This window comes from Peromyscus maniculatus, chromosome X (assembly GCF_049852395.1).
Source record: "Peromyscus maniculatus bairdii isolate BWxNUB_F1_BW_parent chromosome X, HU_Pman_BW_mat_3.1, whole genome shotgun sequence".
Taxonomy (NCBI): Eukaryota; Metazoa; Chordata; class Mammalia; order Rodentia; family Cricetidae; genus Peromyscus; species Peromyscus maniculatus.
Genome location: NC_134875.1, coordinates 85,337,170 through 85,408,492, shown reverse-complemented (window position 1 = coordinate 85,408,492; position 71,323 = coordinate 85,337,170). Strand labels below are relative to the sequence as shown.

Sequence of the window (71,323 nt, the reverse complement as noted above, 5' to 3'; positions counted from 1 at the left end):
GAAAAAGGGTACCGCTAGTACAGCCATCCAGTTCTCATCCCTCAGGGTGGATGCTGCCTACCAATAGCCTCGTCTCCTTGGAGATTGGGCACCCACCCAGAGCACAAAGAACGTACTTCTAGACTTTTCCTAAGGAGGTTCTCCTCTCACTCCGTCCCCAAGTGCCCATGAAGTAGGACTTGTTGGGTAAAAAGGGTCTGAGGTAAAAAAAACACACTTTAAGTCCTGAGTTCATCAACACCTAGCCTAATAATCTTAAACAAGTTCTGTGACGTCCCGGGACCTGCTTCTTCCTGTGTAAAATACAATACCCACTTCACAGCATTGCTATGAAGAGTCAGCAGAGACATTTGTAAACAATTTACTACAAAACTATGCATCTATAATCATTGTCCCATTCTTATCCCCTGAAAATTTTCACATTTTCACCCTGGTCTAGGTCAGGAAGGCAAATTCTGGGCTGTCGGGGCAAAGTCGGCCTTGTGGCACAAAGGCTGACTTCCTCCTGCTGCCTGGAGCAGGTGGGGGTCTGGTTGGGCTCCTTCCTCCTAACTGTGAACACAGGACACTATGTCTTGGGTCCTTTTCCTTTACAGGGATGTATTTGTGCCACGGAGCACACGTGGAGGTCAGAAGACAACTTGTGTGAGTTCTTTCTTTCTACCTTGTGGGCTCCAGGGATGGAACTTGGCCTTGGGAGTAAGCACCTTTATCTGCTGAGCCATCCCGCCTGGTCTGCCTTTTTAAAGAGGCCCATTTTCAGGGCAGAAAGTGTTGATACTGGGTGGAAAAAAAAGTAGAGACCAGCATTCTCCCAGCCTCCTCCCCGACCCCCAGGTGTGGAATACAAGAAAGATGTAGTAAGAGCAAAGACCTTTGAAAGTACAGAGGGAGCGGGGAGAAGTTCCTGGGCTTTCTCAATGGGGTCAAAACTTGGGGAATTAAGAAATGAACAAACTGGAATGTCGTCTCTGGCTGGTCTGAAAGTTCCCTTAGTCCTTGAAGACTACTGTAAGAAAACCCCGCTATTGGAAAGGAAACCCAAGCTCTAAGTAAAAAAGTATCAAGGCGTTCTGGCTCAGAGATGCAGGCATGTCAGAGGATAAAGAACCAGGCTGAAGCCAGGACAGGCCTTGGCACATGGGTCTCCCCGGCCTTCATTGTACTCCTTCCCAGGCAGCTGGACCCCCAAAGGCATCAGTTGCAATCACTGCTTTCCCTGTTGAAAACTTGAGACGTCTCCACCACAGCTTGGTTGAATTTAGTCTCTTTCACCTGGCACGTGAAGCTTTGCAATCTGGGTCCTGCGCGTCTGTCTGTCTTTACTTTTGCGTTTCAGTCATAATTATTCCCAGTTCCTAAAATGGCTGAAAACAGCTATAGTTTCGTACCTCTATTTGCATACCCCATGCTTTATTCCCAGAATACTCTTTCCAGATTGACTAGCAGGCATAATCTGACCTGTCTTGCAAGTTGCTGCTGATAATGTTTTGGGGGATGGAATTCCTTGACCTCTGACTTTTTTTGGGCTTCTCCCTTCTGGTCATCTTACTGGCACCATACACACACTCCCTGGCCAGTTCCAGCATGTCTCATCGTGTTTAGTCTCATCCCTTCTCCAGATTTTCTTGAATTGAACCTTATTCTATGCCAGGCATCCTGCCAATGTTGAATCCTCACACCTACTCTGTGAGTGTAGTGCTATGATTATCCCCATCTTGCAGCTGAGAAAACCAAGGCTTGATGATCTAGGTCAGTTGGTTACCGTCACCCAGAATGCAAGATTAAGATGTGATGTGGTTTAGCCGAGGTGCTGAAGAACTCAGCCTTTACTCATTTGAGGGTTACAGTAACTCTCAGAGGAGCTTGCTGGAAAAGTGGAAGCCAAATCTCTTTAGGGCCCCTTGTCTTATTGTCCTAGAGAATGTAGATAATTACCTTGGGGATACCACAGTGGCCAGTATCTGTAGCCTTTTCCATCTGAAATAGAGAACACGGTGGAACAGGAAAAAAAAATGAGAACTTTTCTAAAGAAGAAAACAAAATACAAAGCTTCCGGTACTGATGGTGCCTAAATTAGGAGTCTGAACAAAAGCAGTGAGCCAAACTTAAGGTAAGGATGCTAAAACAATAGAAAAGACAAACAGTCGCGCGCACCTGGGCTGGGCGGACGCGTGCTTAGAGGAAAGCTTGCCATGAAAGGTTGGTGTGCAGGCGAAGCCAAGGGTGGATGGAGATTCAGAAGTTCAGGCTGCAACTGCCATCTGGTGGTCAGCCTTGGAGAAGCAAGTGAGTGGGTCTAAGGGTACATGTTTAAGGCACAAGCCAAGGAAAATGGGCCCTGGCTCAAGGCATTTATTCATTCACTTACTCATCTACCCATCTATCCATTTATTTCATTTCTTTATTCAAGAAAGGTGTTTTATAATAGACATATTCTGAAAACTAAGAATACAGCAGTGAATCATGAAGGAAAAAGCCTCATCTCAATGAGCTCACATAGTACAGGTGAGAGACATACATATGAGATGCTTTGTTAGATGGTGAATGACGGGGAAAAAGAAAGGGGAAAGGCAAAATCCTCTCCATTCTAAATAAAGACCTGCTGAGAAGCTGCAATTTGAAGGAAAAAAAAAAGACTAAGACTAGTAGGAGGTAAAGGAAGCAGCCATGATGATGCCTGGAGGAGACTGGTTCTGGATGAGAAAACAGTCTAGGAAAGACCTGAAGGTAGCAGCAAGTGTAATGTGACCGAAGAGCGAGCCATCAGGAAGCCAGTGTGGCTGGAGCAGAGGGAATAACATGAAAAGCAGGAGGATAGGAAAGGAACCCCAATGAAGTGGGCAGAGGTTAGATCACATGTGGTTCTGGAGGCCCATTCTTTTGTACTGAGTGAATGAGACAGGAAGCCGTGGGTGGTAATTGACTCAGGGCCACCTGATCTAGCAACTGGCACGTGGCACTCTGTCTCAAAAGCCTATGTTCTGTAGTACTGCTAGAAATAGACACACAGGTAGAAGAGAAAAGGGAACCCAGAAACAGACCTCCACACATTTGCCCAATTGATCTTTCTCTTCTGCAAAAGCAATTCCATGAAGGATAGTCTTTCCAAAAAGAAAAAAAGAAAAGAAAAAAGAAAAGAAGAAAAAAAAAGTAAATCAACTGGGCAACCAGAATCAAAACAGAAGCTACAGAGATGGTTCAGCGGTCAAGAGCACTTGCTACTCTTCCTGAGAACCCAAGTTTGGTTCCCAGCACCCACACAGGGTGACCACAAGCACCTGTAACTCCAGCTCCGGGGCATCAACACCACTATCTTCTGACCTTCAAGGACATTTGAACACAGGTGGTACACACACACACACACACACACACACACACACACACACACACACACACCATATGCACAAATGCACACATGCATTTTAATTTTAATGTAATATCGATATTAATTTAATAAAAATTAATATTTTAAAAATAAAATAAAAATAAATCTTGACTTAGCCCCATACTTTGTACAAAGATGAATTCAGCATGGATCATGCACTTAAAAGTAAAATGTGGGCCAATTAGATGGTTCAGCAGGTGAACACATGAGCCACACAAGTCTGACAACTTAAATCCCTTCACCAGGACCCATATGAAGGTAAAAGGAGAGAATCAACTCCATAAAATTGTCCTCTGAATTCCACACACATGTTGTAGCACAAGCATCTACATGTACACACACACACACACACACACACACACATCTTGCACATGCACAAAAATAAATAAATACATTTTTAGCGCAAATTTACAGAAAAAAGCTTTGAGACCTAGGGCAAGGTTTTAGGTGATATAAAAAGCATAATCAATAGAAGGAAATTGTGATGCCAGATTTCATCAAAATTAAAACGGTTTTCCAGACAAGGTAGCACACACCCTTAATCCCAGAACTCAGGAGGCTGAGGCAGACTGATCTCTGAAAGTTTGAGGACAACCTCGTCTACATAGCAATTTCCAGGACAGTTTTTGTCTCAAAAAAAAATTAAAAAGTTTGCTCAGTTAAAGACATGTTTTATTCATATAAAAACCATACAGAGCCGGGCGGTGGTGGCGCACGCCTTTAATCCCAGCACTCGGGAGGCAGAGCCAGGCGGATCTCTGTGAGTTCGAGGCCAGCCTGGGCTACCAAGTGAGTTCCAGGAAAGGCGCAAAGCTACACAGAGAAACCCTGTCTCGAAAAACCAAAAAAAAAAAAAAAAAAAAAAAAACCATACAGAAGTATAGCAGCTTTATTCTTAATACCCTAAATCTGGAAACATCCAAGATGTCCTTCATCAGGTGACTAGGTCAATAAACTATGGTATATCAATGGAATGGTGCTCAGCAATAAAAAGGATCAAGCTATTGGTACATTCAACAATTTGGATAAATCCCAGAGCACTGTGCTGAAGGGGGGTGGGGGGAGCCAGTCCCACAAGGTTACATACTATGTGACTTCATTTACAACATTCTCGAAATAATAAAATAATAGGGATGGAGACAAGAATTTTGGTTGCCAGGGTTTAAGAATGAGGAAGGAAATTGGTGACTGTGATTACTAAAGGTCAAAACAGGAAACCAATCCTGGTGATGCAGTCCTGCAATTCTAGCTACTCAGCAAGCTGAGGCAAGAGAATGTCAAGTTCAAAGCCAATCGGGCAATTTAGTGAGACCCTGTCTCAAGATAAAAAGTAAAAAAGAGCTCGGTGGTGGTAGCGCACACCTTTAATCCCAGCACTCGGGAGGTAGAGACAGGTGGGTCTCTGTGAGTTCGAGGCCAGCCTGGACTACAGAGTGAGTTCCAGGAAAGGCGCAAAGCTACACAGAAAAACCCTGTCTCAAAACAACAACAACAAAAAAAAGTAAAAAAGAAAGAGCCAGAGATGAAACTCAGCGGCAGTGTGCAGTGTGTATGCCTAGCAACTGTGAAGTCCTGGGTTCAATTCCCATTAGCAATAAATATATAAGTAAGCAAGCAAGCAACACGAGAAGTATTTGTGATGACTCAGTTCTGCATCTTCACTAGGGCCATAGATACTTGACTCTCCAGGTATGGTATTGTCACACCGTGCAGGGGTCTCTACAACCACCACGGCCAGCGGTATAATGATCTGTGGGAGGCAAGAAGATATTTTGGTTCAACATGACTTAGCCTGTGTTGGTTCAGACTTCATGAGTCTGACCTCAAGTAGATTATATTAAGCATATTTAAGCACAATTTGCTGAAAACTTTCCTGGTGATAATTAACTCAATTCTATGTACACAATAAAGCTTAAGACATGACTACATCAAAACTCTTTGTAAAGTACATATGATACTTTTCATAAAGATAGGTTCTATAGATCGACAAGCCCACAATAAGGGTCTCGGAGAGGATCTGGTGTGGTCTTAGTCACACAGATATCAAAAAGGTCACCAGGCTATTAACAATGTCGGCTCCCAGGCTTCTGGGTGGATAACAGGTTATGAATCTCTCCCTTTGAGAGGATAACACTGTGTATTTAATGTTCCTGTTTCCCCTAGTGGCTCTCACAACACAGAACCACACTAGCATGCACACTCACACACGAGTGAGTTAATATAAAGCTGATATATTTGCCACAAGCTCTATGGATTGCATCAAGGTCAGCTGACTGGTTTTGATATTGGCAAGAGGAGGGTAAGGACAGGACCTCTCTGGAACTTTCTGTGAACTATTTCCGAGCCGGCATTTAAGACAAAAATACTGCATCAACTCGGCTTGGGTCCCTGAACCCTTGTTTTAGGACAGGCCCATAGGGTAGAGGAAACTGGCTCAAACCAGTTGCCAAGGTACGCACATAACATACTTCCTCGTGAGCCAACCTGATGTCGGCCTGAGGGCCTAGCAACAGGTGCTGACAGAGTTCCTGATTGCTGTCAGAGTTCCTGATCGTGCCCAGCCAATGAGGGACAAACACACAATGCCACCAGGTTGGGACACAGACCTGGGTGCTGGGAGGAGGGTATATAAGGCCTTCACTGTTATTGAATAAACGAGTTTGCTGTTTGCCTTCAACTGACTCCCGGGGGTCTGTGCTGTTGGCACAGCGTCTTCTCACCCCCTTCCCTGAGGGAGCCGTTAGGATCCAGCGACAACTGGCTAGAACAAGGAAGGAAGGAAGGAAGGACAGACACAGAGATACAGTGAATCTGGGATGAGGTGGGGTTCTCTAACCATACTGATACCATTACCAATACTGCTGCCACTACCCCTACCATTGCACCCTGGAGTGGGACCCTGTTTATTAGGCATAGCACAGCAGGAGAGGTTGGCTGGTGTCACTAGGAGGTCTCTGTGAGTGAGCACTCTCAGGCTGTAAACGTCAGAAAGGAGAAAGCCACAGTCGCTCCTCTTTGCATACACTGATCAAATATTCATAATCTGACTTCTGAGACAAGCTTTGTCATTTCTCTCGGGCCTGCCCATACGAGTAACAGCTTTACCAGTCTCCATGCCCAGTCAGTCTCGGAGTCCTCAACAGCCGTGCCCAGGTCAAAACACACATTCAGGATTTTACTCGCTCAGGGCTTCCTCTGCTCCCCACCCAAAAACAAAACACCATGAGAAATTCTAAACAAGAAACTTAGGGTGTTAGATTTTTAAAAGAGTGTGAAGACCTGCACTATCTCAGTTTTAAAAATCAAGTGGGGAAAAAAAAAAACCCTCAACAGATTTGCTAGCATTTGTGCCTGCAAAAGTAGTTCCTCGTGGAGAGCTACTTATGATCTGACTTTAATAAGTGGATACTCAAGATGACAGTTCCTCCAACACTTATTCTACAAGTGGGAAAAAGAAGGCTCGGAGATGAGAGGCTACTTGTTCAAGGCTACATGGCAAAGAATAGTAGGAATAAAATCCGCCTGCTTCCCCGTTTCTGTAAGGAACTCGGGAGGGATAAGGGCAAGTGGGGACCTCTGCCTCAAACTCTGCAGAACCGCTAGTTATGAACTCCAGTATGCTAAGTACCTAGCCCAGTACCTGGTACATAGCCCGTACTCTTTAAGCCAACAGTTTCCTTACCCTCTTTGCTGAGAAAGCAAAGACTTCATCGCTAGGATGGACAGATAAAACTGCAGCTACTGCAGGGTGCCACCTCCAACTCCTACCCCCCCACACACACACACCAACACACACACACACACACACACACACACACACACACACACACACACACACACACACACAAAGTTCTAGAACTCTAGCATACAACAAACCTGGTGATATCCTGAGGGTACTTGCTGTCTAAGAGGGTCACCATGGAGATGACTGGAGAAGAGGGGCATTCAGTTTCTATGGTAACAGCCTGAGGAGCAAGGATGTGACTTGGAAGAAAGGCTGGGGTGCATGGAACCATTTCCATGGAGATGGGTAGGGGCCTCTCTGAGATTCAAAGGTAGGGGTAGGGTAATTTGAGAAGTAAAGCAACTTATCTCCATAGCAACAGATAAGGAAATGGTGGGGTCCTCCAGGGAACAGTTGTCAGAAAGATTTTTGTCTCTGATGCTAGAAAACTGCTAGAGGTTCTACTAGACAACATAAACTCATCTTCTGTGTCTCTAGTGTACCTGCATGATTGGGTGTAACAGACTCCAAGACCTTAGCACAACTGACACCATGTTTAAGGCACCATTCTGAATTTAGGACCCAGCACAGAGGCCCCAACAGCTGCCGAAAAATGGGAACAAAGTCCTAATCCATCAGAGACCTAGCCCATAGTTCCAAGATCCAGGAAAGTCCTAAATGTACTAACCTTGTTTTTTCTGGCTTCTGGAGTTTTGTTTCTCACTAACTAAAATGTGTCAATCAGATGTGTACATACATTATGTTCATTTGTACATAAAAGACAGAGGACGGTGAGGCTCAGGGCTGCATGATTTGGGTGAGTTCTCCCATGCAGCTGCTGGCCAGGAATACAGATTTCCTATTTAGCTTTACACGTGTCCACGCCTTCTCTGGTAGAATTAGCTCACAACATGAGGAAGACTGAACTAGTGGTCCCCTGTAAACTCTTTCAGAACTCTTGGTTGAAGCAGTACAGACATGATCTAAACTCTGTGAAAATTACTCTACAAACAGAAGAGACACAGTAGCGCTTGCTTGCCTTTCCTAGTCTGTGAGGGCAGGGATTTTTGCCTGTTCTCTTTATCCCAGGCCTAGAACAGGGCTTTGAACATAGCAGACATGATAAATGGATGGCAAGTCGTACATTTCTTGCTACTGCCATCAGTAAGTCTCCCGCTATTAAGATGCGCCACATCCCCTTTGTATACCGCCATCAGTCAAGACTTGGTTGGGGCATCATCTCTGATGAAAAGCCTTCCATTCCCACCCCCTCAAACCCTCCTCATGGGTGTTTCCATCCTAAGCTCTGGGTATCACTATAAAAGGTTTATTCACTCAACACGGAAGCCCGTCCTCTCACCTGGTTGTTACGGCCTCTGGTAGCAAAGCCCACACATGCTTCTATCCTAACAGCCAGCACAATGCCTGGCATATAAAAGGTTCTCAGTATTTAACCAAATTAAACGCCTTGCCCTGGTCACCTAGGAAAAGGTTTCCAAATTGAGAAGATGCCTCCATAAGACTGGCCTGTAGGCAAGCCATTTTCTCAATGAATCATTGATGTGAGAGGGCTCAGCCCACTGTGGGTGGTGCCAAGTCAGTGCACAGGGTCCCAGCACCTATAAGAAAGCAATCCCAGCAAGCCTTACAGTAGCCGGGAGTGTGGCCTGATTCAGGCCTATTATCTAACAAGCCCTTTCACTAACACGAGCCACCCTAACCATTCAGTCTTACTTCCTTTAACTTTCTATATACTTAGTAAATGTTAATTTTTTTCTTTTGTCCTTCACGTCTGCAATAGAGTATACTGGTTAAGAACACAGGCTCTGGAGTTAGATCGGGGAACTGATCCTGCCTGAAGTAACTCTATTGAGCCTATTACATTAACCTCTCTGAACCACAGTCTAGCCATCTGTCAGATGGGTGTATGACAGCACGTATTTCTCATGGTACTGGTGAGAATTTAGAAAATGCGTATGAAGTACTTTAGCACAGTCGCTGTCAAGGAGTGAGCACTTGAAGGTTGGGTATTACTATTATTATGCAAAGTCATTCATTCTTCATTGTGTCCCTACTTAACAGGTGGCAGGTGTTAAGCTGGGGTAAATCAAGATGAAGAATAAACTCTCTGGCCTCAAGGACCCCTAGGTCTACTAAGAGACAGATGTAGCGAAAGATAAGCACAATACTATCATTACAGGGAGAAGAATAAGATGCTGTAAGAGATAAGAAGAGGGCCGGGAAGTCAGGTCCTAGTTTCAGCATCCAGTATGGAAGGTGTGAGAAGGAGCTAAGAGGAAGACCTCACCTGCAGAAGGAAGATCAAGAAATGTTGTCTTAGTTTCTATTGCTGTGATAAAAAACCATGACCAAAACAACTTGGAGAGTAAAATGTTTATTTCCAATTACAACTCTCAGGTCACACTCTGTCACTGAGAGAAGTCGGGCAGGAACTCAAGGTGGGAACCTGGAGGCAGGATCTGAAGCAGAGACCAAACAGGAGCGTTCCTTACTGGTTGCTCCCTTGGCTTGCTCAGGCTGCTTGCTTATACCATCCAGGACTATCTGCCCAAGAGTAACACTGCCCCTGAGTGAACTGGGCCCTCCCACATCAATCATTGACCAAGAAAATGCCCTGCAGACTGGCCTACAGGCAATCTGATAGAAGCATTTTCTCAATTCAGAGTCCCTCTTCCCAAATAAACTAGCTTGGGTCAAGTTGGCATAAAACTAACCAACGCAAATGTTTTTGCTCTAATCCCAGCACTCACAAGGCTGAAGAAAGAGGATTGTGAGTTTAAGACCTGCCTGGTCTACAGGGAGAGGAAAAGTAAGTGCTCCAAGAGGAAGTGATCTTTGAATTAAGTCATGAATAGTGAATAGAAATTTGCCTGGGGGAGAAGAACATTGAAAGCAAAAGGTACAACCCACATAACTGCTGGGAGGCCTAAGAGAACATGATAGGGAATTAGGAGTTTGCTATAGATCCACACAATGAAAGGAGGGTCGGCAGGCAGATCGGAAAAGCAAGATCTTAAGTCACGTGTAGCTAGAGTTTTTCTCTCCGGGTCCCTCCAAGCCCCGGCAGTCCCATAGCCCACTTATAAAATAAACATACAGACACTTATATTATTTAAACTGCTTGACCATTAGCTCAGGCTTACCATTGTCTAGCTCTTACACTTAAACTCAGTCCATTTCTGTTAATCTATATGTCGCCACGTGTTCCATGGCTTTACCTGCTGCCTTTACATGATGCTCCCTGGACAGCAGGCTGGTGTCTCCTCCCTCTGCCTTCCTGTTCTCTCAATTTTCCTCTCTGCTGGTCCCGCCAATACTTCCTGCCTGGCTACTGGCCAATCAGTGTTTTATTTATCAATCAATCATCCATAGCAGTCATGTTAGGGAATCTGACCTTTAATAAAATGTCTGCTACAGCCAACCGTAGTTCCCTCATTCTTCTAACATACCATCATTCAAATGCTTAGCAAATTACTTTGAACTCTTCCATTGAAGTCTAGGCCTTCTTAGGGCTCCCACTCTACAAGATGTTCTTCAAATCCACAGTGCCTAACATTCAATTAGCACACAAGTCTAGAAATAAGGAAGACTTTTCCAAGATAACGCAGCCATTCAACAGCAGAACTGGGTCCCCAAACCAGGACATAAGGTAGTTTGAGTGATGCATCACATTTCTCAGAGTTACATATAGAAACAGAATTTTTAAATGTCATTTAATGCAGTTGCCATTGAATTGGGGAATTTTTTCCTTTCATGAAATTCTTTCCACTAGACAGGGAGAGTCAAGTCTCAGAAAATACTTTGTAAAGAGACTTTACTCAGTAGACAAGAATAATCGTTTTGAGAAAGTTACAACCTGGTTTTGGATCTTGGCATTACTCTGCACACACGCAGATTTCGTTTAGTGCCGCTGGCAGTAAAGGTACAAATATCAGTGGTGCTGAGGCAAAACACAGGTCTTTCTCCAAAGGGAGTACGAGATAGTTCATTCTGAACTAAATAAACATGAGTGGCCATGACACAGGAAAGCAAATTCAGGTTACCCTTATAATGACATGGTCCGCTATGAAAGAGGTCACATGAATGTTAATTGTCAAAGAACAAAAGAAAGCCACAAATAAATACACTTCTAAAACACATTGGTGGGGACATCAGGTAGCTGAGTTTCCCACAACAGAGTGGGAAAATCCCATCTATGTGTTTCAGAGATGTTACCCTATAGCTTCAAAGTTGGTAGTAGCTACTGGTCAGCTAATTTGAACCACACACTCCAAAATGTTACCTATTAGTCACAAAATATTAGTTGGAACACAGAGGCTGAGAGGACTAACAATCAGCCTGAATAACTTGGCTCTTGATCTGTAATATTTCTTCTGCCCCGGATCATGCTTCTGTAGTCAGTCAACCAATCTTTGTAATTGTCAGCTCAGGTGTGGGTTTTTCAGAGAACTACACTGCATTGTTGATTGTTACCCACTTATGGCAAAAGAGCAGTAGACTCTCGAAAGCCCAAGAAGTTCTCAATTGCCAGACACAGAAATTCACACAGGCAGGGGAAGAGCTGCTTTATAACACTCCTCTCATGAATCACACAAGCTATTATCCAAGTTTTTAAAAAAATTCTGTGTTAAGATGCAACACGACAAATGACCATCCATCATCTCTATCATGAAGTCACATGGGAAAGTCCTTGGGAGATCATGTCATTTCCATAGCCATTCACAGATTGCTTAAAATATGTTCTGTAGTCTCAGAGACTCCAGGTTTTCTTCCTTACAACCCAGCCTATATACTGTTGTTCAGTTCATCTTAGCTGCATGACCTTGAGCAAGTCATCTGACCTCTCCTAGCTTCCATTCCCCCCAATGCTAAGCAACGGGGCTGTATAAAGTTAACATCATAGCTCTCCCTCACAGATGCCTGGGGTACCACTACACGGGGTGGGAAAAGGCACTGAGTGGGCAAGCCCCTGCCTGTCCTCTTCAAACCCGTCTGTAGACCCCTCTAAAATTTGACTAGGAAAAGGCTTATTCTACTACAATGTTTAAGCACCATTATGTTTTCTTGAATTTTAAGGGTCTTGGTACTTTTCCTAAACGAACACTATGTAGTAAATCCCTCATCTCAACAGGAATTTAATATGATAAAGTGTTTTGTGCAGAGTAACACAACAAACAACTCATTTTTATTACTTTTTTTCTGACTTCTAAAACGTTGATATCATCATGAAATACAATGCTTAAAATGACAGAAATAATATATAATAGGCACTCTGAAAGCAGTTAGTGACATCTACAAAGGAAATGGCTTATAAAGGTCAGAACCAAATTAAAATTCTGTGTATTTTTCCCCTTAGGAAACAACAAAAGTGTGTCTTAATCCAAACAAATGCAGAGAAACAGTTTCTCTTTAGTGTCACAATTACTAAGCTTCCAAGTCTCCTCCACAAATATTATCTATTATGTCTGTATTTCTGGCAAAGGTTAACCCTGAAAGATCAGTTTACTAAGGTGACTGGAAGTATCAGAAAATCAAATGGGGAATTCTCAAGTGCTTCACTCTGCCTTGGGTTGTAAAACAGGGGCTGCCAGAGAGAGGTTGCTAGTATCGTTGGACTGGACAACCTTTTCAACCTCTACTTAGGCCCTGAGGCCCTCTCACGCTTGCAAAGTGCTGTTGTCTATTTGTTGATATCACATGAAAGGCTTTCCCTATCTTTATTCGTGTGTGTGTGTGTGTGTGTGTGTGTGTGTGTGTGTGTGTGTGTGTTTGTGTGTGTGTGTGTGGTGTGTGTGGTGTGTCAGGTGTGTGCAGGTGCACGTAAAATCGGGAAGAGAGCATTAGATAATCTGGACCTGGAGTTACAGGAGGTTGTTAGCTACCTAACATGGGTACTCGGAGCTGAACGCAAGTCCCCTGAAAGAGCAGGAACGGAACCATTTCTCCAGCTTCCTAAATTGTACCCAACTGAAGGTTGATGATTAGAAACATCTGAGCTCAGAAGACACTAGCTTTGTCACAAAGGACTTGGTCAAGTCACCTATTTCCCATGTAGATTGTTTTCCTGATTTTTGAGGCTCCCTTCTAGCTTTCAAATTCTCTGACTGTAATTCTTATCTATGAAGCCTTCTGAAAGGCTAGTGGGATGGCTGCATGGGTAAAGGTGCTTTCCCCCAAGCCTGCTGACCTGAGTTTAATCCCCAAGACCCTCATGGTGGAAAGAGGGAAATAACTCCCCCAAATTGTCCTGACCTACACACACACACACACACACACACACACACACACACACACACACACACACACCATGGCATGTGTGCCCCCCAAATAAATAAAGATGAAAAAAGAAGCCTTCTGAATGAACTACTTCTAAGCTTGGAGTGATTTGTCATGTTTTGGTTGCAATACAATGCTGCCCTGTATTGCCCTCTACTTTTTATATGAAAAAAAAAAAAACCACCTCATCCATGTTTAGTTTAAAAGACTTATTTTCAGAGGGCAGGCAGTGTGTCTTCTATTTAACTTAAATCTCCTAGGACAACTCAAAGAGTGCCTGAAGTTAATCAATATGTACTTTTGTCCAAAGCAATGATATGCTTTCCTTCAAAGCTCTGGAATTATATCTTACATCAATGCAGTATGACAGGAACATAGGAGCCACAAATGTAACTTTAAATTTCTAGCCAGCCAGATGGCAGATAAAGGCACTTGCCGCACATACCTGGCATCCTGAGTTTGATTCCTGGAACCCACATAAAGGTGAAAAGAGAGAACTGACTCCACAAAGCTGTCCTCTCACCTCAACATATGTGCCATGGCATGTGTGTCCAAACACACATACATTACAGGCACACATATAATAATAATAATAATAATAATAATAATAATAGATTTGCAATATATTCGCTTTAAATTTTCTTGTAGATTGAACCAGGAATGTAACTCAGTCGGTAGAGTGTTCATGTAGTACACACAAGGCTCTATGTTCAATCCCAAGCACCAGAGAAACCAGGTATGACTGAACTCTGCACTACTCTGCAGGTGAAAGCATCACTCAGGAGGTAGAAACCGAGGATCACAAGTTCAATATCATCCTTGCCTACATAGCAAGTTTGAGAACATGTTTCATAAAAAGAAAGTAAAGAAGGAAGAAAAATGAAGAAAGAAAGGAAGGGAAGAAAAAAGGAAGGAACTAGTTGGCACACATTTTGAAAAATCAAATTTATTTTTAAGAATGCATAACTGAATATATTAAAATATTATTGGGGGCAGAGCGCTAGGAATTAGCTCAGTTGGTAGAATGCTTGTCTAAGATGCAGATGTAGGTTGTGTAGGTTTGATCCCCAGTACCACACAAACCGAATGTGGTGGTACACTCTTATAATCTCAGCACATGGGATCAGCGGTTAAAGGTTATCCTCCTTCAAAGCCAGCCTGGATTACATGAGACCCTGTCTCAAAAAAATATCATTCAACATGTAGTCAAAGTGTTGGGATATTTTACGTTTTGATTATGTCATTGAAATCTGACGTGCAGTTTACTTTTTACAACACATCTCAATTTAAAATAGCCACATCTAAGAACTAGGTAGCCACCTATTAAACAGTGCCATTCTGCAATGCTGGGCTGCTTTCCAAAAAGATCGCTTTATTTTCTATTCGAATCATGACTCTGGGTAACTTATTAAGTACTCAAGCCAGCTAGAATGTATCAAACTCGTTCTGGTAAGGTGGATAGATTTGAAAATCACTAACTATTAATGCAGTGTGATCAGTGTTGTATGCATGCAGAGAAGAAACCCTGGCGGCTGTCTGAAAGGCGCGGAGTAGGAGGAATGAGAGTTCACAGAAGTAAAGTTTGACTTGGGAAGAAGAGGGCGGGGAGAGGGAAGCGGGGGGGGGGGGGGGGCGGGGAAGAGACAAGAAAGGAAGGCAGCCGGCTGCTGACAGATGGGAGCTGTAAGTTTCCAAAGGTTCAGGATTAGAGAGAGGCTTCAGAGGGCGGCCAGCCCAAAGGGCATTCCAGTGTGTAGGGACAAAAGGCGGTGGCGGGAAGGGGAACCCAGCGCGTGAGGATTGGTTGGGAGCAAGCAAAAGTGGTGGAAGATGGAAGACGGACGGGAGCTTGCGCCCACTATGGCAAGCAAACCCAGGAACCAAGAGAGTGGCCCCTAGCTGCCAGGACTCTACTTGGGGAACAGCTTGACTTGCGATGGAAGGCCGGCTTCTGACCCTCCCCGCACCGCACCCACGCTCTCTCACGCTGCCTAGCACTCAGCCCCGCCGCTCAGAGTTCTCAGAGTCCTGGGAACTTGCTAGTCCAACTTCTGGCCACACCCAGCCCGTCTTCTGTAAAACAGCACTTACAACTTTAAAACAGGCTGCCTGCTGAAAATGAGTCCATGGAAACGGTTGCTAGGGCCGGTAAACTACTACTCCCAGAAGTCATTTGGGACACTTTGGTAACAAGCAATTGGCCAATGATGTAACTGTTTCCTGGGTCGTGAGGGCTTTGGGGCGCTTCTTTACTGAGTTTACCTTTGACTTCGGTCAGAATTGTTCCGGGTTTCTTTCTCCCACAAGATGGCAGCGTCTAAAGACGAGTTACTGCTGCCGCGGCTTCCGGAGCTCTTCGAAACTAGCAAGAAACTTCTGGAGGAAGTGGAAATAGCAACTGAACCTACCGGCTCCCGGACAATCCAGGATAAAGTGTCCAAAGGATTGGACCTCCTTGAGAAGGCTGCTGGAATGTTATCGCAGCTTGATTTGTTCAGGTATGGGGGAGAGGGTCGTAACGGCAGAGAATGATTGGTTAGTAAGGGTGGAGCCATTGCGCCTGGGTGGAAAGGAACTTTAAGGCTAAAATCGCGCGGTTCCTGCTTGCTCACTCTATGTGCATTCTTTTCATTGTCCATCTCTCTTCGGAGATGATTAATATCCCAGGACAATGATCCCTAGTGTACGGCTGACTGCCTCGACCACTTTCTTTTAATCTGGCCAGTGTTGTCTTTGTAACACTCTCTCCAAACTCTGTTCTGCCCCAGAAGCAAGGGCCACAGTTTAATGCTCAACCAGGCTTCACGGCCTCCTCTTTGCTCTTTCCAGCCGAAATGAAGATCTGGAAGAGATTGCTTCCACCGACCTGAAGTACCTGATGGTGCCAGCGTTGCAAGGAGCTCTCACCATGAAGCAAGTCAACCCCAGCAAGCGTCTAGATCATTTGCAGCGGGCTCGAGAACACTTCATCAATTTCTTAACTCAGTGTCATTGCTATCATGTGGCAGAGTTTCAGCTACCCCAAACCAAGAATAACTCAGCTGAAAATAACACTGCTAGCTCCTCCATGGCCTATCCAAATCTCGTTGCTATGGCATCTCAAAGACAGGCTAAAATAGAGAGGTGGGTCAATGGCTGTAATTTGAGGGCTGCAGTGTTGTTGGGGGTGCATGTGTTTGTGTGTGTGTGTGTGTATACGTACTACAGAATAGTGTATGTCATTTTCTTGATTCTTCATTGAACATAGGCCATGATGAAAGCAAACTTTCCTGAGTCTTGAGAAGCCTTTGCTGTTGTTGAGGGGGTTGTACTAAAACTACAGAACCCCTCAACAGACACCTTATGATTGCCAGTAGTAACAGTGTTTATTATCCTGACCTTCAGGATTGGCAAAGTATATCCTAACTTTTTCCATATCACTGCGTAATGCTGGCTGTATGGGGTAAATATCTCAAAAGTACACATCATTTTGTACTATTTATTGAGCGATTCTGTTCAGAAGTACAGGCTGAGATGTATAACATCCTAAATTAATCATAGCCCTGGTACAGCATCATGTAACCTTGATGTTGTTTATTCTTAGTTCAGAAAAAAAAAATGAATGCTCAGTGTCTGAAAACAAAGTTAGGCACTGGGGATGCAGCCTGTCTGGGTGTTTGTATGAGTGTGGGTGATCATTGTTCTCCGGCGAGGAGAAGTGGAATAGAAAGAACATGACAGTAGAAGATGTATAAAGAGATGCATGGGGTAGTGTGAAGGCAGTCAAGGGAACAAGGGGGAAGAGTAGGCTTCCTAGGAAGGGGATTTCTGTTCTGAGGTGTTTAAGAGAAACGGGACTGTTAGCCTGAGGAAGAGGAGAGAGGCGATTAGCTCAGGGGAGCCATAGCATTAGTAAAGCCACAGAGGCATTCAACAGTCCGGGAGTGGGGTTGTGTGGGAGGAGAAAAGTGCCCCTCCCAAGCAACGAAATAAGGCTAGAGCAAAATGGTGGCAGAGAGGGGGAAGGGATAATGATGAAGACTGTTGTGGGGTTCACATCATAGAGAACTGGGATGTGAGGAAGGTAAGGAGCAAGCTTGAGAAAGTGTTTGAATCCAAGCTCCAGCAGTAGTTACTCTGTGATTTGGGGCAGGTGTAAAACTGAGATAATAAGTACTCTTTCATAGAGAATTTTATAGAGGACTAGCAGAAATACATATAGACCCAGCATAGCTCAGTAGCTGGCACAGTAGGACTCAAGGTCAGGTATAGTTCAATATTTGTGGTTAAAAGTAAGATCACAGAATCAGAGCTCTGGGTTTGGGTTTCAGCTTTCCTTATGGGTCGTTGGACTTTTGGGTAAGTTATTTAACCTATCTGAGCCTCAGGTTCAGTCCTATGTGAAATTAAATAACAGTGGTACCTACTTAATATGGTTAAGAAGTAATAATTGGCCTAGCACCCATTAGTAAAAAGACAGTACTAATCGGGTTATAAATAAAAATAAATAAATAAATAAAAGGACAGGGAGTTGGGAGGGAGTTAAAGTGAATCGGATGAGTTGGAGGGGAATATAATCAAAACACACTGTACGTGTGTATGAAATTCTGAAATAATTCATAAAAATATATTGACATTGTAAAGCATAAATCAGGGTAGGGGAGAGCAGAAACTCATTACTGTGGCATGTTGAATTTGAGGTTCCTACTAGACAGCTAAGTAGAGATGTCCAGTAGCAGGAAGCTCACAGGTAAGGCTTGGACTCTAGAGGGTTGAGAACTAGTTAGGTTATTGAACAAATACTTATTAAGCCCTTCACAAATGCCAGGAACTGTTCTAGATGTTAGAAAGCCAGTGTTGTCATGAAACTTTGATTCCAGTAGACACAGACAGTAAGCTGGTGATAAAATAAACTCAGCCTAGCATGCGACAGACACCAAGTTTGATTCACGGTGTGTGCGCACGCACACACACAAACATGCAGAAAGCAGAAGAGAGAGGAGGGAAATTTAATTTTTCAAGTTCAGGTGCTAAGGGTATGAAGAGTAATGAAATAATGTAGTTAGGGAACAGTGAGTCTTGGAGATTTATAAAAAAAAAAAAAAAAAAAAGGTGGGCTAAAGTGATACAAAATAGATTCCAGTCATCCTGTCTTTGACAACTGTGAACTGTGCCCATAGGCATAGATGAAAAGCTAAGCCAGTGACTCTTGTGTCCAGATAATCACCCCCAGGAAGACTGGAAGAGAAGGAGAGGCGAGGGGTGACAACAGCCGAGTGGAGGGCTGAGGGAAAGCTTTCTGAACACAATGGCCTGTGAGATGAGTCTTGCAAGATCACTAAAACTAGAAACTATAGAGTGCCTGAATGTGGAAATAATATTACTCATTGTTGACAATTTGCAAAATAAGCCTTAATCTTAGCATTCAGAGATGTCATTGTTAACTTTCTGCTGTATTTTCTTTCAGATATATAGTTATTTTAGTTAATAAATTATGAAGAATACTGTAAATACAGCTTTCTATCCTGTTTCTTGAAAACTAATATTGTGAGCATTTCCCGTGTCATTTGAAACCATATTTGATGGTTTTGTAATATTCCATTCTGTAGTTGTACCATGATCACTTAAACTATTACTGCCAAGTATTTAGATCCTGGTTTTGTTTTGTTTGCTTGCATTTTGGGGTATGGTTTTGTTTGTTTGTTTGTTTTGTTTTTGATATGTGTGTGTGTGATTCTAAGTAATGCTATGAACAAACATTTGTGTTTCTTTGGTTACTGTCTCCTTGGAATAGATTCCTCTTTGAATATTTTAAGACTCTTGCTGTATGGCAATTGTTGCCTTCCACAAGAATGAAGTCTTAAAATATTTCCCATTTCACAAGTCCTGGATGTTAACACTAGAAAATTCAATTAGTCAAATAGAAAAAAGTATCTAATTTTGATTTTGATTTCTTTGGCCTGTAATCTTGATCTTTGAACATTTAAAAAAAACTATGTGACAGGTGAGTTGTCAACACTACATTTATACTAATTCTCCTGGACTCATGTAACTATCCTATAATTCTTCTGACCATGGTTCTAACACCATTTATGGGTATTTCACGGTTGCTGGCTTTTTTTCTATTTCTTTCTTTTCCTTTTCTGTTGTGGTGCTAGGGATTGATTCCAGGACCTCATGCATATTAGGGAAGCACTCGACATCTCCAGCTCAAAGGCTTGGCTTTTCACTCCAAGTGTGCCCACATACCCAGGTCTTCACTACTTCAGTAAGTACACTGCCATTCACCTGGATGTGTAAGCAGGAAACCTACGAGGTAGCATCAAGACCTACCTTTTTCTGAATTTTGTCATCTAGTCCATCAGCAAGGCCCGTCAGTTCTAGCAGCAGAAGGTATCTTACCCTGTTGTCTTCCATCTCCACTAGCACACCTTGCTCTAAGCCATCAGTACCTCCCAACCTTAGGTAGCCAAGGCCCTGTGTAATCTGATGTCTTTCTCCAGTTTCATCCCATGTCATTCTTCACTTGTTTATTGGACCCTAACTCCACTGGCTGCCATCCGGGTCTTTGAAGAGACCAGCTCCTTCCTTCCTTTGTATGTGCTGTTCTTTTTATATTAACTTTTCTTCATACGGCCAATTCTTTATTGTTTAGGTCTCAGCTTAAGTGTTACTCTTTAGCGATCCCTTTCCACGACAGTCTCTTTAAGTAGTTAACATCTGTCATTCTCTCTTCCCTCCACGGTTGCTTGCTTCATGGCGTGTATGTTGCTCATGTGTCCATCTTCTCAGGTCCGTCTCTCTCCCACTAGGATGTGTGCTTCGTAAGGGTAGGGGCCATTTCTCGCATGTTCACTGTTTTATACCTAGCACAGGGCCTGGCATGAACCAAGTGCTCCAACCATGTTTACTGGTGACAAGTAGGAGAAACCACATGAGCATGTCCCAAACAGAAGTAGATTCAAGGATGTGCAGGGAATAAATAGATGGTGGTCCGGTTTGACAGAAGCGCTAAGAGTTAGGATGAGCAGAGGTCTACATGAAGAGCTGTGGACAGAATACTGAAAGGAAACAGTTGGGCCACAAGTTACCGGTCCAACTGGAATGAAGTGATGAAAGGGAAGTTATAGCTATCACAGACACTGCTTTTGTAAGAAGCATTTATATGACTAGAGAAATGATTCAGGGCAAACTTGCTAGCTAAATGATAGAGAGAGTGCTTTCCTTGAATGCTCGAGGGCCTGGGCTCAATCTCCCATTGTGCAAACAAACAAAACCCCCAAATTATTCAGACTCTTCCTTTCTGTAACTCCTTCTGCCCGTGACTCTAGCTACTGAGACTATCCTAAATAAAACACCTAAATGGCATGTCTTCTCTCATATCTGCTTCCCTGTGCATATTCTCTTAACCATCTTTCAGGACCAAGTGTGAGTGTGGTTGAGTAACAGCACCTCCATTCTCTTAACAGAAATGCAAGAAGCCGGGTAAGTAATAAGACTGTAAGACTTAGTGGATTTAGGTTCTTAAGTGACAGCTCGTGGCCACTTCCATAGACAACTGGAAATATGCGACTAAAACTTAGGAGTCTGTGTTGTGACTGATGTAAAAAAAAGTTAGGCACCCTCTACTGTGGTAAGTATAGATGTGTTTTCCAAGGAAAAACATGGAGGAAAAACCTAAGAATTAAGCCTTCAGGGCAAGCTAGCAAAGAAAAGGGAAGGAAATAACCATCAGAAGAGACCCAACAAAGTACAAATAGAAGAATTTACAGAAGCAAAATGTTATATCCAGTCTAAGGCCTCTCTCTACATAGCCCCCTACACACACACACACACACACACACACACACACACACACACACACACCCTACCTTAACACATTTTAATTCATGCTGTTTAGCAGAGTATAATTATTTCCATCTCTAGACTTGGAACTTCTTAAGGTCAGAGGCCTTGACTGGTAATGTATTAGTATTCTAGCTGCATTGTATCTCATGATTCCCAGCCCAGTAACTAGATCATAGTTAAAGCTTGGAGGTATCTGGAGAGACAGATATAGAATAGTATTCCGAAAAATGGAAGCAATACAGCATTGCAAAAACTGATTCTTTGGAATCAGACCATCTTGGGGTGACTAACTTCTACCGCTTAATAGATGGGCATGGTCTGTCCCTATCCCCTCCCCAGGCTCAGTTTTCTTATCTGCTAGTAATGTATGTATTGCTGTTTACAAAGACTTTTCTTGAGCATTTTTCCATTTGATCCTCTAACAGCCCCGTGAAATAGATCCACATAATAAAGCTATGGGGATGTGCTTTTCAAATTGCCTTGACCAAAATTACGTAACTAGGGTCAGGCTAGAATTGAAACTCGGGTCTTCAAATTTCCAGTTCTAGCGCTGTTCCTTCTGAAGCATAAAAGAGTCACTTGAAAGGGAAGGAAGTAGGTTAGAGAAAGGCGATTCTAAGATGGGAAAGAAAACAATAGAGTGAAACCTCACAGCCATGAACAGGGAAGGCGGGTAACTGACAGTGAGTCCTGAAAGAAGTGGAGAGGGACAAGAATGATAAAAAGCAGGATGGAGGAACAGATGAGGCATACAGAGGAAGCATGAAGCAGAGATTTGAAGACAGAGGGGCAATTAGTGTCATAACTGCCTGGCCATCAGACAAGCCTGATGCTGGTGTGGCATCTCCACAAAAGAGAATCCTGTCTCATAATAGGCATTTGTGGTTGGCCCATTTGGCACAGATTAGTCATTCCTTAGCACTGGAACTGCTTGGAAACAGCACAAGGAAACTCCCGAGTCATAGTGGTTATAGGGGTAAGGGATCCTAAGGCAATAGTTGGTCCACGCTGGAGAGCCTGGACCGCTGATGGAGTCTAGGAGAGTGGTTTTCGGTCTGTCCTTCAGAGCCCTATAGTTCCACCTGTGAATTATGTTAGGAGACTTCCTCTAATTTGTCCAAGGCACATTTTTATTTGTATATTACTTACTGGGGTCCTATTCAAATGCTCATGTGAAGAAAGTCCCTTATCTAAGAGTAAAGTTCTTGTATGTTTGCTGTTTTTAAGCCACTAGCCTAAAAGAAGAGGTGCTGAAAAGCCAGGAGTTTAAAGGATGGAAAAGAGCTAAGTCACAGAAGCAAGGGATGGAACACAGTGAACAGGTTGAATGGTGATGGAGGAGAAAAGCCAAACAACTTTACTTACAGGACCACTAGACTCACCCAGAATTCATCGTGGAGTAGATACACCCTAGGGCCCTTATATGTTGTTTTCCTGTGACATAAGCACCTCCATGGAGGAGGAGGAGTAGCTGTTTGTGGAACCAAGCAACCATTCTCAAGTAACAGTAGTAGTAGCATTCCTGAGCTAGGAATTGGCCTTTGTATTGTTTTACCCAGAAGGCTACATATGGTGATACTGTAACATGCAAGATGCTTTCTTGTTGGGTCAAAGAAGAGCCTAAACGTTTTTATAACGGTGTCTACAGTGCAGTGGTCCTTGACTTTGGGATCAAACCTCCTCTTGTCAAGATAAGCTGGAAAAGGAGAGCAAGGGGGTGGGGGGATGAGAGAAGAGGAAGAAGGCATGTATGCAGAGGAAGGAACGGGGAGAATGCGTCTGCAGAGAGTTCTGTATAAACTTTGAGAAGTTCGAGGACCACCCCCCTCACCTTAAACTCCCCATCGACTTGAGGCTAAGACCTTATCTCGGTGCTCCCAAAGAAGAGCTTCCTGTTCTGGAAGTGAGGCGGGGGGCTCAGGCAGAGGAATTTGATAGACTTCTCTTGGAAACCATGGCCTTTTCACTTGGCTCTTGTGTGTTGCAAGCCTTCCTAGGCAACGCATCTGCAAATGTTGCCTGTTTTGTATTTTCGTGCGTCCATCTCCGACCGCCTGCGCTGCTATCTCCCTAAAGTTGTGTTGGTGTCTCACTTCCTCACCCTGCTTTCTGTCTCTTCTAGTCACTCCTCCTTGCGCATTTGCTTTTCGCTTTCAGAATACTCCTCTGGATCTGGGGATCACTCCCTGCTTTCTTGTCTTGGCTTTGCTCCGGCCATCTCTTCAGAAGGGTCGCTTCTGCTCACTTTGTGTGTACTGCTTCCACACCATCGTCTTACCCATTCACCTCGCTTCTTTCTGCTTCGTAGTGTGTGTCCTCATCCACCTTGTCATCTATTCCTTTTGATCTGTCTTCCTCCACTTGAATGAAAGCTGCCTGAAAGCAAGGACTGTCTGTTACAAACTCTCTCTAGCACTAAAAATGCTTGTCACGCTCTAGAGATAATTGACAGATGAATGATAGATGAGCTACCAGAATGCATCCTGGAAAATGGGGATCATTTTCAGCCAAGATCATTGATTCTTAAATTTTGGTAGAGGTGAGTCAGGGTACCTCAGGAAGGTATTGCATGAAAGAAAAAAGATGACCAGCTTTTCAGCAGTTTCATAAGAAGTCCTGCATCAGTGGCAGGTAAACAGTGACCTCTAAGGTTTTGGCTTTCCTTGAAGATTCATCTTCGAAGTGGAGGACTTACAGGAAGCACTCTGTGGCACTGAATATCCAGCAGAGTGAGGATTGATATGGCCGGATGACTAGAGCATCTCATCCTGAAAGATAATGATAGGTCTTGCTGAGATCAAGATATGCCTAGGCTCTTTCTTGCTTTGTAGTCTGGGGATTGGCTCTGAATTTTAGAATCTAGTCCTAGACCATAGACTCTATTTCCAAGGTAGGAATTCGCGTACATGCTGCCTGGACATCTGCAAAGGCAGACGTTACTGTAGCCTTCTTTAGAAGAAGTCTGTATTTTTAAGTTCATGGGTAATGCTTTTCTGTGGAACAGATACAAGCAGAAGAAGGAGGTGGAGCATAGGTTGTCTGCACTGGAATCTGCTGTGGAAAGTGGTCAAGCAGATGATGAGCGTGTTCGTGAATATCACCTCCTTCACCTTCGGAGGTGGATTGCTATCAGCTTAGAAGAGATTGAGAGCATTGACCAGGAAATAAAGATCCTCAAAGAAAAAGACTCTCCAAGAGAGGTAAGCCTTGTCCTTGCCCACATAGCAATGGAAAGCTGCTGCCAGAGGTTCGAACATTCTGCACAAGTGAAAGCAAATGAGAACCCTTAGCCAGATGTAGTAATGCACACTTAGAATTCTATCTACCCAGGAGGCTGAGGCAGAAGCATGACAAGTGTGAAGTCTGTCTGAGCTACATAGTGAGTTGAAAGCCGAAGGAGTGACTTGAGATACAAAACAGAAGATCTCAAAACAAAAATTAGAAAACACTAGCAAAGTAACTCAGTGGTGGAGAACTTGTCCAGCATGGGCAGAGCCCTCATTTTAATCCTCAGCAATGCAAACCCTAAGTCTTTGTAAGTCTCCATAAAAGCATTGTTCCCAGTAGGATAAGTGGGAAAAGGCTGTGGTTCGCCAGGGTAGCTTCGCAGTTCATTATAGCAACGGGCCCTGATAGTTTGTAATCGAAGGCACTCGTTATAACTGGATAGTATCAAGGAAATACTTCACCTTAAATTTTAAACTGGCTTTGGCTGTGAAAAGAGGGAATAAGGAGGGAAGGGGCCCTTTATAATCTACTTAATTATTGTAGGAAAGGGAAAGGCCAGGATTAGAATGAGTCAGAAAAGCAGAACTAGGGAGTAGAGGGGGAGAGAAAGGGAACCAAGGGAGATGAAACAAAAGAGCAGGGGATGTGTTTAGGTTGGGGAAAGACTTAGAACTTAGCCTTACACAAAGAGACCAGTCAATACCCAGATAGGAGACCCTGCAGCAGGGGCATCGTCATGTACAGGATGCCCAGAAGACTACTTTAAAAAACCTTATAGAAGAGCTTTAGAGCATCTTTGACCATCCTAACCCAGTTCTGGAGCTTGCTCTGTGGTATAGGATACAACATGAATTGACTTGATCAGCTACCACAGTAATTGATCCTGAGGAAAACACCAACTTGGTCCTTCATGGTGAAGGACCGGGAAATGAACTTTTACTCTTCCATGGTCATAAGGCCTCTTGAGCATTTACCTAGGGGAATGGTTCTCTAGCATTTCGAGGTTAGACTCTCCTGAGTCCTTCCTTGTCCCTGCCTTGTTAGGTGTATGTGGTTTGGTTTGGTTTAGTTTTTTTAACCTCTCATGTGGTACTGAGTTGGGCCGGGGAAGAGATTCAGTGAAAACCAAATGAGCACCTTCTGTTTAATCATACTTTTTTCCCCGAGACACAGTTTCTCTGTGTAACAGCCTTGGCTGTCCTGCACTCGCTCTGTAGACCAGGCTGGCCTCGAACTCACAATGATCTGCCTGACTCTGCCTCCCAAGTGCTGGGATTAAAAGTGTGCGCCACCACTGCCCGGCTATTTAACCATACATTGTTCCAGCATGCCTGTATGCCTTTATATAAAAAACACTGGTCTGCCCTTCCTCCCTGTACAGACTGGCATCAATTTCTAAAATACCTTAGAGGTTCTTGAAAATTAACAGCATAATTACATTGGAAAGGACTTTTGGAAGAAAGCTCTTAGTAATTCTTTTCCACAGAATGTCAGGCTAAAGGAAAACCCTTCAGACTCAGCTCAAGGAGCTTATGTGGAACATGGCAATAGGCTTTAGAATTTCCTTCTTTGGATGGGCCTATATTTAAAACCAAATAGTTTTTCATGTGTGGTAAGAAGTTTCCTGAGAGGACTTGCTCTCTCTCATTTTAGCAAAGTACTTAATACCCTTCAAGACTGATAAATAGAAGGAGCCATCAAGATGGCTGATAACCTGAGTCTGTTCCCCAAAAGCCACAGGATAGAAAGCAAGAACCTGCAAATCATCCTCTGACCTTCACACCTAACTCTCCCCCACAAGAAATAAATACATGTAAACCAAAAGCATAAAGCTTGACCCCTGTTAGTAGAAAGGGAGTATATTTCGAACCCAGAGCTTTCTCGGCCCCAGAAGACTTGAAAGCCTGTGTGATAAAATGGGGGAAATGGCAAATGCATCTCTAAAATTCATTTTCTTCTTAGGCATCAACTTCTCACTCATCTCTTCCAGAGAAGCCTCCAGTGAAACCTTTCATACTCACTCGGAACAAGGCCCAAGCCAAGTAGGTAGTGCTCCACACTGACCGGCCTTCACAGCCTCAGTGTGATGGTTCGTGCAGTGCTTGAGGAAAAGACAAAAGGGACGTTTTTGCAAAGTCACGGCTTCAGCCGTGAGGGGTGCCCTTTCTGCAAAGCACCTAAAGCTTTCCTGATACTTTCTCCATGTCTGTCCTCAAAAAGACCCTTCACATCAAACTTTTTTTTTTTTTTTTTTTTTTTTTTGGTTTTTTCGAGACAGGGTTTCTCTGTGTAGCTTTGCGCCTTTCCTGGAGCTCACTTGGTAGCCCAGGCTGGCCTCGAACTCACAGAGATCCGCCTGGCTCTGCCTCCCGAGTGCTGGGATTAAAGGCGTGCGCCACCACGCCCGGCTCCACATCAAACTTTTAAAAAGCCAATAACACAGAAAGAAATCAGTGAGTCGAATGCAGAATTGCATGCTTTCTGTGTTTTTTTTTTTCCTATTATTGACACTCTTCCTGCCCTCGTGAGCAGTTCTCAGAAGGACATCTGTGCCTCCCCGTGATTGAATTCTGAGTTACTGATGGTATTCCACAGAGTTGCAGGAAAGGATTCTCCACATTTCAGAACTGGCCAAGTGTTAATTGCTAACTCCCAGTGTTATTGTGAGCGCTGGCCCTTGGGGTTGCTTATTGAGAGATGGCCCTGGGCTGTCCACCCTCTCACTCTCATGAAGGCTCTTGACTTGAATCCTTCCTTCTGGATGCCCCCTTTTTGCATTGGTGGAGGAGATTGTACAAGTCCTCCATGTAGGGCAATGTGAATGACACAGATAGCCGCCTCATTAAAGAGAAAAGAGGCTGTTCACTATTTCTATATTTGTTTAGTTCTCTAAACAGAATGTGATTTTTGCAGAGTATTTGGAGCTGGTTATCCAAGCCTGGCAACTATGACGGTGAGTGACTGGTATGAACAGCATCAGAAATACGGAGCATTACCAGATCGGGGACTAGCCAAGCCGACACCAGGTATGAAGCAATGGGAGGAAGATGGTTATGCTGCCAGTTCCTTACACCTTCCCAATTACAACCTGAGCAGAGTTAGTCTAAGCCAAGAGTCTGACAAGAATCGCCTAGTCGCTGTCGTTTTACCATTAAAACAGTAGCAGGTGACTCTGAACAGGGTCATTTTTTGATCTCTTCCAATTATGACATGAAAAGAGCAGCCAGATAGCAAAATCACAAACCCACTTGTGGTAATGACAGAGCAGATGGATCACGCTGGTCCCTGGACAGTCAAAAATTACAAACTGAACACAATATTTTTAAAAGAACAACTCCCTACATGTACTTGGAAAGTGACCAGGAAGAGGCATAAGCTGGAGGGCAGGCCACACTTTGAAGGAGGGAGGGGAACTTCAAATCCCTTGAAAGCAGGCCTTCTGTGTCTTGGTGTCCAGTTTGGTGGTTAGAGCGCGGTCAGCACTCAGGCGTCTTTGAAAGGGAACGACGGGCACAGGTTAGAGAAATGGGCGTTATGTAGCAGGAACGAAGTCACAAACAGTGCGCTTCTGCCACTTCACAGGTGAGACATTGTCTACCCTCTGAGCCTCAGTTTCCTTGTCTCCTTTGTCTTAATTATGTGAAGGAAACATTCTTATCTCCATTTTAAGATGGAGATGATGGTCTGTAAGAAGTGATTTATCCTACCTTAACTAATACAGTGGCCAGGCTAGGATTTAAATTCAAGCCTTCAACTTTCCAGTGTTAGTGTTCTTTCCAATAGAGTGTACACACACACATACACTAACACCGACCAGTGGCCATTTGAAAGGTGTCCTGTTTTGGTTTGGTTTGGTTTGGTTTGGTTTGGTTTGGTTTTGGTTTTTCGAGACAGGGTTTCTCTGTGTAGCTTTGCGCCTTTCTTGGAGCTCACTTGGTAGCCCAGGCTGGCCTTGAACTCACAGAGATCCACCTGGCTCTGCCTCCCGAGTGCTGGGATTAAAGGCGTGCGCCACCACCGCCCGGCTTGTTTTGTTTTTTAATTGATTTTCACCTCTGGGCATGCTTTAATTCCATGACATAGAATAACTAAAACTCAGATAGAAATTTCTAGACTTATTTAGGAATGAGAGCATTGGATTTAAGGTGACCATACCAACTGCAAAGTAAGGAAGATATTCTAGAAAGGAGAGAAGCACACAGGAGGAGCCCTAATGAACTGGAGAATTCAACGGTTTAGCAATGCAAGAGAGAGAAATGGGTATTTCGCTCCAAAGAGTGTCATGGTTTTCTAAAATTAAACGTTACTACCCTAGAGGCTAGAAATTCAAAATCTCTATGATACAGCTGCTCTTCAACTGAGCACAGGGTTACATCTTGATTAACCCATGGGATTTTGAAACTAGCCTGTCAAAGACAGCTTCGGGAACTGGAGAGGTAGCTCAGCAGGTAAAGCTGTTGCCAGCAGACATGAGAACTGGAGGTCAGATGCCTGGCGCCCTTGTCAGTGCTGGGTGGATGGGGTGATCTGCGTGCAATCGCAGCATTCGTGAGGTACAGATGGGATTCCCAGAATAAGCTCGTGAGATAGACTAGCTCAAACAGTGGGCTCTGGCTCAAATGAAGGACCTCACTCCAGACTATAAGGTAGGGCAGTGCAAATAACCTTCGGCCTGTACATGCACACGTGTGCACATCCCACACACGTGTAAAAACAGCCTTTAATACCTTTAGCCCACTGAGCATCACAACTTAGGAGTAGAGCACACTCTGGAGAAGGCTTTAAACTTTTTCCACTTACAACACCTTTTTACCCAGGAGGGTTTTTGTAACCATGGGTCTGTATGTATATAAAATAGGTGTACTTGTACCATTGAGATGGCTCAGCGGGTAAAGGTGCCTGCTGCCAAGCCTGACAACCTGACACACATCCCCTGGACCCACAGTGGAGAGAGAATCAATTCACAAGTTGTCCTTCAACCTCCATAAGCATAATATGGTATGTGTGCCCTCATACACATACACAGACGGATAATTAACAGAAGTTTTATTTTTAAAGAATTGTTTTAGTTATATGTGTCTTCATGGGGATGTGTGCTTTCCATGCAGGCTTGAGGACCCGAGTGCAATCCCTAGAACTCGTGTCTTTAAAAAGCCCAGTGTGGTGGTGTATACTCTGTAATTCCAGTGCTGGGGAGACAAAGATGGGATCCCCGAAGCTTACCAGTGAGCCAGGCTAGCCAAACTGGTGAATTTCATGTTCATTGAGAGACTTCGTTTGAAAAATAGAAGATATTCAGTGTCGACCTCTGGTCTCTGCACACAGACACATATATTCCCCACATGGGAAAAATTTGAAAGCATACAGAGATAAAGTCCACAGAGAGCCAAGACGGCAATTCTTGTTGATGTCCCATTAGAAAGAGCAGGAGCCAGAGACAGCATCTTAAAGTGCAGGGGAAGGCAGGAAATTGTAACCCTATTCAATGAAGTGAGGGCGTGACCGCCCAAGGTATGGTCGAGACAGTTTGTATTGTAGTATTAGGGACAGTACAGCCATCTGGAGAGTTCAGAGAAGGGAGAGAAGGAGGAGACCGGCCATGACCGGCAGACTGAACTGGGCCATGAGAGGGGCAAGAGACCTTCACACACATATGTGAGTACATGTACACACACACACACACACACACACATATGCACACACACAGAATAAGACAGGCCATAGACTAACACAAAATATTTTAAAAGATAGATCTGATAAGGGACTGTTATCTTAAATATTCTTTTAAGAGTCAATAATAAGAAAATGAACAGCCAGATGAAACAAAATTGACCAAAAAAGATCCTTATTAGATACTTCACTGAAGAAGATGTGCACATGCTCCACCTCATGTCATTTAGATGATATAAATTAAAAGAGATGCCAGTACTCATCTATTGGAATGGCCAAATCCAGAACACCTTAAATATAAGTGGAACAAACCTTCAAATGAGAAATCAGGGATTGATAGTCTTAGCCCAGCTGCCTGCTGTCAATAGGAAATTGTGTATTTCAAAATATCAAAAATAAACAAAACTGCAGTAATATTAGATGAAGCCGATGTCAAGAGAAAAGGAGACTTTCAAAGATCATTTCGTACTGATAAAAGGAAGGGGCGAGTGCCCAGGAAGACACAGGAGTTGTAACTGTAAGTGCCTGTTACCAAGCTTCAGATCGCAGCAAGGTAAAAGCAGGTAAATGGAGGAGTAGACAAGCCCGCCGTCCCACTCGGAAGTCCACATGTTGGAAGCCTGATGCCCGGTGCAGCAGGTAGGGCTTCGGAAAGTGAGTGGCCCCTGGAGTCTTTGACTTCATCAGTGAACTGATCCACTGGTAGGTTTATAATGGGATGGATGGGCTGTTAGTAAGTGATAGACGCTTAGGAGGTGGGGGCCTTGTCAAAGGGAGCAGGCCCTTGAGGGCCCCTTCTCTCATGCTCCCGCTCTGGTCCCTGGCTGCCACGACGCAAATAGCTTTGCCCCAACACATGCTCCTCACCGTGATGTTCAGCCTCGCCTTGATCCCCAAGTTACGGGGACAAATTACGAAGAATTGGAGCAATGAGACAAAGGAAAACTTTGCTCCAGTTGGTTTTTCAGCTATATTGTCAGTAGTGGGAGGCTGACCTACACGGTTGAGAGTGTTCACACTTCTTTCAGTAATTTATAGAATTATGTTTACCGGGCAGGCTGTAGAAAAGTCTGATCAACACTGTCAGTCATCATACACTGTTTGGCAACAACAGCAAAATAAACATTTTCAACTAAACATGACACATTCAACATTGAGTGTAGGCCATCGTACGTTCCCATTAATTTTCAGAAATTGAAATCACAGTGAATGTGTTCTTAGACAATAACATATCTGGGAAGTCCCCCCAAATATTTAGGAGTTAACACATTTTAAAGGAGCCCATGAGTCAAAGGAAAATTACACCGGAAGAGCATCGGAATTTGAGGAATAGGATCAAAGCTGTGCAGAGAGGGAAATCTGTATAATGTTGAAAATACCGTGCTGGGGGAAGAAAGACAGGAAAACCAGCAACCTAAGGTCCCACTTCAGTAAGTTGGGAGAAAAGAAAAAGTCAGCCCAAATGAAGGAAACAAGAAAGATGGGAGATCTAAGAGTTAGTTAATGGTGGTTCCACAAAACTTGAATACAAGTATACATCTATGACGTCATGGTTTCACTTCTTAATATAGACCGTGGTTCTCAACCTTCCTGATGCTGCGACCCTTTAGTACAGTTCCTCATGGTGTGGTGACCCACAACCATAAAATTATTCTCATCACTACTTCAAAACTGTAATTTTGCTACTGCTATGAATCATAATGTAAACATTGGATATGCAGGATATCTGATAATGCAATGCCAAGGAGGTCATGACCCACAGATTGAGAACCACTGGTATAGACCCAAGAAGAAGAGACAGTGCACCCATAAAATAACTATGAAGCTGTAGCATCCTTTTTAATAGCCCACTGTGGACGCAGTATGCTTGGATGCCCATACATACCAGAACGGATAAGCGAGTTTTGGTATATTCATATGATGAGCTGCTGTGTAGCTATAAGGTTAAACTAACTGTAGTTCTTCAGCTCTACAAAGCACCCCTAATTATGTGTGGAAAAGCCAAATACAAAACATATACTGTGTGATTTCATTCATATAATGTTCAAAACAGGTGAAACATGTATGTGCTGATTAAAAGCCTTTAGTATTGACCTTTAGTGGGGGATCAGAAATGCAGTTGGACCTGAGGGGGTTTCTGCAGTTAGTGTTTTATATTTCTGTATAGGTTCCAATTACATGAACTTGTTAAGTGTATTAACAACTCATTGATCGACACTCACATTTGTTTTTCCATTTTTTACATGTATTTATACTTTTAAAAAATGCAAAATAAAATTGGACAATATTTACAACACACATAGATGACAGTGAATCCCTGTGAACCACAAAGTAAAGAGAGGAAAAGACAGGTCATCTATGCTTCATATAAACAGGTTACTGGCATCTGCAGGAGACACCAGGAGTAACCACCTGGAAAAGCCGACAATGAGTTTCAAAACAGTGTGTTCAGGAACGACAGCAGTGAGTCCAATTTAAGAACAGCACTCGAAACTAAGGGAGGTTTTGCTATCCAGTAAAATCTAAGCCAATCTGGTGAGATGGCTGAGTGGGTAAAAACTAAGCAAGCGAAAAACACCCATGATTGAACAATCCGAAAGGGGTAGAGTGGCCCAGCCGTTAACGAACTCTTGGAATTAACCCACCTGGTCTCACAGGGCAGGGGCCCACACTATCCAAATAGTATCTCCCAACTCATGTTAAAGCATTATTTCAGATTTGTCCTGTTTTGTTTTGCTCTGTTTTATGTTGCTACAAGTAAAATCAAAATTAGGCCAGGAGCGATGGAGAAGACAGAAGGGGCATGTAAAAGTGAGGCGCCATGCTTCTCCAGTATGTGTGAAGGCAGCTGGACGGAGCCCCTGGGAAACTGGGATAAGCACCCCGAGTCACAGCCTTCCTCAAAGTTCAGACAAACTTCACACAAAAATTAGCAACAGATTGTGATGATGCTTGGAAATCTCTGAATGTACTTTTAAGTGGATGGATTGTGTGGTATGTAGAATGTATTTCAGAACTGTAAGGAAAATCATCAAGGTCATATCCCATACAAAACTAAGGGGCTAAAAGAGAAGTTTGCAAGCACTCCAGAAGGCTAGGTCAACAAAAGCCAGGAGCGACCCTAGCACTTGGAAAGTGGGGGCGGGACAGCAGAGTACAAAGTCACCCTTAGCTACACAGTTCTAGGCCAGCCTCGGCTCCAGGGAGACCCTCTCTCAAAACACAGCACACAAGAACAAATATGAAAGAGTGCTTTCCAATGAGTTGTAAGATACTATTTGAAAAGTAGCCTAGAGCACAGAGGGACCATCGTAGGGTAGACTTGGAAAGCTGAAGTAGTGGGAAAGAACAATGAATTCAAACCTGAAAATGCCTTCCCAGGTAAAAAGGAAAAGAATATGAAAATCGACAAAAAGAGGAAAATCAAAACAGGTGATGCAGAGTTGGGAGAGAAGAAACTGTGATAAGAATGTGTTGTATGAAAAAAGATTAAATATAATGGAATTACCTAAACAAGAAAACCAAGGCAAGGAGGGAAATTGAATATAGGGCTGAGCATTAGAGCACACACTTATAAACCTAGCATTCAGGCTGAGGCAGGGGGCCACTCTGGGCTGCATAGGAAGTATAAGGCCAGCCTGCAGGATCTAGACCCTGTCTGAAAAGACAAAACCGAACAAACAAATAAAAAACATACTATATTCCTGGAATTTTTCACCCAGAATGACTAAGACTAGTTCAAATAAAACTAAATTTTTTAAAAAATGTAAATGTCATAGACATCTCAATATTTTGCGTGTGGTTTACTTCTGAAGGAAAAAAGTCTTAGCTTGCCTGTGAAGTATGACATGCTTCATGATGTGAAAAAGTAGCAAATATTTAAGATCCCCAGAAAGGAAAAATAGGAGCCAAGAACATTGTATCTGATAAAAACTTTTCAGTATAAAGAGTCCAGATAGTTTTCAAAATCCAGGAAGTAAGAAATACCATTTCCATGGTCCCTCCCTGAAGAACTTGCTAGAGAATGAGGTTCAGACAGCCGCAGTGGTGACTGGAGATCAGTTATTCGTAGAACCGATACTAAATGAGAGTTAAGAGGGGGTGCATATGTAATACTTACAGGCTTGGATAATGTGCATCTCTAATGCAACCACTTCCTAAAGTGAGGAAATAAGAAAAGTGTATGGACACAGCTTTAACAGCTCTCAGTGATTACGGTGGTGGCAGTGTTGATGTAATTATGTGTGGAAAAGCCAAATACAAAACATATATACTGTGTGATTTCAGTCATATAATGTTCAAAACATTCATAAATGAGTAATTGTCTGATAGCCTTACTCTGTCCTATCTTTGAGAACACGGGTGTAACTCAAAAGAGTTTCAGTTTAAAAAAGGAAGTAACAGCAAGCAATGCTGTAATCCTGATATAAACACATGAAAATGTATATTTCATAATAAGTGCATAGACCTATGCTTTAGCCACTGAAAAGACTAGAAACAAAGAAGCCTCGTAATAAACATACATATTAGCCTAAATTGTGGCACTGAAATACCATTCCCAGCCTGGCACAGTGGCACTGGCCTGAAATTCCAACACTCGGGCAGCAGGTAAAGACAATGCAAGGTCAAAAGGCCAGCCTGGTCTACACAGTGGGGTCCTGTCAAAAACTAAAGAAAAAACATTCTCATCAAAGGAAAGCAGAATATCTTAGAGAAATAGCTGCTTCGAGTTCTGAAGGGAAAAAGTCAAGATCAGATTAGATAATGTGTTGAGAAAGATCATTTCCACTAGCCAGTTCGACTTCAGAAAGGGTAGTGGGGATCAGGAATGGAGCTCAGTCACAGAGCTCCTGCTTAGCATGTGCAGTGTTTGCACACACACACACACACACACACACACACACACACACACACACACACACACACACACACACACCCAGGACCACAAGAAGAAAAAGAAAACGGAGGCTGCAGGTGGAGCTCAGTAGAGCACCTACTCAATGTTTATAAAGCTCTGGCTTCATTCCCCAGCACCCCATACAAAAACGGCAATTATCTGTACCATAAGTACATTTACCAACCAAACCTATCCTATCAAAAAATTCTTAATTGACATAGAAAGCAATGTACAAACTTACGGGTATCATGCAGTGTTTCAGTGTACGTATATATTGTATAATGTTTTCAAAACAGGATAAACATAGCTGTCTCCACAAACATCATTTCATTTCATTAAAATATAAAAATAGAACTACCGTATGATCTAGCAGTCCCACTACTGGGCAGATATCCAAACGAAAGCATTCAGAATCCTGGCTTTTCCCTTCTCTTTCTGTGGCTCTCGGGATGGAACCTTGGCCTTCCTTCACATATGCTAGGCAAGCACTCGACACTGAGCTTACCGCCCGGGCCTCCCATAGCTTTTTGTAGTATGTTATCAGTATTCAAGATGGTAATTCTATGCAGTAGAATACCAAAACCGTTCCTCCAGTGCACCTGTACCTTAGTACCCACTGACCATGCTTTTATCCATCCCTCCCTCTCCTGTACTCTTTCCAGCCTCTGGCAACCACTCTACTACTCTCAACTTCCATGCTGTCGACCTTTTAGATTCTATGTATGAGGAAGATCATGCAGTACTTTCCTGTCTATGGCTGGCTTATTTCATTTAATGCTCTCCAGTTCCAGCCATGTCACTTCAAATGATAAGATGCTCATCCTTTTTAAGTCTCTGTATTTGTAACACATTTTCTTTATCCATTCTTCAGATGATGGGCACGTGGGTTGATTGCATTTTTTTTACACTGCGAGTGAACATGAGTGCAAATATCTCCTTGACAGACTGATGTCATTTCTTTTGGATATTTGCCCGGTAGCAGGATTGCTAGAGCATATGGTAGCTCTGCTTTTCATTTTTAGGTAACTTTCCTAATGTTTTCCACAGTGACTATACTAACTTATAATCCATCAATAATGAACAAGGGTTCTTTTTGCCCACATCCTTTCCCGAACTTATTTTTTCCCTTTTTGATAATAAGCATTCTAAGTTTCTGAAGTGGAGCTGGGTCTCATTGTGTTTTTGGTTTACATTTCTCTAGTAACTAATAATGTTAACCATTTGTTCATATATTTATTGGTTATTTGTATGTCTTTTGAGAAATGTCTACTTAAGTCTAGTGCCCGTTTTTAAATTAGATTATTTGGAGGGTTTGGTTTGGTGTTTTTTTTTTTTTTCTATCGAGTTTTCAGAGTTCCTTGTATATTCTGGATATATACCCCTTATTAGATGGAGACTTTTCTCTAAATTTGTAGGTGGTCTCTTTACTGTTGATCTTTTTGTTATGGTTTGAGATAATCCCATTTGTCTGTTTTTGGTTTTGTTTTCAATGCTTTGGGGGTTTATCTAAAAAGTCCTTGCAGGCCAGCAAGAGAAAGGCTGATAAAGGCATTTGCCACCCAAGATTGATGACCTGAGTTCTAACACCAGAACCTACATGGTGGGAGGAGAGAAAACCCCCCACAAGTTGTCATTTTGTGGTAAGCCCCCCCCCCAGCACATTAAATAAATAGAAAAGCAAAGAAATCGATTTTAAAACCCCTACCTCTTCCTGTGTCTGAAGTGATTCCTCCTATGTTTTTTTCTAGTAATTTTACATTTTCAGTCTGATATTTAACTATTTTCAGTAGATCTTTATAACTGAAAGATAGAGGTCTAGTTTCATTCTTCTGCATGCAGACAGTCAATTTTCCCATATAATTTACTGCAAAGACTGTTCCCTGGGTGTGTTCCTAGCACCTTTGTTAAAGCTCTATGGCCATAGCTTCTTGAATTTACTTCTAAGGTCTCTTATTTCATTCCTTCGGTCTGTGCATCTGTGTTTTGGTTATTATGGTGTGTGTGCACGCGTGCCTCTCTGTATCTTTGTATGTGTTATATGTGTTTGTGAGGGTGGATGTGCATCTAAGTGGAGGTTGCCAAAGGCTGACATCAGGCATCAAGTATCTTCTTCAATTGTCTCTTACTGAACCTTCAGCTCATCGGTTTGACTGAGCTAGCTTGCGAGTAGGCACCAGAGATCTGCCGGTCTCCGCCTCCCCGGTGCTGGGACCACAGTCACGGACTGTTGTGTCGGTGCTGGGGATCTGAACTCAGGGCCTCATGCTCGTGTAGCTAGCTCCCCAGCCCCAAAGGAGACATACTTTTCTCAGAAAATGGTGTGGGTGTTGTGTTATTGAGATGTGAACTGAGATAAAAGTGAGGACGTTTCTTTAAGCACAATTAGAGGAAAACTGAAGACCTCCAGCAATCAAATTCCAACTCTTGTTAAAACTCTTTCAAAGAATGTGAAATTACAAAAAGCACACAAATCAGCTATCAGAGTGGATGCGACTGTCCATGGCACCATGTCATTCATTTGATGCTTAAGCATGGCTGACAGTGTAAGAATTCTGTAACATTAACAAATTCAAGGAAAAGTAAATACGTGGAAAGATGGTGTGACTATAGTAAAGGCAGCTGGGGCTGGCAAGATGACTCACCAGTTAAGAGCTCTCACTGTTCTTGTCTGCAAGAGCAGGTTCAGTTCCTAGTACCCGTGTGCTGGCTCACAACAGCTTGCATTTCCAGTTCCAGGGGATCTGCTGTCCTCTTCTGCCCTCCGAGGGTTCCTGGGGCTCATAAAGTCTTACAGAGATACATATACCTGATTTCTTTAATCTTAAAAAAAAATGAATAAAGCCAATTGGTAGAGCAATAATTACCTGTAATGCTGCCTCCCTGGAAATTCACAAATCATATATATTTTTTAACTTCTATGATTTCAGGTTTCTAGGTTATTTTTGCTGATGGGGTGGGATTTGGGGAGGGGTTGATTTTGTTCGTTTGTTTTTGTTTTGATGACGGGATTGTCGGGCATTTAGCAAGAATTCTTTCCCCAAATAGAATCCATTTGTGGAGGCCACCTCTATGATCTTGGCTTCTGTGAAAACTTCTGGAGGCATCTCTACTTGCTGCCGTGGCACAGTGTCTAACATTCAGTAATAGGCGTGTCCTGGCCATTTGTGCCAGGCCTGGGCAGCTAGCTGTGCTCAGAGCGGAGCCGGGCTCCCGGGTGGTGTTTATTTGCCTGTCTTCAGTTTCTCTCTCCTCTTTCTCACTTTCCTGGCTTAGCTGATTGCACACAAGCAGCTCCACAGCAGCATGACCAAGAAGAAAAGGATGAGGAGAGCGAAGAGAAAGCTGTGCACAGACTGCGAGAGTGGGATGACTGGAAGGACACCCATCCCAGAGGCTATGGCAACCGGCAGAACATGGGCTAATCCTCCTGAAGGGCCAAAGGACCACGTGGTACACACCAAGGACAACCTCAGCAGGGTGCAGTGAAGGCAGCCAGGCAGAGTCTTGCTTTGCCTTCAGTTGTGTCAAATAATTGCTTGTATCCTAGGTAATGACCAGAGATTTTGTTTGGCTTTATTAATTCTCATCATGGTGATTCTAAGTGGTCGGGAAAGAGCACTAAGACATGGCTCTATATAACCTATGATAGTATGAATTCATTCTCTTCCAAAAGTAATAAACCCCTCTAGTATGCGGGCCTATGCACACACGTGGGTATCAGCTGGTTTTGTCGTTTGTGGTGGAGCAGCAGGGTTCGACTGTGGGTCTCGGGGTGTCTGGAAAGCCTTGATTCTGAGCAAGAATTGCCCTGGGTCTGAACTGCCCATGCTTTCCCCCTCCCGCTAGCTGTGGTGTGACCCTGGGAGCCCCCGCCATGCTCTGGAATAACGGTAGACAAGCAGAAATGGCAGAAGAGCGCCTCTGCTCCAAGGCACTGCTTTCGGAAATCAGAGCTGTGGGGAAGGGACCCCTAAAGAATTAGTCTCGTGAGTATGTTGGTTCATCCCACTCAGCTCAGCACTTGGGAAGTAGAAGGAGGCGGCTCAGAAGGTCAAGGTCATCCTTAACTACATGAGTGAGGCCAGCCTCGGCTGCATGAACCTCTGTCTCTAAATACATAGAAGGCCTCTGTTATAAAATTCCTGCCTACCTAGTCCTAGCCCTGACCGTGGGAAATGGGAGCTCCAGAGAGGCTGCTCTATAGAATCATCCTTTACCGTCATGGGAACATTAGCCTAAGCCTTGAGGTGAACACCGCCTCCAAGCCCACTGGACCTCCTTGGCTCTGTGGCTCCAAACCTGGTGTGGTAGGAATGGATGCCTCTGCTAGCTGGCTGTTTAGTACACGCCTGCTGATCACATAAACAGAAGTGGAGAAGAGGGATGATGCCCGTGATGCTGCAAGTAGGAACTCGCTGGGATGGAGGGGTTGGTACCCTCTAAGAGCAGCCTGTGATCTGCTCCGAGAACATCCTTTTGTTCTGTGGCTCCGGTCCACTTTGGGTTCCTTTGAAGAGGAAGATGACTCAGCCCTCCTATTCTAGCTCCTGCAGTCTGAGGAGAAGGCTTTGCAGAGAGTCAATTCCCTCTTGTTTATAGGGTGGGAAGTGGAGGGCTGTCAGGTGCTGAGGAGGAGGTTGTTTCGTGGGTGGTGACAGCAAGAAGGCTACCAATAATATATTTGTATACTTCCTAATAAAGGATCCATCTCCCCCTCACACAGAGGCTCCTGAAACTGGTAGCGCATGGATGACATTTCCTACAGAGCTAGAAGCAGTGTTCTCAGCCCTCCTCCAGTTGTTCCCAGGCTACCTCTAGCCACAGGTTTGTCCTCGGCCCGTAGAACCCACCCTGAAGTTTATTTACTTACAAACTAGCCAGGTTGACTTACACCTTGGTCTGAGTCTTAGAAGATTGTACTTTTTGTATCCTCCAACTTCATTGAGCCTCCACACAGAGAGAGAGAGAGACCCAAAGAGGCAGACCACACAAAGTAGGTTCGAATCCTGGCTTGGACAGGTGGAACCTGTATGAGTTCATGCAGTAAAACCCCCACAGTGTCTGTCTTCTGTTGATGTAGAGGATGTCTCCTAGGTCTGGGATGATTACGTAAATCACGGCCACCACTGTAATAAAGCCAGGCAACTGAAGAATAAGGCTTTCACGTTGGTATCAGGGCCATGACTGGGCTGTCCGGGAAGAAGGGAAAGGAACTGGGCAGGTAACAGGCCTTCACTGTGAGGCGCTTTCCCGCTCTCAGCACAAAGGCCTTGCAAAGGCAGGCCTACCGTCCCCATGCCACAGAGCAGGATGGGCCAAGCAGAGTGGCTTCATCACGCCCGCCTTGCGCTTCTGGGTTCCTTAGGCTTTTAGTCATGTGTCTTCGGGCAGCTTCCTGGTGGGAGCCTCCTGAAGACTGAAACTGCCATTTAAACACCGCTGGAACTCTACAGGCTGCTTCTCGGTTGACTCAGCAAAGGGAAGGTGGTGCCAGTTTCCTGCCTCTCCCCCCTCAGCTAAAGCCAGAGGGAGGTGATGAGCAACCCATCTTCCTCCATTCTCCTCCGCGCTGTGTGCCTGATGCCTCACTGCTCAGAAACCAAAAAAGCACCACCTTCTCTACGCCCACCAGAGCCAGGCCTTCCAGGGTCCCGGAGGCAGCTGGTTTGGGTGAATTCCAGGAACCAGGCTCCTCGGTGCTTTTGACAGGTAACACTACTGCTTCTCAGCTCTGCCTCTCGTGCGCATATATCTGTACGCCTGCATTTCTGCGCTTACCCCTGGGCCGTTTTTGGTTTCGTTTCCACCCTCACTCCCTCTCTTCGTGGTCTAGTGAAGGAAACTTGTCTCGGGGAGATGAATCAGTGACTTCGCACCGGCACACAGCTAAGCAAAGCCATGTAGACGCTGAAGTTGAGGGGAAGCATTTGGCTTCCGTGGCTCTCGCATAGAGGGCAGTTCCATCTGCAAACGGTGGTCCAGGGCACTGTGCACACCTCTGATCCCAACACAGAGGAGGCTGAGACAGGAGGGCTTCAAGTTCAAAGCAAGTCGGAGATCCTGCGGGGGGGGCGGGGGGGAGTCCAGTATGGTGGCGCACTTGGAAGTGGAGGCAGGAGGATCAGGAGTTCAAGGCCCGCCTTAGCTACATAGCCAGTTGAAGGCAGCCTAGGTTACATAACAGTAAAAAGAAAGAAAAACAGATACTGAGGGAGGAGGATGAGGCAAGGAAGAGGAAGAGCGGGGGGGGGGGGGTCCACATTCATCTTTTACCTTTCCAGTTTTGTTTATTCTTGAGTGGCCTTAAATTCTTGCCTCACCTGAGCACTGGGATTCCAGATGTGTACCATCATTGCCAATATAGAGTAATGTTTCTTCTCGAGCCAGGCTGTGGTGGCGCACACCTTTAATCCCAGCACTCAGGAGGCAGAGGCAGGGGGATCTCTGTGAGTTCGAGGCCAGCCTGGGCTACAGAGTGAGATCCAAGACAGAAACCAAAACTACACAGAGAGACCCGGTCTCGAAAAACCAAAAAAATATTTTTTTTTTTTTTAAAAAAAGTAATGTTTCTTCTCAAGGAATTCCATACTTCAATGTCCTTTCCAGTTTTGCACCTCTCAAGACCCTCTGGAGGAAGAGAGCAGGGGCTAAAGGAATGATGTAAAACCGAAAATAATTAGTGTTCTGGGTTAGTTTCAGTTCTTGGGAATCTGTCATCTGAAGCAAAATGTTCACTTTTGTCATTTAAAGCAGTGTGAAAAGGAGGGACTTTGGAAACTGAAATGAGTTTGTTGGCATCTGAACTCCAAAAGAGTTTCCTTCACTTCCTCTTGGCCTCAGGTTGGCTCATAGGCCCAGTTAGCATGTTACCACCCACCCGAGTGGGTCACCCTACGTTAATAGGAAATTGTTACCACGGTCTCCTTGCAAAACACCTGCACGTTTCCCCAGATTCCTTTCTACACACTGCACGGACAAGCACACCTCAAGCAAGGCAGTTCACTCTGGGTCCATACCAGGGATGCTTGACCTCTAACCTCAGCTCGTCACTGTTCTGACCTCTCAGAGACACAACCCTACTCAGCGCACAGGCTGGAAACAAACAGGAAAGCAAAGGATCCTTTGTTTTCAATCTAGTGCTTTGACAGCACCATTTGCGTAAAAGAAACTTTCTATGTGAAAGAATGTCTGTACAAAATAGTGTTATGAAAGAACACAATGAAGCTTCATTCCCCTATCAGACAGCTTCAAGGGTTACCCCCAACTCATATTGACCTTCCTCCATACCTCCATCCTCCTGAACCCATAGAGTAAGAGAACACCAGGTACAACACTGAAATTTGATGATACAAGGAATTGTTCATTTTATGCTATGATACTTTTTAAAAGTCTGGGTTTTATTCTGTTGCGTAGGCTGGTCTCAAATCCCCAGGCTCATGTGATCCTCCAGAGGGCTGGAGCTATGGGCGTGTGTCACCAGGCCCAGATTGTGCAGGTTGTAAAGGGGAGTTTGGATCTTTCAGAGATACCCTCTGAAATATGGGTAGACAGAATGAGATGATGCCCAGAGTCACAACGTCCATGTTTTCTCAAGCTGTCTTCTGCAGATCAGCAGCAGCCAAAAGGTTTGTGGCATGATTTTCTTGATGTGCCAAAATAACTACCAAAGGAGAAGACTCTAGGTGGTAGAACCTGAGAGCTGGGTTTCACATATCCAGCCCCAAGGCTGCCTTTGACAAATCTATGGGGAAAAGTAATGAACCAAGTCTTAGCTTTCAGATTCTTTGTCCCTCAATGACAGTAAAACTGAGCAATGTCTCAGGCCACCCTACTCCAATGTGGTAATAGCAATAATTCTAATAGCTACTGTATAGTAGGCACCTAGTATATACTAACAGCTTTGTACAGGGCATTTCTAATCCCTAAAACTACCCAAGTTACATATTACCAAAGCCTGAGTATATAGATGAAAACAGTGAGGCTCAGATAATGAATGTCCAAAGATCACTTAGCTCTAAGAAGCCTGGATTCCAGTTCAGTTGACTTCAGAACAGCTTCCAGTGGGCTGTACTGTCTCCAGGAAGCCCCCAGCACATAAGGCGTGTATGTGAAGGCAGAGAATAATGTCCTGGTAGCAAACTGCTCTCTGTTCATGTTTTAAGCAACAATTCCATAAGTTTTGTTTGTTGAACCCCTCAGGGACACATCTGAGATCGGCTCACTGGGAAATTCTTACACGCACACGCGCACACACACGTGCACACACACCCCATCCTTTCTACCACCTCATTCCTCAACCTACAGGGAAATAAATATTCCTGCTCCTTGCCCGTTCGGTCAGACCTTCTTTATGTCCAGCCCTGGAAGATCTTTGCTTAAGGCAGAGCTTGTAGGCTTTCTATGACAGCCTCACTCTGGGACTCTTGCCTATTTTGTAAGCCAGTCAAAGCCTCTTTCATCTCCCAGGCCTTCCAGAACAAACAGCACACTGGCCATGATTGCATGGCCTTACAGAAGAGGAAAGGGGGCAGCCAGCATCTGCTGCCCTAGGCCCTGGCTTCTGGCCCCAAAGAATTGAGAAATATTTTTTGAGACTTCTTTGCCAGCTTTAATTAATGTCCCCTCTCTCTCCCTTGTCTATCTCTCTCTCTTTCACCCTACCTTCTGTGTCCCAGATCCTTTCTGCCTCATGACTGTTGCCTGCCCTGACTTTCCCACCTAAATTCCAGGCCTGTCTCCTGTCATGTGCAAGACCGCCCCTCTTGATGTACAAACAGAACTAGAACTTGACAGCCTTGAAGTGAACTCAGCCATTCCCAATCCTCTCTCCATCAGGGCTTCTTGTGTCCCCCATAACCGACTTGTGCTCATCCTAAAAAGCTCACCATTGTTTCTGGCTTCTCCCTACTGAGAAAGCAAGTATTCAAACATTTGCTGAATGGATCAGGGGATGAATGAGTCCTATCATGAATCACACTGCTTCATCAGGAAGATTCACAATAATCCAGCCTCGTTCTTTTCATATTCAAACAACTTTGCATAAAAAGACAACTCAGAATCTCTTCACCTTAAAGCTGCAGTCATCTCCATAGCTGGCAGACTAATGGAGCATTTCAGCCTGTTCTGAGGAGACTGCTTTTCCACTAAATGGAGCTCACTCTACCTTCTCTTTGAAAGCTTAGTAAATAATACAGCAGTGCACTTTGAAGTAATTTTCTTGCCTTACTGACCACAGGATAGTCTGTCATGTTAGTATGTCATCGCTTATGTAGCCATCCTCAGATCTGGAACATTTGGATTGCTTACAGGATTTTAGTGCATTTTGTTTTATTTGAATCAGTTAACCAAGCAAGTGGCCCAGTTTGCTAATATACGGAGAAAGTGGCCCTAAAGCAGGGAGGATGGTGGGGAAGGCACAGGGCAGGGGTGAAAGGAAGCTTCCCATTGAATGCCCTCCTGCATTCTGAGCCCTGTGAGCACACAGGCTGAAGACTTACTGTCTACCAAGTGTGGCACCAGAACATGCCTGTCGAGATGGGTCTAGGCACACAGCCTAACCTTTTGGTATGTGCCCTCCCAAAAGTACATATCGGCCGGGCGTTGGTGGCGCACACCTTTAATCCCAGCACTCGGGAGGCGGAGGCAGGCAGATCTCTGTGAGTTCGAGGCCAGCCTGGGCTACCAAGTGAGTTCCAGGAAAGGCGCAAAGCTACACAGAGAAACCCTGTCTCGAAAAACCAAAAAAAAAAAAAAAAAAAAAAGTACATATCATGTGCCACGGGGACTCAGAGAGCTCAGTGGCTCGGGGAATAACATTTGCACTTAACCTTGAAAGATGGATAAGGCAGCCTGATCTGAGACAAAAAGAGGCCTAGCTTGGGGCAGATTGAGGTACAAGGCTATAGGTGGTTTAGAAAATGAATGCTTGACGAAAATAAAAGATGGGGTCTCCCTATGTAGTCCAGGATGGTCTAGACCTTGCAGTGAACCTCCAGCCTTGGCCTTCTGAATGCTGAGATTACAGGTGTGTATCACCAAACCTGGCTGTAAATGAGACTTTTAAGGAGGAAAGAAATGAGTGTAAAATGGGGTCCAGACCCAAGCTCTCTGGCTTGGAGTTGATCTCCAAGGCAACAGCATCCTTGAAAATTTGAAATAGGCCAGAGATACAGTGAAAGTGTTTTTGTTGTTATTTGTTTTGTTTTTCTTCTCTTCATTTCTTTTGTGATAGGATCTCATTAGATAGGCCAGGCTGGCCTGGGTTTCACTGTGTAACCCAGGCTAGCCTGGAACTCATCCTATAGCCCAGGGTGGCCTCAAACTCCCAATTCTCCTGCCCCAGCTTTCCGGGTGCTGTGATTACAGATGTGTCCCACTGCGCCTGGCTGTGAGGAGCTGTTGCCTCTGCTGCCGCTGCCGCCGCTGCCACCGCTGCCTGCGTGCTCTGCTTCTCATTGTGTACAGTGGGGAGGCCAGCGGACAGCGAGCTTCTCAAGTACAGGAGCCATTGAGAAGAGCAGGAGCTGCAAAGACTCATTGTTCTCTTTGCCCCAGGTCATAGCCGCTTTGTCCAGAAAGCTCTTGATCCTGGACAACTACTCAGGCTCAGGCAACAGGAATGCTTGCTCACGCTCACCTAGGCACTGGAAGCCACTGTGCTGGCCTGCTCTAATAAGTGACCCAGTGACTCATGGCTCCAGGGATCCTGAGAGCCCCATCTGGGTTACCCTTTACCCTCTCAGAGCCCTTGTCCTACCACAACTCCTGAGCCCCCTTCACTACGCTCTAGACCCAGGGGCCTCAGACACACAGGGCCTCGTGAATCACCTTCCAGGCGTCTCTTTTCTCCTGCTCCCTAAGCCTGAAGCTTTTCTCAAAGGCAGCTGTTCCCTGCACAGCAGCAAAGCTCTGCGTTTTTGTGTATGGGATCTCCACACCCTAAGAGGTCAGGCTCTTCACGTGGCACATTAGATCCTACTGCACATGCCGCTCCCCACTGCCAAATTCCAGTGCCATGGAACACTTTGGTGCCAGACACCATCTAAGGGACTTTCCAAGCCTCACAACAAATCCTCACAGCAAATGAGTAATCTTTTTTTGTTTAGTTGCTTTTGTTTAGTTGCTTTTGTTTGGTGGTGGTGGTGGGTGGGTGGGTGGTGGTGGTGGTGGTGGTGGTGGTGGTGGTGGTGGTGGTGGTGATGGTGGTGGTGTTGGTGGTGTTTGGCTGTTCTGGAGCTCACTCTGTAGCCCAGGCTGGCCTTGAACTCACAGAGATCTGCCTGCCTCTGCCTCCTGAGTGCTGGGATTAAAGGCGTGCGCCCCTACCACCCGGCTTTTGTTTTGTTTTTTGAGACAAGGTCTTACCTATCCCAGGATGGCCTCAAACTATGTAATCAAAGATGATCTTGACCTCCTGATTCTCCTGCCTTTACCTCCCAAGTTCTGTGATACAGGCATATGCCAACACACCCAGCTATGTGTGCTTAATATCTTCTACCAAGTGAGAGAACTAAGACTTGGGGCGTACATACATAATCTCTTTATTCGGCACATTTTAATTTTTTCTCTTTTATTTTTGAGATTACAATATAATAACATCATTTCTCCCTTTCCTCCCCCCAAACCTTCCCATATACCTCTCTGGCTCTGCTTCAAATCCATGACCTCTTTTTCATTATTTCTTGTTACATGCATATATGTATATGTATTCTTAAATATAACCTGCTCCGTTCATATAATGTCGCTTGTATGTATGTTTTCAGGGCTGGCCATTTGGCACTAGACAACTAATTGGTGTGCTCTTCCCTGGGGAAGGCCACCTCTCCCACCCCCAGCTCTCCTCAGCTGCCTGTGGTTCTTTGTGTAGGGTGGAAGCCTCCTGGGCTTTTCCCTGTTCACTTTGCCATGTGTATTGGTTTCGTCCCCCTCATGTTTAGACAGTCATGTTGAAGAGAATTTACGGGGATGGCTTCTGACTTTCCTAGGAGACACACAATCTCACAGCAAACTCCAGGATCCTCTGGCTCTTACAATCTTTCCTCCCCCTCTTCCACAATGTTCCCTGCGCCTTAGGTGTGGGAGTATTTTGTAGATGTATCCATTAGGAATGAGCTCCACAACTCTGCGTTGTGATTGGTTGTGGTTTTCTGTAGTGGTCTCCATCTGTTGCAAAGAGACGTTTCCTTGGTGAGAGGTCAAGACTACACTATCTATGGTGTAAGGATACGTATTTAGAATGCTGGTTTAGTAAAGTGGTGGTTGTGGATCCTCCTTCTCTAGCACTGAGTAGGTGGCACCAGTATCAGGCATCATTTCCCTCTTGTTGAGTTGGTCTTAAGTCCAATTAGGGAGATGCTGGTTACCACCAAGGTATGCATGCCACTGCTGCATCCTTAGAGTTATCCTGTTAGGTTTATCAACACATTTTAATTAAGGTCATATGTACCATATGCTTAGTATTTCCCTGGGTTTCAACAGCATGTATTCTGGGTCAAGAGTTGGGTAGTGAATAATAGGAGTCTATGTGTCACCAGTAAATAGATTAGGGCCACCAGGGAAGTCAAAGAAGATGGAAGAGAAAGCTCTTAGCTGTGTGACCATGGATGAGATACTTTTACCATCTTGGGGACCAGAAACTCTAACCTTCTTCATTGGTTCTAGCAGCATTTACTTGAGTAAAGTTTACCCTGTGCTATATGTTAGGGACACGGAGATGGGAGACAGTCTGGCCCTGCCCTTGTTCTGATGCCATGTGTTACCTTGAGACTCTCCTAAATTTCCTCCATATCCCCATGTAAAAGTGGAGAGGAGCAGAGACCTGATCAGTAAGAGCCACAGAGCTCTTGGAGTGGTGGGTCTTGTCTGTCATGGGCTCCCCAGGCCCCTTCATATCTGCTTTCCCTGGGAGAGCCAGGCTTTCCTCCCTTCCCTCTCTCCTCCCCTGAAAAATTCTCAATAGACACGGCCCTCTATGTGGCCAGGAAGCCCCAGGAAGCAGCTTGAGCCCAGCTTTCTCGGGAGGAAGAAAAGAAAGAACGGGCTTCTAGGTACATTTGACAATGAAAGTGACTTAACAGAAAGTGTCCTAAGCTCGCCTCTGAGGGGTCACATTAGTTAGTCAGATCAGCAGTGAGAGCTTGCATGCTCCCCTCGGTGGGCCAGACATCAGTATTCTCTCACACTTGTAGGACATTGGATCTCACTCTTGTTGGAGTTTTGCAGCCATGCTTTTAGTTACACTCAGCGGGAAGTTTTGGACTGCCTTCTGTATTCAAGGCCTTACGCAGGGGATGTTGATCTTTTTCAAATTCAAGTGTATGGACATTTTTGAGATTTTTCTAACTGTCTGTCTCTTCTGTTAGACTCAAAACTTATTGGAGTCAGACACTGCCTGTCTTCCTCCCCACTGACTTCTTTAGTACATCACAATGGTGACTTACAAACAATGTCATCCAACAGAGAGTGACAGGAAAACATTAATTCTGAGACAGGGATCTTGGAATGGCCTTTAATTTTGCAAAGACTGGTAAACAGAAGCATGACCCTTAACCAGGAACAAACAGATGGTCGACAGACATAAATTGAAAAGAATGATAATTGTAGGAAATAATTACCAACCGTGCACCAAGCCTTGTGCTGAGCACCTCATGATTATTCACTCATTTAATTCTCCAGATAACTCCGTGAAGCAGGCATTCTCATTGTCCCCATTTTACAGATGGGTAAACCAAGGCATGGGGAGTCACTAACTTATAAGTGTCAGGGCTCAGAGCTGAACTCCTATTGTCTTGCTCTGAAGTCTATGATTCTACCCACTCTACTGCCTTCCAAGATGCATTTTCAAAAGGGAATAGTCAGGGGCATGGAGTGTTGTGAAGCTATGGCTTCCAGCAATGTTCTTCCTGCTTTGCTATATGGTGTCCGGCTGCTGATCCAGGACCCCTGGGAAGAGAGGCACAAAGAGGAACTGGAGAGATGTAGATAGGCAGGCTGAAAAAGAGCTCTATTGGGCTGAGTGACTCTCAACTGAAGGAGCCGGATTGGCCACTGGAGCAAATGTGACCCCTAGTTACCTTTTCCGAAGCAGGTCCTAGCAGCAGGCTACTTTGCAGAGCTTCTAGATAAGGTGGACAAAGTCATTCTTTTCTCCTGAACTACTCAGAGGTCATCCAACAGCTAAAGCCACCCAAGGCTACTGTTGCCTCATCAAAATCAGTGGTCCATGGACAGAAAGGAAACAGTCTAATGTGCAACCTTCTGTGTGTAGGAAGTTGGGGCGGAGCAAACTGGAGGAAAGGTTCGGGCAAGCCTGACAAAAGCCTGCCGGTTAAGCAGCCCTGATGATAAGAGATTAGTGCAGAGCGTCTGACATTGGCTCCATCGCAGTGGCTTAGGGCTTCTGCTTGGGCTTCTGGCCACAGGGAAGCAGCCCTGAAACCATGGTCTTTCTCTCCAGACTAGATCTGCAGGAGGGCCTCCGAACACTCTCCGTTTTACAGTGGATTCCACTCTATGTCATTTTAGGTGAGTAAACGTCAAGGGCCAGAGAACAGATTCAGAAAGAGCCCAGGCCGCCCCACATGAGGAAGGCTCCAGTGCCAGCACCTGCTTGGGTCCCTCCACCCCGTCCAGGGCATTGACTGGCATGGAGGCCCAGAGGCCAGGGGAGAGCCTGCAGCTGAGGCGTTGTCCCCTACACTTTATCCAAAAAGAATCATACCGAAGAGTGGGGCCAGAGCGGTGGGTGCTTGAAAGGTTGGTGTTACTGGAAAGATCTAAGGTAATTTCCCTAGTATAAGGGTGTTGTAAAAGAATTCTGAAAAGTCCGAGGACTGGGTGCGTGACATTAGATCTTCAGGCAAAGCTAGCTCATGTTTGGTGGACTCAGTGATCAGTGTTGGGCTAATGGGCTCACAGAATCAAGCCAGAAGCCAAGGCATTCTGGGAGGTCATCTATAGAGGCAAGCAAATTATATGACCTGTTAGAGTAGAGGGGTTGTTTGTTTGTTTGTTTGTTTGTTTGTTTGTTTGTTTGTTTTCAAGACAAAGTTTCTCTGTGTAGCCCTGGCTGTCCTGGAACTCACTCTGTAATCCAGGCTGGCCTTGAACTCACAGAGATCTACCTGCCTCTGCCTCCCAAATAAGAGCAGAGGTTCTTAAGCAGCGGGTTGTAGAGTAAGAATTCAGGGGTAGCTTGGTGGGAAGAAATGTGGCTTTCCTGTCATTCGGCTCCTGTTGGGATGTAGCCATTCCTTCAGTGATGAATGTAGGCGATGAGCCTCAGACGTGATGGCAGCACCCGTGATGTTTGTCAGGCGCAGACATGGCAGAGATTTGCATTTCGTTCAAGTGATTGTTTGTTAAAGCCATCTCCAAACTTTGCTTGTGCTGATGATGACTTCAAAATTCCAGTAGTTATTAGAACTTCTGTTAAGGCTGGTTTCTTCATTCATAAAGCAAGAAACATATATGCTGCTGGATCACATTGTGAGTGATGTGACAGCTGTGGTCTAATATAGTGCCCTGCCTTTGTAATGTCGGGTATTTTATTGATGCACTTAAGAATATTATTCGAAGAAGGGTTTGTATACTTCATCAGCCTGTCAGAGGGGACCTATAGCCTCTAGAAGATGCAGACTTTCTAAGCTTCATTAAAATCAAATCCCGCTGAGCTCATCATTTGTTTAACGAGCTGTGTCAAGAAAAGGACGTTAAGCCTAGTGGGTTTCTTCTCAGCAGGTAAAAGGTCTTGCTGATCAAGCTGACTTGAAGCCCCTGAACCCACAGTTGAAGGCAACAGCTGACTCCTTCAAGTTGTCTTCTGACCTCCACACACACACAACATGGTACATGTGCCCCTACACTCGCGTGCATCCCACGTCACACACATACACAAATAATGATGATGGTGATAGTAAATAATAATAATAATAATAATAATAAGAGAGAAATACATTTTCAAGAAAAGGGAGTTAAAACCAGGCAGGACTAGTGCCTCAAACCTGTAATTCCATCACTCAGGAGGCCTGGGCAGAAGGATTACTGTGAGTTCAAGGCTAGCCTGAGCTACACAGTGACTAGAGTTCCAAGCCAATATGATCTATAAACTAAGACCCTTTCTCAGGAAGGAAGGGAGGGAGGGGAAGAGAGACAGACAGACAGGATAGAGGAAGGGAAGGAGGTACGGGGAGGGAGAAGGGAAACAGGAAGAAAGAAAAAAAGGTTATTTGGGGCAGCGCTTTTGTCTTTATTCATAGTTTCTTTCTGTTTTCCTCTGCATTTTATTTTAACTTTCTCAGAAAGCCCCCCTTGGATAAATTCTTCCCCTCCAGTAGAAAAATACGGGACAGAGGGAGGTCAAAAGAGATGTGGTGTTGGGTTTCGAGCCTGGACCTCAGAAAGGGTGAGGGAAAAGGCCTGAAAGAGCCCAGGAATGGGGAAGAGCGGAAGAGTGGGGAGATGCGTGTGTGTGCCTGGGGGACTTTCAGGCTTGACGGCACCTTGGTATGACGCTTGAACACGTGCTCATCTCGTCTGGCTACTCTGGACGGCTATTTTCAGTACAGTAATTTTGCTTTTCCTCCCAGAAAATAATTCTCAGGCTTTCTTTTTCTTTCTTCCTTTTTCCCTTTCAAAGGCCACTGTCTTCCAGCAGGACTAGAGTAGAGGGTCCGTCAGGCGATACCATATGTAAGAGCTCAAGAAGACAAGGGCAGCAGCCGCCTCCTCCCCGCTAAAGCTCACTGGCTCCCAGTCATCCTGGCAGAGTTGGAGGAGTGGAATGGGAATGCTAGAGACACATGATGGCACCATTGTGTCACCAGTGGAAACACAGAAGCATAAAGTGCATTTTTTTTTTTGGTCGGTGTTGTTAAAGTTTTGTTTTTTTTTTTTATTACGACAAATATAGAGAAAAGAGAATTCCTTGTTTTAAGTGGCAGTCAGTTGCATTAACTACTGTGTTACACAGTGTTCTACAACCATGTCCAAAATGTTTCATCTTCCTAAACGGAAACTCTGTACCCATCAAACCTTGACTTGCTAAGTTCCTCTCGCCCAGCTCTGGAAACCACCATTCTAATTTCTGTTCAGGTGAACTTTCCTATTCTAGACGATCATGCCATGGTCACTGTTATTTCACAAAACAAAGCCTTCAAGTTTATTCATACGATAGCATATGTCAGAATTTCCTTTTTAAATGAATAGCACTTTTATGGCTACACTAAATGTCATGTATTCATTCATCCATTAATGAGCATTTTTCCCTCTCGGCTATGAGGAAGAATGCTATTTTAAGTATAAGTGTATAACTTCTTTGAAACTGCTTTTGAATGTTTAGGATATACAAAAAAGAGGAATCTATGGACTGTATGGCAATTCTATTTGGTGATGCTTTGAGAAACTGCCAGTGGCTACACCGTTTTATTTTTCTCACAACCGTGCATAAGGGTTTGGATTTCTCTGCATCATCACCAATACTCTTAGCTTCTGGGTTTATTATCATCTTAACGGGTGTGGCATGAAACCTCACCATAGTCTTGATTTGCATTTTCCTAATGACTAATGATACTGAGCATATCTTCATGTGTTTCTTGACTTGTTTTAGACTGATTATCATTCCATTTGTATAACATTCTGTTTCTGTTCTTTAGCTGACTATGCTAAAAATTTCAAGAATCCTGGGTCCTGCAGATTACCAAAGCAATCTTGCAGTAGAGTAAAATGTCCACAGAGGTGCCAAATATATTCAAATCTGTTCATCAATAGTTATAGGGAAAATATTCATTATAAGACCTTGAGCTGCCTTTGCTGAGGCCGTAACAATGAGCTAATTATAGGCTCCTTGTTATCAACTACAGAAACAAACGTTTCAACCACGGCACACGTTTCAAATCACTGTACTGTAATGTGGACTATAGTAAGTGAAAGAGCCATGAGAAAGGAATGTGAGGGTGCCAGGTAAAGAAAATCTTACAACAGGCTGAGGAGGCTGAAGGGGAAGCAGCCTGGCACGGTGAGCAGCTGGTGAGCCCTGGGGAAGTACATCAGAGTGGGCTTACAGTTCAGTGCGGGACTTTGGAGTCCCAAGGGTGGCGCTGCTATAAGGCTTAGTATCATCGTCCCCTTCTCTGGGCTCACAGGCAATGTTCTTCACGGAAAAGTCTCCCTCCCTCCTCTTTCTCCCTTTCCTTTATTCGTTCTGAACCTGGTCGGTGCTTCTGTCTGAGTGATATTCAGAAGCATAGCCAATATAACATGCCAAGGGATGTTAGCTGGAGGAAATGGAGTTGACAGGGCAAAGAGAACAAACAGACAGAGGGACAAGTAGGATGGAGAAAGTGAGAAGAGACGACGAAAAGATGAGTTAGGGAACATGAAAGCTCTGACGGCCCTCTGAGGTCCAGCTTTCTTTCTGAGGTTTGCTTTCTCTCTCTGTGTCTCTTCTGTGTTGTGGAATATTAGTTTAAGATGTGTTGCGTTTGTTTATACTGTGGAATATTTAATGATGCAAAGATGTGTTGCATTCTTTTATGTTGCATTTGTTTAACTCTGTGAAGCTGTGTTACTGTGCCTGTCTAAAACACCTGATGGTCTAATAAAGAGCTGAACAGCCAATAGCAAGACAGGAGAAAGGATAGACAGAGCTGGCAGGCAGAGAGAATAAATAGAAAGAAGAGAAGAAGATGGGGAATGAAAGGAGGAAAGGAGGACTCCAGGGGCCAGCCACCCAGCTACACAGCAAACCATGGAGTAAGAAGGAAAAAAGGTATATAGAAAGGTAAAAGCTCAGAGACAAAAGATAGGTGGGATAATTTAAGAAAAGCTGGCTAGAAATAAGCCAAGCTAGGGCCAAACATTCATAAGAAAGAATAGGCCTCCATGTGTTTATTTGGGATCTGGGTGGTGGGCCCCCAAAGAGTAAAGAGCAAAGAGCCAGCGAGTTAAAAAAAAAAAAAAAAAAAAAAAAAAAAAAAAAAAACTATACTTCTGGGCTTGGACTTGCCATCTCTCAGAGCTATGAAAAGTAGTTCTGGCCTTCTAGTTTCTAGTCTCCACCCTCTCCAATCTATTCTGCATGCTCCCTCAAGTCTGTCTGTCTTTCTTCAGTCTTGAGTATTAAATCCAAGACCTAATGCTCCCACTGAAATAGATTCCCAATGCGTAGAACCTTTTTTAAAAAAAAAAACTGATCATATACCTTTCATGTTCAAAAATAACGGTATCCTATGGCTAGCTTGATGATGTACAAGTTTAGTACCTGGGCAGCCTTGACCATCTCCACTCTCTGGCTCTGACCCTGCATCAGCTCATCTCCCTGTGCAAAGCTTGTATTTCAAGCAATTTACTCACAGGGGTGGGGGCATACCCCTTAACTTCTGCCTAGTTCCTTGACTGGATCATAAATGCCCTTCCTAGACTGTCAATGCCTCTCCATAGGGAAAATACTTGACCCATATCTTCTCTGTAATTCGTTCTAGACTGTGCCACTTTGGAAGGCCTAAGGCACTTTTCAGGAATAAACTGGACAGCATCTCTCTCTCTCTCTTTTTTTTTTTTTTTTTTTTTTTTTTTTTTTTTGGTTTTTCGAGACAGGGTTTCTCTGTGTAGCTTTGCGCCTTTCCTGGGACTCACTTGGTAGCCCAGGCTGGCCTCGAACTCACAGAGATCCGCCTGGCTCTGCCTCCCGAGTGCTGGGATTAAAGGCGTGCGCCACCACTGCCTGGCAAGGACAGCATCTCTTAATCTTAAAAAATTAAACCCACAACATTATATTTTAGTTATAGAAGTTGAATTAACTTTCAAACAAGGAGCAGGGAAAACAAATTTTTCACTAAGGCATTCTGGAGAGCATTGAAGTTGAAAAGCATGGTATCCAAATCAATACATTTCAAAAGGTTGGGACCCATCTAGGCATGGTGGCTCAAGCCTGGAATCCTAGCACTGGGACAGTTGAACCATGAGTTTGAGTCTAGCCAGGGCTACATTTTGAGTTCCAGGCTTGTGAAGACTGTATAGCAATACCCTGTCTCAAAAGAAAGACACTTGTTAAAAAAAATCAGTAAGTTACTAAGGTATGTAGTATTTAACCAGAACCTACTACCCTTTATTCATTAAATCATAACATTCAAGGACTTTACTGGTTGCAGACCCCAGATTTCCCCCTCTATCCAACAAGCTCCATGAGAATAAGAACTGATTCTTTTCTTTTTCATAGGAGCAAACTTGACATTAAATATCAAATTATCTTCCTAGATTTCATCTTCCTCGATAGAAACCATTAGCTCCATGTTTCTGCCTTCCTTTAGTCATCCTTTTTGTGGGGGTACTTGCCGCCTTCTGGTTTTTGATTCTACAAAAAATAGGACATAGTCTTGGGTGTCAGACAGTTCAGCTCTGCCACTTACTTGCTATGAGATCCCATGCACGAAAGACTGCTGTTTTCTATGTGACCTCAAGCAGGTCAGAAGTCCCTCTACCATAGATACAGTACATCCTTCCTGGCGCTTGCGGCTGTTCTGCAAACCAACAAGGTGAGAACATACTCAATTCGTGTTCGTTTTCTTCCTTTTATTATAGAAACTGACATCATTTGGAGCTCCACTGTCCCATCTGTCTTTATTTTCTGTTGCTATAGCAAAATACCACAGTCTGAGCAACTCATACATAATAGTATTTTGCCTAGGGTACTGGAGAGTGGAACACCCAGTATCCAGGTGCCAGCATCGGGAAAGGGCTGTTTTGTGTCATCCCCTGGTAGAAATTAGAAGAATGAGAGAGTATGCGTGAAAGAGAGAAGCAAGAGAAAGCAAAACTCCTCTTTATCAGGAGCCTGCTCCAGAAATAACAGCAGTAATCTATCTTAAAGGCCCCATCTCTTAAAACCTGTACATCGGTCTAGTTTCCAACACATGAACTTTCAGTCATACCTCCAGACCAGAGTACAGCCTCTTGAGACTGTCAGCCTTGCCATTTGCTCCACAGAGACATGATGAGTGCTTCAAACACAGGCAACCGAGACTCGGATGTCACTGTACCTTCAAGAAGACTGATAATGGAGTCCTAGAAAACAACATATTTGATGCATTCCCGCAGGCCCAGACCAGATAGCCTTCACCATGCCCTAGCATTCCTACATCCAATAACTGCATTGGGCTGAAAAGTCTCAATCCCCATGGCATCTTTTTCCCTTTTTCTTTTTTCTTTTTTCTTTTCTTTTTTTTTTTTTTTAAATTTCAGACAGGGGCTCACTATAAAGCCCAGCTTCCCGCCGGGCGGTGGTGGCGCACGCCTTTAATCCCAGCACTCGGGAGGCAGAGCCAGGCGGATCTCTGTGAGTTCGAGGCCAGCCTGGGCTACCAAGTGAGTTCCAGGAAAGGCGCAAAGCTACACAGAGAAACCCTGTCTCGAAAAACCAAAAAAAAAAATAAAATAAAATAAAAAAAAAAAAAAAAAAGAAAAAAAGCCCAGCTTCCCAAGCCCTGGGATGACAGGCATGTGTCATCACATTCGACTTCCCTGGCAGTTTTCAAATTGGTTAGAGAACCCATAGCCTTGTTCGGATTTCCCTTCCCAGTCATATGAATCCCCTTCGCCCAACTCCCTGCCTCCAGGTTCTCCTGTTCCCGCGGTTATCCCAAACCCTCCCTGCAGTTATTGCGATCCTTACCCTTTCTCTGCTTCTTAGCTTTTCCTGACTTACACCCTTTAGCATCAGGACTCGTCTCTGCAGCTTTCTTCCCAGATCCAACTCATTCTATGGCCCCTTTATGCACTTCAGTGGGTTAGGACATTCCTCAAAGACCCAGGGCATTACTGTTTTCCAGGACTTCACTCAAGCTCTTCCTTGCTCATTTCCTCTGCCAACTGAAGCTCATCTTGGGAGGTATCCTCCCCATAAGAACTAGAGGTTCTGGGAGGCGGGAACTTTGTTTTCTGTGTCTATTGATAGGAGCTACACAGAGAAGTACTTCAAATAGCTCTTGTCCCATAGTGTCAGATACTTAGTAGAGACCCAACAAATGTATTCTCCTTTCTCTCGAGACTTGGATATGTGTCTTCTCTGAGCCTTCATTCAGTCATCTGTAAAGTGAGGTTCTAAGTTATTCAGTTATTATTACAGTAAGATAATAAGTCATTACCTCCCAAGGCAGTGAGAGGATTAAAGAAAAACGCACACTGGGGGCCAAATAGCACTGTTGCACAATCAACTGGTCAGCACTCCCCATTTCAGGCCGTGTTCATTTCCACTTCCACATTTAACCCTTTCACCTTTCTCTTCCTGTCCCTGACAATATCCTCCTGATCGTTAGCACAGAGATTTCCGAAGGGGTAGGCTCAGCCAATGCTTGTTCAGTGATTTTATTCACATCTACTCTGACAAGTAGTATTTATCATTGACTTAGTTTCAATTAAAAAAAATCTTAAAAAGCACAGAAATTTCTTTCGGATAATCTAACTCCGTTCTTGGATTTCTGAAAGCACTGAGCCAACCGCCAGCTCTCAGACTTTGGCCATTGCCCTGAAGCACCATGTTTCCGCCTAGAAGGGTTTGGGGCTAATACTGAGAACAGCCAGCCACTGTAGCCTGGCAAGCACACAAAGCTGTAGAGGGCATTTCCTTGTTGAGAATAAGGTCACAGGTGTTTCTCATCCTGTTAACTTTCACCTGCCACTCGGAGAATGTGGAAATCCAGGTGATGCTATACAACTCTATGTAGCAACAGTTTATCATGAGCCATTGCCCCATGCTTTGCGATGTTCTAATCGCCGTCTAATGGGGAGCGAGCCAGACAGATGTGGTACTAATTACACAAGCAAACACAATAAAACAGTAACAGAGGCACAAGTGTTATGTTGCAAGTGTGCAGAGAAGGAGACTTTTCATCCTGCCTGAGGAACCATCAAAGATATGCTATCAAAGAAGTATTTTTGAAGGTAAGCCTTGAAGAATGAAGGAAATTTGGTAAGCAGAAAGTTGGGGAGCAAGTAATCAAAATAAAAGAACAAAATGGCTGCATACATATGTGGTAAGTTGAAGGCTGAATGAGAAATGGATTGAGGTGGTTGGACACCTGATTCCTCTACTTCAACCTTCTGGCTCTTTCTGTGTGTACCATCTAATGCATTTGTGAAAGGAACATTTTCTGTAGTCTGAATAATTTGTTTTAACTGAAGTCTTTATAGCACTACCATGAATTCTCTTTTAGTCATTATATGTTCAAAAACAAAACCCCATTCATACACCATATCACCCGGTGTCCCTGCAAGTGGTGAGGGGACTAGAGTCTGAGAAATAATGAAAGCAGCATAGGAGTGTGAGACAGGGCTAGGAAATACTTGGGTCTAATCAGGAGAGAACTCAGGAAATACGCTGAGACTTGGTTTGCTCAGCAATGGGAAAGTATTGGTGGCTTTTGGAAAAGGCAGGCATCGAACTGTGCATTTCCGAAATGTTGAACAGCTTCCGAAAGCAGCTGCAGACAGACGGAAGGCTACAGTGGAGACCGGAAGGAATCAGCTCCCAGAGCATAGAAGTAGCAATGGAGATGGGGGGCGGGGGGGGGGGGAGGTGGAGGCGGGCATGAGTGGAAGAGATTTCTTCATTTAGGAAAAGGAAGAATGTCAAAGGTGGCCTCAAATTATTGAACACATGACATTTATCCTGAGGTCTGAAAAGTGATTAGGAGCTAGCCAGGCTGTTTAGCTAAGGAAATGGCAGGCTGGGAAAGAAGCCAGCATGCAGAGAAGCCCTGAAGTTCAGTATCAGGAATAGCTGAAGGGCTTAAAACAGTACAGTGGGAAAGCCAGGGACTGGATCACAAAGGGCCCTCTAGACCAAACCCAAGAGATGGGGCTTCTCTCATAATGGACACTTTCCTAACACATCTGTAAATCCTCCCCAGCGCTGCAATTAAAGGCATACACCACCATACTTAGGCCATTTATTCTCTTCACTTTCTACATTTATAGCTAAGTGAGAGCCAATAAGTACGCACAAAGTCACAGACATGCCTTTTTGACACATCCCCCTGCTCTGTGCTGCTCAGTGACAGAGTCCGATTTAAATTCACTGTACTGGCTGCACCCAGATCCAAGAGAAAGCAGGGAGTTGCCTTCAAAGACACTGGTGCTCACCTGGAGAGATAATGATGGCTTTGACCAGGGGGTAGCCTGGAAGTGGGGAGCAGAATCATCTGGACGATATTAGAACTGGCAGAAATCATTAACTGACTCAAGGGAAGCTATGGTTCTAACTCAGTGTAGACAGTTGTATTATATAGTCTCAAAAAGAAATCTAAAAAAAATCAATAAAACAAGTAAAACCCTTGGACAAGGGTTCCACAGATAAAGCATTGGCTGTACAGGCATGTAGATTGAAGTTCGGGTCCCCAGATTCCACATGAGAGCCAGGCAGATGTGTCAGCTGCCTGCCATCCCTGCACTCGGGAAGCAGAAACAGGAAACCCCTGGCATACACTGGCAAGCTTGACCAGATGTGGCTGGGTTCAGAAAGAAAGCCTACGAGCAATCAAGGAAGACAAGTGACGTCAACCTTGTGCATACACATGCACCCACACGTGTGTACCTACACATGTGTACACATGCATACACATGCATGCATATCACACACACCAAAAGAAAAAGCAAAACTGAAAAAAAATGACCTCTTGGCAAACTAGGACTAGAAAAGAACATTGTCAAATTAAAGAACCCCCGCCCCCAGCTACCATCACTACACTTGATGAAAGACAGAACACAATCTATCTCTAAGACTGGGGAGAAGCACCTTCAGTACTTGTATTAACACACTCAAAATTCTAGCAATGCGACCAGATAGTAAAAGGTTTGCAGATAGCATGATTACCCAGAAAGGAATTTATGGCCTCTTCATGTGCTTGTGTATTTTTGTTTCTGTTTTTTCTTCTTTTATTTGTTTTTTAGGCATTCAGCAGGCTGAAGTAGGAAGATTGCTAGGTCAAAGCCAGTCTGGACTGACTGTACAATGAGGTCCCATTTGAGGGGGCTGGGGGGAGGGAAGGAAAGAAGGGAGGAAGGGGAGAAGGGAGGGGGGTCAAAATAAAAAGCAACTGAAAATAGATATTTAAAAGTCAGTGCCATTAAATACTTCCTCAAATCAAATACTTATAAATCCAACAAAAAGTTTATGTAGCTAAGCACCTACCTAAAGAAAAAATAAAGATCTCAAATAACAGGAAATTTAAGTTTCTACCTCAAGGGAATTGGAAGCAGAAGAAGCCAGGTTCACTGACGATAACACAAAGAAGAAAGAACAGAGATCAGTGCATAAATAAATGAAATGAAAATATCAACAAAAGCAAAAGTTAGTCTCTTGAAGATAAAAATAAAATTAGCAAAGGGTTAGCTGATGAACCAACAAAGAAGGGAATATTAAATGAAATTTAAAAATTAAAGAGACATTATAGCTACCACCAGAGAAAGAGTGGGCATCTCAAGAGACTGCTATGAAAAGTATCATACAAACAACAGATTGTATAACCTAAACAAAGTGGACAGATCTCTAGACATACACAGCCTAGCAAGTATGAACCACAGAAAAACAAATAAAACTATAGCAATCAGAAAATGTGCATATACTAATAAAGAGTCAGTGATCAAAAACCTCTCTCCAAATCAAAGGCCAGAACCAGAGGACACTGTCTCTGAATTCTACCGAACACTCGAAGAAGAGTTATCAACATTTCTTAAACTTCCCAAAAAGCTACAGAGGAGAAGGCGTCCAACTACTTTACAAAGTCACCATCACTGCTAGAGTACTACAAGGGAAAGAGAAGCCCGTATCGCTGGTGAGCACAGAAGCAGGAGTCCTCAGCCACACACTGGCGACCAAAGCCAATAGTCTGTCAACACTATCCACCATTTACACTGTGAATATGTACTACTTCAACATGTTAAAGTCAGTAAATGCTGGTCACAACCTTAACACGAAGAAAAATTAAAATCACACAATTGTCTCAGTAAATACAGAAACCAGAAGGTGACAAAATTCAATTTTTATTCAAGGTAAAATTTCTCACCAAATTGGATAGAGAAGGAATGTATCTCAGCAAAGTGAAGGCCACATATAAAAAGTCCACAGCTGCAATCATACTCAGTGTACAATGAGAAGATGATTCTTTTCCAACACTTATCCTTTCTATTCAATAGAATACTAGAATTCTTAGCTAGGGCAATTTGGGAAGGAAAAGATATAAAGGACATCAAAACTGAAAAGGAAGTGAAATTGTCTGTTAGTAGATGACATGAACTTATCTGGAGAAGACTAAAATTCCCAACAAAACCGGGTTGGAAATAAGAGGTAATGTGAAGCCTCCCGGGAAATGGGTATACCATTGCAGTTGGCCAGGGCCTGCTTGCCTGTCTCCTCCAAACCAGAGAGGTTAACCCAGAGCCCAGATGTGCCCTCAGACAGCTGACTGGGTTGGCCTCTTGACACTCCTACATCCTCAGTGACCTGCACCTGGGTTCTGCGCCCGATATCTGGGTGCCGCAGGACAGCGACTGCCGGCTCACACCATTTTGGGGTGGTAGCAGTTGCTGCTTGCACCTAACTTTCTGCCTGTGAGGACTTTGCAAGCCAGGCCCTATGGATCCTGGTTTGGCTGAGACGGGGAACTACCAGTGGTCGTGCCCATCAAAGGCCACCAAAAGTTGCCTGTCAAAAGAAATTGGGTCGATACCACTACAGTTCTACAAAGTGGGAAGACTGGAAAATGTGGCCTGGAGCTGCATTTTTTTTTTTTTTTTTTTTTTTTTTTTTTTGGTTTTTCAAGACAGGGTTTCTCTGCGTAGCTTTGCGCCTTTCCTGGAGCTCACTTGGTAGCCCAGGCTGGCCTCGAACTCACAGAGATCCGCCTGGCTCTGCCTCCCGAGTGCTGGGATTAAAGGCGTGCGCCACCACCGCCCGGCCTGGAGCTGCTTTTTGCGCAGACTTGATTTGGGTCATATGTTGGAATGGGCTGAAAGGTGGCTGTAAATCACATTTTTAACGGCAGGATGGGTGCTCTAACTCTTAGGAGGAGATGAGGCACCCTTAGAAGATTCAGACATTCAGCCTGGGGACATAGTTTAGTGGTAGAATGCTTGTATAGCATACATGAGGTCCTAGCTTCAATCCCTAGTAGACATGAAGGAAATAGAATTCAGAGTTGTAGAAAATCTTCATTTGGTTTTTTGTTTGTTTGTGTTTGGCTGATCTGGAACTCACTATGTAGATCAGGCTGGCCTCAAACTCACAGAGATCCTCTTACCTCTGCCTCATGAGTGCTGGGATTAAAGGTAAATGATATCACCCCGACCACAAAAGCTTTTGTCTACTGAAAAATAATGACAGAAGAAATCATAAAGGTAAGAAATTTCATAGAATAGTGATGTACAATCACTGTCTTTTTATTATTAATTTTATTACACTTTAATTTAGTTTCACGAGTGTGTAGATAAGCATGTGCCACAGTGCACATGTGCAAAAAACAACTTGGAACAGCCCATAGATCTAAAGGTAAAACAGAAATTTTTCCATTTTTCAGTAGGAAACATGGGAGAGCTGGGCCTGGTGATATAGGCCTATAATCCCACCCATTCTGGAAGCTGAGGCAGGAGAACCACAAGTTCAAAGCTTGCCTGGGCTACAGAATGAGTTTCAGGCTAGCCTGGGCAACTTAAAAGAGGTTTCATTTTAAAATGAAAACAAACAGAACCAGGACTATACCTCAGTGGTAGAGAACTCCCAAAAGTTGTCCCCCACAGATACAACACACACACACACACACACACACACACACACACACACACACACACACACACACACACACTATCCAGCATCACTTCCTTAGATATCCTTATGTCCTGGAACTTCTTGTTCCATGATCTTTAGCTCTCTCTCTCTCTCTCTCTCTCTCTCTCTCTCTCTCTCTCTCTCTCTCTCTCTCTCTCTCTCTCCTTTTGAGAGAGAGTCTCACATAGCCCAAGCTCATGCGGTATCCAAAGATGTCCTTAAAGTCTTGGTCCTCCTGCCTCTACCTCCCAGTTGCCAAGATCATTAGTATCCACTACCACACCAGCTCTTCTACCTCTTGAAATCCCACATTTGTGGTCAGAAGATGGTGGTGACATGCAGGGATGGTCTGCCAGAGTCTACGAGAAGACTGGAGACTGGAGACAGCTAAAGAATAGCCATCAGAAGAGGTGGGTGGTGCCCGGGTAGTTCCAGCTTAAACAGTAAAGTGAAACAGGGAACTTCACAAGGCAGTGGAGGAAGTTTAGAGTCTATCACAGGGGTTGGCATGATCTGGGGAGCTCCCCATTCCCTGTGAGTAGGAGCCCTGACAGCAGACTGCTGTGGAAGTCAGAGAGGCTTAGAAAATCTGTACCTCGTAGACATCTTGAAGGGCTGGGGCAAGGCCACAGCAGCAGCGTCACAGCAGCACTAGCTGAAGAAAAGCATCAGAATACCCTCTCCTCTTCATACTGGCTCCTCAGCACTGGATTGACTAGCCCCAAGGCACCGTCTCAAAAACACTCCTGCTGTGTTAGTGTCTTTGCTTGTTTGTCTGTTTGGGACAGGGTCTCACTCTGTAGCTCTGGCTATCTTTGAACTCACTCTATAGACCCGGCTGGCCTCAAACTCACAGATATCTGCCTGCCTCTACTTGGCTTATGTTGATGTCTTGACAACATAAGGGTCTCTGTAAGCTGCACTCTGGAGCAAGTGTCCCAAGACTTTATGCTGATTGAAAGTGGAACCCATTGCTGAGGATGTAGTTCAGTGGTAGAGCACTTGTCTGGTATGAACAAAGCCCTGGGTTCTGTCCCAGGAGAAATAAATAATTCAATAAATTGTTTTGTTTGTTTGTTTTATTTCATAAATAAATATTTACTTAATAAAAATGGTCATTTCTGCTTTAAGACATAGCATGTTTGCATTTTGTAGTCTGCCATGTCTCTTTGCTAACAGAGTCACATTTTCCCTCTTCTGAACATTTTGCGACCCTTTGAAGGGGACAAAATAAAAACAGTGAAGCAGTTTCTAATCTACACTTTCTTCTCAGCATCCGACTGTCTGGACACCGCAGGTAGGCCTCGACCTTCAGAATGTATGGTTTTACCAGTTCAACAAAGTAAGGAAAATCAAACTTTTATAAGGAACTTTCTGAACTGCCAGGGTGAGGATAATCAGCCACCAGCCCAGTGCGCTTCTCTTCCCTTTTGCCAAGCAGTTCTACCCTTTGGCTCCAGTCAAAGACCTCCTCTGAGAGTTTCGTGGTTTCTGCTGCTTCCTTGGACAAGATCTCAGACTTCAGGAGGACCCATATCTAAGGACCCAGACAGCAGCCTGAGCCAGAACAAGGAATAGGCAATGGCTGGGGGGAAAACAGTCCCCATAGCATCCTTGCCTGCTCTCTTACTGTAGAGCTTGTGAGAGGTGTACCAAGCCTTGAGAGAAACTGAAGGACATGTATCGGTTGTGTCTCCTCAGGAGCTATTCCCATCTTGGGTATACCCTATGTCCTGCTGTTCAGTAGCTTATGGCCCTTATCTGTGCTCTCCTTAGCCTGGCTTCTCTATGACTGGAACACCCACAGTCGAGGTAAGAGATGTGAGCAGAATTGTGGTCCTTTCTGTGCTAAGGTTGGAGTCACAGGGACAGGGAAAAGAGAGGTGGATGGAGCGGTGAGAAGAGGAGAAAAAAGTCTGGCTGCCCATGAAGCTTTAAGAGACTAAAAGGGAGGCTGCTTCTGTATCTTGAGGAGCATAGGCTGAACTCTTCACCTCTGGGAGGGGTAGAGGGACTGGCAATAGCCCGCTGGCTTGTCTCTTTTTTCTCTGTCCCCAGATGGTAGGCGTTCAGCTTGGGTACGAAACTGGACCCTCTGGAAGTATTTCCAAAGCTACTTCCCAGTAAAGGTAACCACCTTTCCTCCGGATGCCCACCTTTCCTCTGGATGCCCACCTTTCCTCTGGATGCCCACCTTTCCTCCAGATGCCAACATTTCCTCCGGATGCCCATATTTCCTCCGGATGCCCATCTTTCCTCCAGATGCCCATCTTTCCTCCGGATGCCCATCTTTCCTCCGGATTCCCATCTTTCCTCCAGATGCCCATCTTTCCTCCAGATGCCCACCTTTCCTCCGGATGCCCACCTTTCCTCCGGATGCCCATCTTTCCTCCAGATGCCCACCTTTCCTCCGGATGCCCATATTTCCTCCGGATGCCCATCTTTCCTCCAGATGCCCATCTTTCCTCCAGATGCCCACCTTTCCTCCGGATGCCCACCTTTCCTCCGGATGCCCATCTTTCCTCCAGATGCCCACCTTTCCTCCGGATGCCCATCTTTCCTCCGGATGCCCATCTTTCCTCCAGATGCCCATCTTTCCTCCAGATGCCCATCTTTCCTCCGGATGCCCACCTTTCCTCCGGATGCCCATCTTTCCTCCAGATGCCCACCTTTCCTCCGGATGCTCATCTTTCCTCCGGATGCCCATTTTTCCTCCCGATGCCCACCTTTCCTCCGGATGTCTTGCTCCTTGTTGCTTGAACTCCCACTCCCTATTGAGATCCAGGTTTTCAACGGCTCTGATGGCCAGCAGTGAAGGGGAAGGCCTAGCAGCATAATGTAGAAAATAAACCCAAAATAGATGTGCAGGTGGGGAGACAGGAACAATACCTCCCCACAGTGTCAAACCCAAGCCAGCGTCTCTTAGCACCAGGATCCCCAGGGGATCTATATGACAATAACATCCTAGCGAGCAAGGAGTTAAGGCTGTTGGCTTGGCTCTGAAGTTTTCACATCCTTTCTTCCTTCTGCTTGATCAGTCTCTCTATCTTCCTTTAACAGCTGGTGAAGACCCATGACCTTTCTCCCAAGCACAACTACATCGTTGTCAACCACCCCCATGGCGTTTTCTCTTTTGGTGCCTTCATCAACTTTGCTACTGAGGCCACTGGCTTTTCCAGGATTTTCCCATCTATCACTCCCTTTTTAGCAACCTTGGAAGGGATCTTCTGGATCCCTATTGTGCGAGAGTATGTAATGTCCATGGGTGAGTATAGGAAATCATCCCATTCTGAAATCCAACTCAAGATGCTACCCCAATATGCTCCAACAGTCACTCTGTGATAGAAGACTTGACTGATTTTTTTAAAGAGTCCAGCCAGTATCAGGAGTATGTGTCTCAGCATCAGTTTCTGTACAAAGTCTGAGAGGCAGTCTGATTGGGCAGCAGGGGAAGTTATAGACATTCACAAGTTGCCAGGACTCCTTACAAAGGGTAATCAGAAGGCTAAGTGCAGAATCAAGCCCAAATGGAAAGCAGAGAGTAAAAGCCATATATTAAACATGAATACAGGGGGAAATATGCCAGATTCTTCTCTGAGATGACAACTGGCTTATTTCAGCTCTCATGTCAAGGAACCTTAAAGGTATTATAAAGTCTCTCATACCAGCTAGTACATACAATCTTGGTCCATGTCCTGCATCTCCTGGGAATCCCTCAATCCTTGCTTATGCCAAAGGATAAAGGACAATTATCCATCAGAATTCAGGACAACTTTCCAGTGCCACAAACCAGGGTACTATGACAGGTTCCCTTCTCTCTGGATGAATATCTTTCTGGACATCAGAAAACAACTGAGGGCAAACTAAAGGTAAGCTACATTTATCTTGAGGGGAATCCCAGAAGATGTTTCAGCTTTCCTCTTAGGTTAGTATGGCCATGTAGCAAGCGTTTCTCTCAATGGCTAGACCTTGGATGCAAATTCTGCCATCCCAGTAGAGAACAGAAGATGAATTCAATGCAAAAATGGGATTTCAAAGTGTTGAACATCTGCAGCTTTTGTCAAACAACAGGATGCCATCCACATTCCATTGTTCATCTACATTTCAATTTGGCTTGGTCTGCCTGCTCACCCAAAATCCTACTTAATGGATCCTTTTGGCAGCTTGCTCTTAGGAAGGAAGCACACTGGTGGTGGCTAGCCTGATCACCTCCAGAAGAAATGCCTCTGGAGGGTTTCTGGAGTGGTCATCCTGGACAGAGGGAAAGATAGCTCTACAGTCTGTGGGTAGAAATGGAACGGGTTCATCCGGAAGACAGGAGACCATGAGTGGGAGCAAGTGGAGAAAATCAGGATAGCCCTTACTGGAGAGTCCTACCAAGGCAAGCAAGCAGCTGCCACTAAAGATACCTTCTCAGGCTAGGGTAAACCCAAGACATGAAGACCAAAGGCAGAAGGTGGTAACTGTCTACAGCAGGAAGAACCTGGGAGAAGCCTTCTTCCACACTTAGACACCAAGTTCACTCCATCCACTTGACTCTTTGCTTTCACAGGTATATGTCCGGTGAGTGAGTTGGCCCTGAAGCACAAGCTGATGCAGAGAGGCTCAGGCAATGCTGTGATCATTGTGGTGGGTGGAGCTTCTGAAGCCCTCTTGTGCCGCCCAGGAGTCTCCACAATCTACCTCAAAAATCATAAAGGTTTTGTGAAGCTAGCACTGAAGACAGGGTGGGTCCCTAGGTTCAAGGACTCTCTTGTCATGGTGCCTTAGGCCCTCTGTAACTATCTACAATGACACCCTCTCTGGGAAACCTGCTAGATACCCCTATTTTCCTCTGATTACTTCCGTTTACCCTTCGCATTATGCCTTGGGGGTATCTGGACCTCCAGACATTTGGTGGTTAGATCTTGAAGTCGGGGAAAGAAGAGCAGAAAAAGGTCCATTAGTCTGGGGCTCTAGGAGAGAGTGGCTTTGTTCTGTATTAACTCATTCACTGGGAGGCCCTGAGAACCACCCAAGGGCAGTGAAGGTACTGGCTGGGTATTCAGGGGATGGATGCTCAGAGGATGCCCCCAGAGAGTGTTTTCAGCAACTGTCAGATACCTACTGTGTGTCAGGCTTAGTATGGGACATTGAAATACAGGAATAAACAATACCAGGTGCTTGTGGACTCACAGTCTAATGTAGATGACAAATACATGCACATATCATAACATATGTAGACTCCAGCTACTTGCCATCTCAACTACCATTCCCATGGTCTAAGCACTCATTATCTCTCTGCTGGACCATTTCAATACTTGGAACTGCTCTTTCTGTTTCTGTTCCTGCTTCCCTTGCCTCAAAGATTCTATTCCCAGTTGTAGCTAGAATGATCCTGGTAACCATGAGTCAAGTTATATCATATCTCCAAGCTCCAATGTCACATTGTCCAATGTCCAAGCTCCATGTCACACAGAGCAGAAGATCTTGAAGAAACTGGTCTTGAGCCACTGCCCTGACTTCATTGCTCACTTTTCTCCCCATTGCCTGCTCCTTCGCTGCTAGGAAACACCAGGAGTATGGAGATTTTTTCCTCATCCCTTGTGTTCACTGATGGATCCCCATGACCTAAAACAGTGCTGGCACATAAAAAAAGAACTCAATGGAAATGTGTTGAGTAAATGACGGATGATAAGGGAGACATATACAAATTTCCCTGGGGGCACCAATTTATAGAAAGACCTTGGCCCCGACTGGAGGCTTCATCGGAGAGTGACATCTGAACTGTGCTAAAGTTAAAATGAGAGTAAGAGTTGCCAATCAGACAAAAATGGGAAAAGAGCCAGACATTGTGGCTCTTGCCTGTAATCCCCCTTACTCTAAAATCTGGAAAAGGAAGACTACAAGTTCAAAACCAGCCTGGAGAAGTTGACAATATCCTGTCTCCAGCTTTAAAAAAAAAAAATTATAGGTCTGGGGTTCCTTCTAGTGATAATGTGCAAGGTTGAATCTCCAGCACCTCAAAAACAACACAGTAAACAACTGAACAAAAGTGAAAACTCAGGCATTCGATGAGGAACTAGATGATATATACAGCACTACCCTAGACCAGACCCCAGGGATTCAATGAGAACCGTCAGGATTTTCACTTCTGATTGGTCAGGAGAGGACTGTGAGGCAGGGCAGGGCACGGAGTGGGGGAAGTAGGATAAGGGGGGCACTAGCTGACAGATAACAAATCCACAGTGGAAATCAGGGGTGATCAATGATTTCTTTAAGGAGATATGCTTAGAAGAGAGCGATGAAAGGCAGAATGGCATTTGCTCCATAAAGAGAATCGTAGAGGGAGTAGAACACACGGACGAAGTGAGAGAACACTTGGCACACTTACTATGGCTAAGTAGTGAGGAACCTGGCCACACAGGAAGGGCCAGGACACTGAGCTTGTGCTAAGCAGTGACGGCTACAGTGAGGCACTCTGGGAGAGCTTCCAAGAGAGGAGTGTCATGCATGCTTGTGCAGTTTGGGGAGCTCATGCTGGATGCTAAATGAAGGTGCTAAGTCTCCTGAGCTAAGGTCCAGCAGCCGCACTGAAGTTCCACCGGAGGAAGTGGTATGGAAGGAATGAAACACGACACGAGGCTGGGGGTGTCCGGGTGCCTGAAATCTTGTCCTATTGTTTGGAGGTTGGGGCTGTTTCCCACCTCAGAGAGTGTTGCTGGGGGGAGATTTTGCCTCAATGAAGATCTAATTCTGCTGTCCCTCTCTTTGCAGGGCATACATTGTCCCTTCTTACACCTTTGGTGAGAATGAGGTTTACAACCAAGAGACCTTCCCTGAAGGCACATGGCTAAGGTTCTTCCAAAAAAACTTCCAGAAAATTGGCAAAAAAATCCTAGGCATAAATTTCTGTACTTTCCATGGCAGGGGCTTCACTCGGGGATCCTGGGGCTTTTTGCCTTTCAATCATCCAATTACCACCGTTGGTGAGCTTTCTACTTTTTCTAGGCCACTCAAGTTCTTGGTCTACCACCGCAAGTCATCCACCAATCCCCAGGCAATCTGGCTCACAACCAGAGTACCCTAAGGGTATGGCAATAGGTCCGGCTGAAAGCAGGGTAGGAAGGACAACCAAACAGCTAACACTTGGGGCCATCACAGGGGGGACAGAGCTCACCTGCTGTCAGAGAAACATCATTATTCAAGTACATTCATTCAACTCTTTCCTGTGCTTGCATTCATTCTCTGGAGCATGGGTGAAACGCAAGTGACCAGAGAACGAGATCCAGAACAACAAGGGGAAAGAGTGAAGAGAGGGGAACAGCCCCAGAGACTTGTGGGAATGTGCTCCCCAACTGAGGTGTGGGTAGTGTCCTTGGAGTAGCGACTCTGATACTTGTCTCTTCTCCTCCATAGTTGGTGAACCCCTGACAGTCCCCAAGATCCATGATCCTGACAAGGAGACAGTGGCAAAGTACATGGAACTTTACATCAGTGCCCTGCGCAAGCTGTTTGACCAACACAAAGCTGAATATGGCTTCTCGGAGACCCAGGAGCTGACAATTATATAACACAAGTCAGAATCTCTGTACTGCTGTGGGATATCATTTTCTATGCTGTGAATATGTGTTGCTCTGATTGGCTGATAAATAAAACGCTGATTGGCCAGTAGCCAGGCAGGAAGTATAGGTGGGGCAAGTAGACAAGGAGAGGCTGGGAAGAGGAAGGCTGAGTCAGGAATCACCAGCCAGACACAGAGGGAGCAAGATGTGAAGGCAGAACTGAGAAAAGGTACCAAGCCACGTGGCTAAACATAGATAAGAATCATGGGTTAATTTAAGTGTAAGAGCTGTCAGTAATAAGCCTGAGCTAATGGCTGAGCAGTTATAATTAATATAAACTTCTGTGTGGTAATTTGGGAAGTGGCTTCTGGGTATTTGGGAGTTGTTGGTGGAACAGAAACTTCCACCAAAAAAAGTGAGAAATAAACGCATTGGCACAGGAGACAACTTTCTGAACAGAACACCAATAGCACAGGCACTAAGATCAACAATAAATGGGACCTCATGAAATTTAAAAGTTTCTGTAAGGCAAAAGACACCATTAATAAGACAAAACAACAGCCTACAAAATGGGGAAAGATCTTCACCAACCCCACATCTGATAGAGGACTGATGTCCAAAATATATAAGGAACTCAAGAAACTAGGTATTAGGCTGGAGAGATGGCTCAGTGGTTAAGAGCATTGACTGCTCTTCCAGAGGACCCAGGTTCAATTCCCAGCACCCACATGGCAGCTCACAACTGTCTGTAATTCCAGTTCCAGGGGACCGGACACCAATGGCAAAACACCAATGCACATAAATAAATTTAAAAAAAGGAAACTAGGTATCAACAAACCAAATAATCCAACTAAAAAATGGGGTACAGATCTAAATAAACAGTTCTCAAAAAAAATATCAAACAGCAGAGAAACACTAAAGCAGATATTCAACA

At 44.5% G+C, this 71,323-nt stretch overlaps 2 protein-coding genes across 3 annotated transcripts; both read left to right on the top strand.

The window, feature by feature from the left end:
* The first annotated feature begins 15,670 nt into the window (after nt 1-15,670).
* On the top strand, nt 15,671-38,740 carry Igbp1 (immunoglobulin binding protein 1). The gene is made up of 6 exons (XM_006981158.4): nt 15,671-15,907; nt 16,239-16,532; nt 24,241-24,436; nt 26,427-26,506; nt 27,378-27,490; nt 38,305-38,740. Exons 1-6 carry the CDS (start codon nt 15,717-15,719, stop codon nt 38,451-38,453), a joined length of 1,023 nt encoding a protein of 340 aa, XP_006981220.1. The 5' UTR covers nt 15,671-15,716; the 3' UTR covers nt 38,454-38,740.
* A 10,598-nt stretch (nt 38,741-49,338) lies between these two features.
* On the top strand, nt 49,339-70,722 carry Dgat2l6 (diacylglycerol O-acyltransferase 2 like 6). 2 transcript variants are annotated; one of them, XM_006981157.3, is made up of 7 exons: nt 49,339-49,554; nt 64,547-64,657; nt 64,904-64,974; nt 65,906-66,110; nt 67,398-67,572; nt 69,602-69,813; nt 70,244-70,722. In XM_006981157.3, exons 1-7 carry the CDS (start codon nt 49,470-49,472, stop codon nt 70,396-70,398), a joined length of 1,014 nt encoding a protein of 337 aa, XP_006981219.2. In that variant the 5' UTR covers nt 49,339-49,469; the 3' UTR covers nt 70,399-70,722. The 2 variants fall into 2 exon arrangements, with proteins under 2 accessions (XP_006981219.2, XP_076419013.1); XM_076562898.1 differs by lacking the exon at nt 64,547-64,657.
* The last annotated feature ends 601 nt before the right edge of the window (nt 70,723-71,323 follow it).

Bases quoted from the DNA above. Each gene is read 5' to 3' on its own strand.
- Igbp1 (XM_006981158.4), top strand. From the start codon at position 15,717: ATGGCAGCGTCTAAAGACGAGTTACTGCTGCCGCGGCTTCCGGAGCTC. The intron at 15,908-16,238 runs GTATGGGGGAGA...TGCTCTTTCCAG, and splicing joins TCGCAGCTTGATTTGTTCAG to CCGAAATGAAGATCTGGAAG. The intron at 24,437-26,426 runs GTAAGCCTTGTC...TTTTCTTCTTAG, and splicing joins AAAAAGACTCTCCAAGAGAG to GCATCAACTTCTCACTCATC.
- Dgat2l6 (XM_006981157.3), top strand. From the start codon at position 49,470: ATGGTCTTTCTCTCCAGACTAGATCTGCAGGAGGGCCTCCGAACACTC. The intron at 64,658-64,903 runs GTAAGAGATGTG...CTCTGTCCCCAG, and splicing joins CTGGAACACCCACAGTCGAG to ATGGTAGGCGTTCAGCTTGG. The intron at 67,573-69,601 runs GTGGGTCCCTAG...CTCTCTTTGCAG, and splicing joins AAGCTAGCACTGAAGACAGG to GGCATACATTGTCCCTTCTT.